Source organism: Corylus avellana, chromosome ca4 (genome assembly GCF_901000735.1).
Source record: "Corylus avellana chromosome ca4, CavTom2PMs-1.0".
NCBI lineage: Eukaryota > Viridiplantae > Streptophyta > Magnoliopsida > Fagales > Betulaceae > Corylus > Corylus avellana.
The window spans coordinates 27,961,313-28,014,490 of record NC_081544.1 but is presented as its reverse complement, the minus strand read 5'-3'; the positions used below and the strand labels follow the sequence as shown (position 1 = coordinate 28,014,490).

General features: G+C 35.5%; 4 protein-coding genes and 1 long non-coding RNA gene across 9 annotated transcripts; 2 read left to right on the top strand and 3 right to left on the bottom strand.

Annotated features, from left to right (window-relative positions):
- Positions 1-1,195: 1,195 nt before the first annotated feature.
- LOC132177377 (uncharacterized) lies at positions 1,196-13,352 on the top strand. Of its 2 annotated transcripts, XM_059589661.1 has the most exons (13): positions 1,203-1,525; positions 1,860-2,009; positions 2,869-3,039; positions 4,595-4,738; positions 5,572-5,677; positions 5,796-5,944; positions 6,137-6,262; positions 7,171-7,314; positions 7,930-8,017; positions 10,191-10,564; positions 11,281-11,604; positions 12,331-12,561; positions 13,017-13,352. In XM_059589661.1, exons 1-13 carry the CDS (start codon positions 1,253-1,255, stop codon positions 13,149-13,151), a joined length of 2,415 nt encoding a protein of 804 aa, XP_059445644.1. In that variant the 5' UTR covers positions 1,203-1,252; the 3' UTR covers positions 13,152-13,352. The 2 variants fall into 2 exon arrangements, with proteins under 2 accessions (XP_059445646.1, XP_059445644.1); XM_059589663.1 differs by lacking the exon at positions 11,281-11,604 and having other exon boundaries at positions 1,196-1,525.
- Positions 13,353-14,537: 1,185 nt separating this feature from the next.
- LOC132179199 (uncharacterized) lies at positions 14,538-23,380 on the bottom strand. Of its 2 annotated transcripts, XM_059591865.1 has the most exons (10): positions 23,316-23,380; positions 22,656-22,761; positions 21,599-21,698; positions 21,202-21,345; positions 18,372-18,430; positions 17,099-17,166; positions 16,969-17,020; positions 15,865-16,038; positions 15,102-15,701; positions 14,538-14,934 (listed from the first exon to the last, which is right to left on the bottom strand). In XM_059591865.1, the coding sequence occupies exons 1-10, from the start codon at positions 23,321-23,323 to the stop codon at positions 14,719-14,721; spliced, it is 1,527 nt and encodes a 508-aa protein (XP_059447848.1). In that variant the 5' UTR covers positions 23,324-23,380; the 3' UTR covers positions 14,538-14,718. The 2 variants fall into 2 exon arrangements, with proteins under 2 accessions (XP_059447848.1, XP_059447850.1); XM_059591867.1 differs by lacking the exons at positions 22,656-22,761; positions 23,316-23,380 and having other exon boundaries at positions 21,595-21,681.
- A 1,843-nt stretch (positions 23,381-25,223) lies between these two features.
- Positions 25,224-27,381, top strand: LOC132178901 (uncharacterized). 2 transcript variants are annotated; one of them, XR_009439870.1, is made up of 3 exons: positions 25,224-25,836; positions 26,128-26,204; positions 27,058-27,381. It is a non-coding gene; the product is annotated as an uncharacterized LOC132178901 (long non-coding RNA). The 2 variants fall into 2 exon arrangements; XR_009439871.1 differs by having other exon boundaries at positions 25,230-25,836; positions 27,104-27,381.
- A 2,248-nt stretch (positions 27,382-29,629) lies between these two features.
- On the bottom strand, positions 29,630-35,462 carry LOC132177360 (uncharacterized). Of its 2 annotated transcripts, XM_059589641.1 has the most exons (3): positions 35,359-35,461; positions 32,926-34,571; positions 29,630-30,327 (listed from the first exon to the last, which is right to left on the bottom strand). In XM_059589641.1, exons 2-3 carry the CDS (start codon positions 34,540-34,542, stop codon positions 29,989-29,991), a joined length of 1,956 nt encoding a protein of 651 aa, XP_059445624.1. In that variant the 5' UTR covers positions 34,543-34,571; positions 35,359-35,461; the 3' UTR covers positions 29,630-29,988. The 2 variants fall into 2 exon arrangements, with proteins under 2 accessions (XP_059445624.1, XP_059445623.1); XM_059589640.1 differs by having other exon boundaries at positions 32,926-35,462.
- A 7,203-nt stretch (positions 35,463-42,665) lies between these two features.
- LOC132177445 (chalcone synthase) lies at positions 42,666-44,603 on the bottom strand. The gene is made up of 2 exons (XM_059589773.1): positions 44,345-44,603; positions 42,666-43,840 (listed from the first exon to the last, which is right to left on the bottom strand). The coding sequence occupies exons 1-2, from the start codon at positions 44,520-44,522 to the stop codon at positions 42,849-42,851; spliced, it is 1,170 nt and encodes a 389-aa protein (XP_059445756.1). The 5' UTR covers positions 44,523-44,603; the 3' UTR covers positions 42,666-42,848.
- Positions 44,604-53,178: the final 8,575 nt, after the last annotated feature.

Genomic DNA, 53,178 nt, shown 5'->3' with positions numbered 1-53,178 from the left:
GGGTGGACGCGAGCCACCCCATGGGTGGAAAGGAGTGGCCACGAGCCACTCAAGGGGTGGCTCGAGCCACCCCATGGGTGGTTTGGGGTGGCCTGCGGGTTGGGGGGTGGCTTTTTTTTAAAAAGATTTAATTTTTTAAATTAAATTAATAAAAAAATTAATACTTTAATGAGATAAAACGGGGAGTTTTGAGTAGCACTAATGACTGTTAAAATTTTTTGACGGTAGGAAGTTTATTATAGTTTTAATTGACCCAAAGAGTCAATTTCCCGAAAAAAACATCTAGAGAGTTTTTAATAAAAACGCGTTAACCTAAGGAGTTTGTATATGATTTCCCTATTTATTATTATTTAATTATCAGTTAATTCGGTTACTTATCGATTAACCGATAAAAAAATATTTATACCAATTAACCGAACTGAACTGACGTCGGTATAAAAATTATAAATTGATTACTGATTGACTTCTGGCGGTAGGCGGTTAATGTCAGTTCGGTTGCTATCGGTAGACGGTAAACGATGAATCTGCCCAACCCACAAATGATACATATATATACACCTTATAAACGCAGTTGATCTCTAAATCAAATTGCCTATTTCATATTTAATATCAGGGCAAACCACAAGTACCTAGTGAGATGTGGCTTGCTAATCTAGGATTGGACAAATAGCGTCGATAAAACTATTTTTACATTTATTTTATATTAAAATATATATTTTTTTAAAAAGCAAAAAATATTAACAAACGGAATCTTTGTGTACACTTTCTTTGAATATGTTTTTTTTATTATTAGTAAGCTAGTTATAATAATAAATTACCATTTTTCTTTTAAAACTTTTGCTTAACATAATAAGAAAAATACTTTAAAAATGAGAATGTATGTGGTAAAACTCTAATAATTTTGTCTCCAAAAAGTATATGTAGAAGCTCATCAACTTTTGTTTTGATTACAACTTCTTTATTACACACTGCACATTCTACCCTTTATTTTCGGATCGCGACCATTTAAAAGTATATGCGCTTGAAGACAAAAGATATAAATTATACAATAGTTGACATTGACCGTCTGTCATAATTCATATTAAACTATAAATCGAACGGTCATGGAAAGCCAACAGTGACCTTTGCCCAACCGAAAACGGAGAAGTGAAAGCCAGCCACGTGTTCCTCCCGCGGCCAGCCCTTTTCCCACTCCATTAAAAAACACCTCAAATATGCATTTCCACCGAATTGTGCAGCCCACTATCACACTATGGTAGCTGCACCACAGCTCGGTTTCTGTGGAATCGAGCCTCTCAGGTGCGCCTTCCCGGCCCGTTATGCACTTCCGAACAGAATTCGGGTCCGCAGACGGGCCAGCCGGATTTTCTCGGTCGCCACCGAACCGAAACCAAATCCGACTGGTTCGTCCAAGTCCACCTCACCAAACACCGTCAATGGGTCCTCAAGGTCTCCGCCGTCACCAAAATCCGTCAACGGGTCAGCGAAATCGCCGTCTTTGAACTCCGTCAACGGAGTTTCCACAGTAAATGAACTTGCTGAATTTTTGCTATCTTTTTATTTTTAAATTATTATATGAAGTCCATGCTCTGTTCGATTGCTGAGAAAGAGGAGGAAAATGCGGGATATGTAATTCTTTCTGCTGTCGAAAAATTTGGTAATCTACATGAGTCAAAGAGTTGCTTAGGCTTGTTGACTACATTCTGAATAAATTTTCTGCTTTGTTCCTGAGAAAGTGGAGGATATGGAGATGAAGAAAGGAGGATTGCAATTCAAATCTTAGCAGTGATTTTAAACAAGTGGTCAATCTTTATGTTCGTTTTTCTTATTGACTGTTTGATTTGTTTTGGAAATGGCAGAGAATTGGGGATGTTTCAAAGGAAATTAAAAGAGTGAGGGCACAGATGGAGGAAAATGAAGACCTAGCAATACTGATGAAAGGTCTTCGGGGACAAAATCTAAGGGATTCACAGTTTGCTGAGGATAACGTTCAGCTACGCCTTGTCGAGGTATATATACATTCATTATATCCATTGATTGATGTTCGGATTCCTTTCTGTGATGTCTTGTGTAGTGTATTGCTCGTAAGTGTTCGAGCTCTGATGAAATGTATACTGGCTTCTGTAATAATCATCCAAGTTTCGTATAAAGTATGTGAGAGGGTAAATTTGGTTATTTTTCGTTTATGAAACAGTAGGAAGTGAAAAATAACTTAGGAACTGAAGTTCAGTATCGGTGTGGAATGTTTCCATCTTTGTGTTCGGGTATATGTATTTGATCTGCAAATGTAATTTGTTGAAAATGTTAATTGTAGTTGGGGCCTAGTTAGAGGCAGTGTGAGTTTGTTGACATTGATCAGTTGAGGGGTTGCTTCTTTGAACCTTCAATTTCAATTATGTAAAATATTTATAGAAGGAGTGAGAATAAGAAAAAAAATTGGTTAGTATATTGATGACTTGATATATGCATGGACACTGTAACTACAGGTCTTAGGTTCAAGCTCTAACCAATTTAAAAGAAAAACATAGTCTGGCAGACACGAATATAACATTCTTGTAAGATGGAATGAATTACCGTTTTCAAGCAAGTGCATCAACAATTCAAAGTCCTGCACATGGTTAGTCAGCTCTTAGAGTGGATGATGTTGCTAAAATGACTTGGGAAACATATAACTCAGCGACCTGTTTGAGGCTATATTTGTCCATGAGAAGTTAAGCAAAGATGGTTTGATATGGATCAGTGTAGATCTTCTTGTGATCCTTTATGGTTTCTCTTCATGAGCTTGACACTGAAACTTTCTAGTTGGTGCGACTGTTTCCCTATTATAATGTTGTCTGGTCATGTGATGTGCTTTGTGTGCTTCTGTAGGTAAATGAAAGCAGTGAGTTTTTGCCTTTGGTGTATGATCCCGCTAGCATCTCAGCATATTGGGGAAAACGGCCACGTGCTGTTGCAACACGTATTGCTCAGTTGCTATCTGTTGCCGGGGGTTTTCTTTCACGTCTTGCTTGGGATGTGATTAACAAGAAGGTCAAAGAGGTATCTTTTTTTATGCCTTTTTTGCTTTCTATGCTGATGGTAATTTCACATGATCAGTTGACTTATTTAAACAATTAATAGATCATATATATTCTTGCAACAGAAACAAGATAATTCAGTTTTAAGCAGCATCGGTTGTATGTGAATTACTATTTCTTTTTCCTTGTAAGTTATTTTCCCTACAATTTCTCTCCAGAAATGGAGGATATGAGTTTCCTCCATTAACTGATGTCACCCGATGCAAATTATTTTGAAGAAGGAAACCTAACTGATTCTGATTTGATATTATTCTGCCATTATTTTCTGATCTTATTGTCATTACTATTGTATGGTTTTTCTACATTAATTATAATTCCATAATCACTTGTATGGTTTTTCTATTTAAACACGTAAATGCCATATGGCATATGCATAAGGAATAAGAAAACGTCTTCTTCCTATCTTCTCTTCTTCTCTTTTTTCAACTTGATATAAGAGTAGAGGTCTTGAGTTCGAACTTGACTCTACAGTCTACTCCTAATGTTAGTTAAAAATTCCACGTACTTAGAAAAAAGTTAAATATTTCACGTGTTAGGCCTCACTTGTTGAAGAAGAATTTGAGCTCACACATGAATGAGAGTGTTGGAATATTAATTAAATGATTAAATTTATTATTTTCTATCAGTTTAACCTTTTGAAATAATTGGTGATTTAACTAGACAGACGTGCTTTTAGAAAACTTGTATGCACGTTTCTTTTTAGGGGTGTAATCTGACCCCTTGGGGTCGGAATAGAGGTGTTTTCGACTTTTGATCCCCCCTCCCCCCGGTTGAAAGTCACATGTTGAACTGACCATAGAGCCAGCTCATACCGAACTGCATTGCCATCAATAGGTGGGAGGCGGTGATCGGTTAGGTAGGTTGGTTGGGCCGCAGGGAGGAGTTTTGTGCTTAAATCTATTGATGATCAAGACAGGCTCACTATTGATCTGCCACATATCAAGTGAGACAGGCTCACCGCCTCACTGAAGAGGGCGGCACAGGGGCGGAGAGGCCATGGGAGGGGATTGACAAGCACAGCCTAGGGTTATCAACTCCAAAGACAGAAAGGGAAAACCAAAACAAAAAAAACCTCAATATGAATAGGAGGTTTTCCAAAGAGAGTTGGGGTTCGAAAGAAGAGGAAGACAAATGTTCCAATAAATTGAGAGAAGAAGAAAAAGAATCGAAGAGGAAGAAGGAGAGAGCAAAGAAAAGTGGAGAGAGCTTTTTGAGGGGGTGGCTAGGTTGTAATCTGAAAGAAAAAAAACTATACATATTAAGGGGGTCGGGTCGGGTTTGGTTTGGGTTTCTGACCTTATTTAACTGACTTCTGACCCGACCTTGGCGAAGAACAGCCAAATTTGGTCAGGTTTTGTTGGCTGGTTTGGGTAATCACAGATTTTGAGCACACCTAGTTCTTTTAATTGACCTTAATGGTTATACCGGTTTGAAATGTGCCTTCATTCATATCCATTATTTAAAATTAACTTTACACTTTCAGTCTGATTTACTCATTAGTTGCTTTTCCATATCAGAATGAAGTCTCTAGAGCGATTGAATTAAGGGAAATTGTCACCTCTTTGGGTCCAGCGTATATAAAACTTGGTCAAGCATTGAGCATTCGACCAGATATACTGTCACCTGCTGCAATGTCTGAGCTGCAAAAGCTTTGTGACAAGGTAAGTTATTAAGCTTTTTTTTTTTTTTTTTTATAGCTTTCAGTTTCCTTATTTTCATGATTATACTTAAATCAAAATCACTATCCCTATGCTGAGCTCTTCTAAAGAAAAGAAGGAAAAATGAAAGTTACCTGTATGATATCCATAACATCTAGTATCTCTATAAGAGAGATGGTTATAAAACAAGAAAATAAAGCTACATTGTGTTGCACAAATATGTAATCAACTAGAAGTCACACATGTTTTAAGTTAATTTTCAATTAATACTTTTTATCAGTTAGTGATGGTATTTTAGATGTGCTGTAAATTAGGGTGTAAAAATGACAGAAAAGAAGCTAATCGGGTTTGTGGATCAAGGCAATTGCATACTTTTTTCTTTTTGGATTGTGATGTTAGGAAACTTGTTGGTAGATGTATTAAGGAAAGTGTTCAGGGTGTCTCACAAGCTTTTTTCTTAATAAATCAGCTGAGTTGAGCTTGTGGTAGGCCTTTTAACTTCATGTTTTGCTTAGGCAGACATTGGCATGGCTTGTCCAGTCCCAGTTGTCAATCGTAGTTAATGTAATTCGAGTTGAACTTCAAAATCAAGTGTTTTGAACTTTGAATTCTTCTAATATACTATTACTCCATCCCTGCCCGTGCCCTCCTCCCGACAAATGAAAGAAGAATTCATAAAATCAGAGTTCCAATTCCTGTAACGGGTTGAACCTCAGACCTCCACCTATCAAAAGAGAAGAGATAGAACTTGGCTTGATTTTTGTTTAATGGTGTCTGAATTTGAATATTTTAGGTATCCCTCTTCATGGCTGATCTCTGTTTGATGATATGTGAAGGTTCCTTCATTTCCAGATGATGTTGCTATGGCTCTTATTGAAGAGGAACTTGGTCAGCCATGGCAAAATATCTATTCTGAACTATCATCTTCCCCAATTGCTGCTGGTAGGCTCTCACATTTCCTTTTGTATATAAGACTGTGTTAACAGCAAATTCTTGCTTCCCTTGACTAGCTTTCTAAAATTTGTTAGTTCCAAAGTATTTATTCTTCCTGTGATGGCAGCATCTCTTGGACAGGTGTATAAGGGCCGTTTGAAAGAAAATGGGGACCTGGTGGCTGTTAAAGTGCAAAGGCCTTTTGTTCTTGAGACGGTTACTGTTGATTTGTATGTCATACGGAACTTGGGTTTGGTTCTAAGGAGGTTTCCTCAGGTAATGTTGCACAGATCTGACTTGTAGTGAATTAGTACCTTTCTTTTGAAGAGGTAACTATAGGTAGCGATAATGGTTTTTATTTTATTTATTTTTTATTTTATTTATTTTTTATTAACTTGCAAAGAAGAAGAAGAAGCAATAATGGCTTTTTCACACTCCCTCCCCTGGCTCTTTGCGTATATTTTTCAGATCTCAGTAGATGTAGTTGGACTGGTTGATGAATGGGCTGCTCGTTTTTTTGAGGAGTTAGATTATGTTAATGAAGGGGAAAATGGAATACTCTTTGCTGAAATGATGAGGAAGGACCTTCCTCAGGTGAGTCTTAACATTATACTTTTGTTACGTTTCAAGAAGTTTGTGTTGATTTCAGCTACAAGGTTTGGTGAAACTCATCTTTGTTCAAATATATATCATGAAGCACTGGAATGTTGTAATACAGACTGTGGAAATAAATAAAAACTCCAAGTTCAAATAATGCATGGGTACAATGCTCTAAAACAGTTTAAGCTCTATATAGGACTATTGAGTTGATATTTGTCTGGTGACAATACTTTTTTACATGGAACTGTCATGGTTGCATTGCAATGTTTAACTGTCAATATTGCATATAGAAACACAAGTTCATTTTTTACCATGATATTCCTCTGTAAAGAATAGAAATTGTTCTCTTCTGGATATGTCCCTCAACCGCCATTTTGACATGTTTACATTTAACGATGATAAACTTAATTGAAGAAAACATTCTGTTTCTTCTATGTGCTATTGTGTCTATGCTTGGGTATGAAATGTCTATGATTACTTTGGATTTCAAACCTGTGATAACACGAAGAAAATTCTGTGAATGAGCTGTGATACTACCCGACTGTAGAAACCATGGGAAGCTAAATATCTGTTTAATAATGCCTGGTAATAGGTCTCGTTTTTCTGCTGACATAATTACCAATAGACTGCAAACTAATCAATTAATCTTATAACATCTTGTATATCTTCAAAGCCTGCCTTTTCATAATTGTAATTCATTTACTCTGACAAGTGACAATAGTGAAAGCTCTATTTATCCATTAGTAAAAAAAAAAAAAAAAAAAAATTTACTTTCAATTTTTCTTGTTTGTACAAATTCTTTTAACAGAAACGTCTCTAAACAACTTCTCACTTGGTGTTTTGTTTTCTTAATCTGTGGAAGACTTTGTGTGAATACTGCTTAAAAAGCTTATGAATTCCAGGTTGTGGTACCAAAAACCTATGATAAATATACTTCAAGAAAGGTTCTTACTACTGGATGGGTAGATGGAGAGAAGCTGTCACAAAGTACAGAAAGTGATGTCGGAGAATTGGTTAATGTTGGAGTCATATGCTACCTAAAGCAGGTAAGCGTTTCTATTAAAGCATTTGTTGCAAGGATATTCTTTTTGGAGATACTTTAAGTGCTTTTAAGGTGGGTACTATTTTGCATTTTGTTAAAAGAAAATGTAGTTTATCATTCTGTTCAGGATTCAACGTGGAACACACTTTCATAAGATTTCCGAATATTTGGTTTCTTTTCTGTTTTCTCCTCCCCCTCTGTCTAATCCATTTCCTCCTCTTTATTATGACAGCATTTTGGCATAGACAGAGGGGGAAAACATGTCTTGCATGTCTTGATTCATGTTTTTGTGGAACTAGGGAGTTAAAGATACTGATGAAATACATGTAGTTGTCGTATCATTCACAATTTTCCAATATTGATTTAGTTGGATACATGAGAGAGAGCTGATCATAGAGTCAATTGTGTGTCTCCACTGTATGCTTCTAATATAAAACTGCAGAAATGTTACATTCTCTACCAATGTTTCATGTATGGTAATGAATGTGTTGTGAATGAGGAAAATAATGCTTGTTAACATGGTTTCAGTTGCAACTTATGGTTGGTGAGAATTCGTAGTTCCTAGCCTACTGAGCGTCATTCTGTTTTAAGCTTTGAACTCATTTCATTTTCATGGCAGCTGCTTGATACTGGTTTTTTCCATGCTGATCCTCATCCTGGGAATTTAATCCGCACTCCGGATGGAAAGCTATGCATACTCGACTTTGGTAACTATCTACTTCAATTAGAGCATATGGTGAAACATCATCTTTCCCCATGGTTATCAGCATCATATGCATAGTCTTGTTTGAATTACTCATTTTTAAATTTCTTTCTGCATTTCTAATAAAACATGTTAAATCTTGAGGATTTCTTGTTGAAGGATATGCTTCTCTCTCTCTCTCATATTGTTAATTGTTTTTAGAGTTTGTTCTTCTTTCTGTCCTTTTCTAGACATTGATTCTTCTGTTCTATATCTTTGATTTACTCGCTGCTAACATGTTTGATGGAACTTACTTATCAAAAAAAAAAAAACATGTTTGATGGAACTCACTTTTTTTTTTTTAAATGTAAGTTAGATGATTTTCTTCTTTTATAATTCCACATAGAGATTATGAGAAGCATCAAGCAAGTAGAGTATTGCTGCTGTTGTTGGAATGGACACAATCAGATACTGTTGCTTTCTTTTGGAGCAAATACATGAATCCATTGTTCAAATTAAAAATTGGAATTCTGTTTCCTTGTGTGATGTGGACATTTTGGAGAGAGAGAGAGAGAGAGCAGGACTTTTGATGGCGTTGAACTTCCATGGCTTGTTATAAACTCAGATCCTCAGCATGTTAACTCTTTAGGAGTGGCTTTTATTAACTAGCCTTGTATTGGAGCTTCCTTCTTAATATAATAAAGTTATTTTACTTACAAAAAACTGTCCTTAGTTCAAATTAAAAGGAACATCTAATTGTAAAACCTTTTTGAATTTTATATTCATAAATAAAGATTGTATCAAATTACTACATTCTGTTTTGGTCTGTTTTTGAGTAACTCCCTCAGTTTGCAATTTTAGCAATTAATTTCTTGTATGTTTCCTGATTTCCAAATGGATCCTTTTGCTCCCATTCTGTCAGTTTAACTAATATAATCCTTGTGCAATTTCAATTATTCCCTAAAGAAAAAATGCAAAGAAAAAAAAAAAACAGCAAAAATACCGTATTTTAACCTCAAGGGGTTGGCTCAAGTGGTAAGGGACTTGGTCTTGGTGGAATTCTCATTAGGTCTAAAGGTTTGAATCCCCTTAGATGCAAACAATTCTTTGGGGCCAGCCTGCTGGCGAAACCGGAGTAGTACTTGATCCGTGTGGAGGGGGCACTTTGCACGGGTCCGAGGTTTATTCGACAGGGGTGGGTGTACGAAGTGACCCTATCTTGAAGGGGTTTCTTGTCATTAAAAAAAAAAAGGTACAAACCAATGGGACTGAGAGTGCCCTAGGGCGGTCGTCCCCTTTGCAACCTCCATCTCCTTGACCTTGCGGAGGGGGCGGGTCGTGGAGGGGCCAACCTCATGGAGGGGTGGTCACCCTTTTCTGTGACCTCGCCTCTTCCCGCTTTGTGACGTAGTGAAGGGGCCGAGTCATGGAGGGGTTAGTTCCCCTGGGTTACATTGAGAAAATGGGGTGGCTTAGTTGCAACCTCAACCTTGTTTGCCCCTTATTTCTTCAGCTTTTCTTCTTCTTTGCTTTTGTTTTTTTGGTAATTTGTTTTTCTTCCAAGCATAATTAGAATTGCTCAAGGGTTGTGTTAAATTTTTTTTGACAACATAGAGAGGGACAAATCAAAAATTATTTTTTTTCTTCCGAGCATAACTAGAAATACACATGGGTTCTGTTAAAAAAAAAAAAAATAGAGAGGGACAGATCTAATTGGAAATTTGGGAAAACACGAGGAACTGATTGTTAAAATTAAAAACCAAGGAAGCTACTTGAAAACGGGTCAAAGCTTAGGACAGTAGTTTAATATTTTCCTTCAGAAATACATGGGTATATTGTTATAATGAATATGTTCTATAATTTTGTACCACTCTTCCATGATCATCATTCTCATCAATATGATTAATGTCATTATTGCAAAAAAAAAAAAAAATCCTTGTTGTTTTTCATGATAGATAAGAGAAGTAAAACTATTTATTTTTTGTGAGTTGCTTTCCTGGTTAAAATTCAACTTATGGATGTTTCTTCAACTCCATATCAATAGCTAAGTATCCTCAATTACAGAAATGACGCATTATATTTTGTGTCCTTTTGCCATGATTTAGTAGATCTCTCTCTGACACATTGGACTGTTTAATACTTCATTTAGTTATGGAGACTAATTTTTTAGCATCCTAAAGTATAACTTGCTGCAACAGGTCTAGTTACAAAACTAACTGATGATCAAAAGTATGGAATGGTTGAAGCAATTGCTCATCTCATTCATCGGGATTATGGAGCTATTGTCAAAGACTTTGTTAAACTTGGTTTCATCCCAGATGGGGTTAATTTGGAACCCATCTTACCTGTTTTGGCCAAGGTTTTTGATCAGGCACTCGAAGGTGGAGGTGCCAAAAATATCAACTTCCAAGAGCTGGCATCTGATTTGGCACAAATAACATTTGATTATCCATTTAGAATACCCCCTTATTTTGCTCTTATAATCAGGGCAATTGGGGTACTGGAAGGCATTGCTTTAGTGGGAAACCCTGATTTTGCCATTGTAGATGAGGCATATCCATATATTGCACAGGTATAATACCTTGCGAATTTTTGTTATACTTTTTCAAAATCTATTAACATCTATATCTGAAGAAATATGTTGGTGCTCATAATAGCTCGGTGGTTAACTCTTAATACCCCTTCAGTCTTTAAATGTGGTGTATATGCACTCCTAAATAGATTAGACCACTGGTATTTTAGTTTATGCTATTTAGCTGTGTAGTGTTCAGGTAACAAACAAGGTGACTTAGTCGAGCTAAAAGGTTACAGATCTGAACTTAGCCCCTAAGATTTGTTGAATTGGAGATATCTTAGGTAAATAATTGTAATTGATCTTTGACTGCAAAACAGAAGCCACACCATTGGATGCTCAAGCTTATTTCAGAAGGTCCTTCCAATGGGAATGTTGTAGGTGATATCTATGTCAATAATAAGTTTGAGGTTCATTTAACACAGCCTTTCTTAATACCCAAGTATTTTTGCATTTACTAAAAACAGCTAGTGGAAGTTAGTATGGAAGGATAAAACTTCTGTAAATGATTGAGCTGGATGAATGACTGCATGACCTCAAAAGTACTAGTTATGAACTAGTTTAGTTGAGATTAGGGTGAAATTTTTTGGCAAGAATCCTAGCTGTTAATTCACATTTGGCCACACTGATATGTCTAAGCTACTGCCTTGGGCTTTCTCTTTATGCTCTTAGTCATCTAAATTGGAGTTGATTATGTCTTTATATTTTGTTGTTAGAGGCTCCTGACTGATGAATCCCCACGGTTAAGGAGTGCTTTACGTTACACAATATATGGGAAATCCGGAGTTTTTGATGCTGAAAGATTCATTGATGTCATGCAAGCCTTCGAGAATTTCATAACTGCAGCTAAAAGTGGAGGTGGGGAGGCTCTGAGTGGGGACATGGCTGGACTTGGCATCCTGCAAAGTCAAACTGGGTATATCATTCCTGGATATTCTTCCAGTGGATCTCAACCCAAGCAGCCTCTTCAAACAAGGGCAGCTTTAGCATTTCTGCTGTCTGATAAAGGGAGTTTTTTCCGAGAATTTCTTCTGGACGAGGTACTTCTAGAAGTAACTTTTAAGTTAAAAAGACTAGTGTTGTTAACATTGATGTTCAAGGTTAATATTGATGATGATGATGATGGTGATAATATAGGAATAAAGATAATAATTAGTTATATTTTATAATTACTTGTTTTGGTTCATCAGATTTGACCAGATGAGAAATGACAATGTTGGCCACAGTTTTGTTTCCCATTACCCTTTAATATATGTACTCTTAATCGTTGAGGTTAAGAGTGGACAATCTGCTCTTGTATATCCTCTATTTTTTTATTGGTACCACTTGTTTTGATCCGTAACAATTAGAGTTCTAAGATTAGCAAGAAAAGAATGGAACGTTTTCTTTTTAAGTTAATTTTTTTTCTTTCTTGCTTTCTTTTGTTTGTAATTATATCATTAGTTGATTTTGTTTATCTGCCTCAAATTTATGGAAGTCTAATAGTCATTATACCATGGCATGGGGGCTCAGTATTTGCTTCAGTTTTCTCATTTATTTAAGCTTTCTAGTTTCACATATATTTATAATTTCTATTCCTCCATTGTGGATATGCGGTCTCATTATTCTCTTTCCCCACTAAAAATGCTTTTCTTGACTAGTGCCATGGCCTTGTGATGTTTTCTCACAAGGTACTGTGCTTAGGATAAGAATTATTTTCTCATTGGTATGCACTGAAGTTGGTTGTATGGAGGCCATTTAAATATTGTCATTGGTACGGGAAGCAGATTGTAAAGGGCATTGATGCGGTTACAAGGGATCAGTTGGTACAGCTAATGTCAGTTCTAGGAGTTGGAAATGCTGCCCCAGTTTTTAGTATGGTTCCTGCTTTCGGACCCTTAAAGCCAGCAGGACTTCTACCCACAATAACTGAGGAAGACAAGGTTATATTGAATAATGTTCAGAAAGTGGTTGAGTTCTTGACAGCAGGAAGTTCAATATCAAGAACGTCAAATCAGGTATTAAAGCATTGTGCTTAGACATTAAGGGTACATTTAAATATGCAGAATGATTATTCTATTAGAAAAAATGAATAGCCTTTATTAAGAATGGAAGAATGTGGAATAAAATAGTTTTAGTGTTCAAGTATCATATACTCTAACACTTGGAATGCTATTCGTAAATTTAAAAAATAGTCATTCCCTCATAGGCCATAGGAATAGCTATACCATTTCACCTTCTATTTTCAATAGAAACTATTCTTTTTTTCTAATAGAATAATCATTTTGCATACCAAATTTAATCTAAATATTTGATCATATATGAAAAGTTGTCATGGTGTAGATGTTCCCTTTCTCATATATAAATGCTTCTTAGGCTATATCTTTCCCCCACTCTCTTTTCTCAGCCAACAGGGCGTAGACGTTCATTCATGAGTGTTTTTTGTGACCCTTTTTTTCGTGGGTGTTAACAGGGTGTGGATGTTGCACGAGTCATCCAAGAGCTTCTTCCAGTGTTGCCAGGCATATCTGCTAGAGTGCTCCCAGATGTGCTCAGTCGATTATCTTCCCGGGTATTGGCACGCGTAATCCGAGATACATTTTTGTAAAGAATATGCTATAACTGAGCTGTTTAAGGCCTATATATTGTGCATATTTTGATGAACTTATACAGAAATACACTATGGTTATTCTAATGCACATCTTCTGTGCATTTCTCAGTACCATGCAAACATCAAGACCCAAAATTTTCTCCTTGTATATAATATAATCTTCACTGCATTTCAAATGTACAGTTGCGCTTCCTGTCATAGGCTGATTGCTGTTGTTTCTTTCAATCAGGGGAGTCACTTCATCTCCCAAAACAATTATTTATTTATTTATTTATTTTTATTATTTTTTTATAAATTCAACTTCAACTTCAGAAAAAAGAAAGAAAAACAAACAACACAAAAACAAATTATAAGGGACGGTCTTTCATCTTTGCCACTCCTAGTTCTTAAAGCCGAAAGGAAATGAGAGTTATCGGGAATGCTTTCAAACACTAAGTGGTAAGCGGCCCATTTTGTACTTAGTGTGCTTGAAAGTTGACACATTTAGAGACCTTTGAGGCGTTCTTAAGAACTGAAATGAAAAAGAAGAGCTGCTGGCGCATGGAAGAAACTTGTTATTTCTCTTAAACCGTTACTTTATGATTCGGCCCAAATTGTAAGGCAATTTCTGCCCTTGGTAATTGTTCAGTTCTACCCGGTGAAACTTACACAAGTACCCCACTCCTTCCACAATGTCTTATGCTCAACTGCTCATTTTGTATTGTTCTTGTACTTTCCTCAAATAAATATCAGTTTTTTTTTTTTTTTTTTGACAATTTCCCATTTCCCTGATCCCATATCCATTAAAGTGAGATAGAAGTTCTAGATTTGGGGGCTTTTTACTGGAGAAGATGAAGCGATCATGTGGATGGTTGCACCAATAAAGAGAGGCAGGACTTGTGGAGAGAATGCCACCTAGGCCAATATTTTCATGACTAATGTTATTTTTTACATCTATTTCATATGATGTGATGTATTTAAGTGATTTTTTATATTAATCACTTTATAAAATAAATATATATTTAAAACATGTCATATTGGCTTAGCCGATATGAAATGTGTGATAAAAGGGTTTGAAAGGAGAAAGATCCTCTCCATTTCATTTAGTTACTTTAAGAGGGCATTTTTGTCCAAAAAAAGTAAAATTGCAAATTGCCTTCCTAAAAACAACCGACTGGTTCATGAAATAGAGAGGATCCAAGTCCGGTTTGAAAGAGTAGCATTACTTTTCATAACCTTCACTGCTTCCCCCCTCTTTCCATCCAAGCGCAACGTAACATTGTAGAGATTTGAGGCTAGCTAGCGACCACGTCAACACAATCTCATTCATATAAGGCTCCCCTGCCACCACGTCCATATAATATCATTAACTTTATTTTTTCTAAATGATATAATATCATTAACTTGAACGTGAAAAGAGAAGATTGGTCATTGAAACAGGCTCTTCGATCTCTGCTGATATTCGGAAATTGCTACTATACAAGATTGATGAAAGAAAGAGATTATTCATTGCTACATAATGTGCAAAGTTTAGTCCTTCATTGATATCCTCTGGTCAGGTCCGTCAGGATATTTACAGTGTTTCTCAAGAAAAGAGTGGCAGCCTCTGTTCCCCTGATGCATACGAAATAATACTTCTTTTAAGAGGTGAAATATAGTGCGCCCCATGGAGAGCCGCGGCTCGCAGTATATTCAGGGGTCCAAAATCAACAGAGTATGCCTTCTGAAAACCATCCAGTATTGCCATCATCGTAATATTTGCCAGTTTTCTCTCCGCTTCATATTTCTTTAACAGACTTACCTGCATAAGTTGAATCTTTTAAGAACATAAGCAGATTCAATAAGAAAAATAGGGGGGAAAAAAATCAAAACCTTAAAAAAAAGAAAATGGAACAATCAAGATAAAAGAGGACATACTTTATAGATTTTTTTTTTTTTTTTTTTTTTTTTTTAAAAAAAAACGCGTACCTCTCCAATGTCAGTGCCTACAGCTATACCCTCGGCAATGACTCTTGATAGAGCAAATGCATCTCCAAAACCCAAATTGACTCCTTGACCAGCCAGAGGATGAACTGTGTGTGCAGCATCACCAATTAGAACCACATGCTTCGATGCATAGTCATTGGCATGCATTAAAGACAATGGAAACACCATTCTTTCAGAAGCCAACTTAACTACTTTCGGTGGAACTTCAAAACACTCATTAGCTGATAACGTCACATATCCTCTAAGCCAAGAAAACATATCTTCATTTCCTAATAAGCTTGACTTAGGACGAGGACCATATCCATAATCCAAAGCATTATTTACATCCTTCACAAAATCATCCTCACTCATTGATTTACGGTCCATTGACTCTTTTGGGTTCATAGTCCATACAATATTGCTAAAATTATCACCCATTGGCAAAAGTGCAATTGGACCAGCAGGTAGAAACCGCTGCCATGCACATTGGTTTCCATCAGTATGTTCTACCGTACATATGACTGCATTCTGTGAGTAATTCCATCCAGTTGTCTTGAATCCTGCTAACTCCCTGACACGTGACTTGCCACCATCAGCTCCAACCTGCAATAAGCACATCAAGGAAATTGAATACTAGATGTCTCAGTATGTAATCAGCGACCAAAGTTATTCAATAGATCTTACCCACTGAATAAAATGGACAATTATTCATCCTACTATTCATCAAGTAGCAATACACGATCATTTATATGGAAGTTAAACTTACCACCAACTTTGCATATAGGCTATTGCCATCAGTCAATTCCAGCTTTGCTAAATGCCTCAGAGAAGATGACGGTGTCCTTGATGATGTGCTGTCCATCCCCATGGGTGAAGACCTCGGATGTAAAGTCATTGAAGTTAACCTGGAGGGATAGATGGTCTTCTGGAAATCTTTATTCTGTTAAAAAGTTTCAGATTCCTTAGTTGCAAAAGCCTCATAATTTACAGCAAGTACACCCAATTACGTTGCATGAGGCAAGGCATTTGATAATGAAAGGGAAAAAATTAGCAATCTTATTCTCTGTGTTGGACCACTCTACCAATAAGAGGCAACAGAGATACCAAATGACCTAATACGAAGAGAGGCAAATTCCCAAATCAAAGGCCACTTAAAAAATTAAATAGTAAATTAGAAGAAAATTCTTAGTTATATTGTTACGCCTGTTATAATCGTAAGAACGTTATCCAACAGTGCCCAATGAAAAAACAATATCCAACAGACGAAGGACAATAACAAAACTGCATAAATCAAGTGAAAATACTTAATTGCAAATGATTCTCAGGTGTACATGAAACATTGCAGGGAAACTGACATATATGGTTTGATGATGCCTCAAGGGCTAGCATCCATGCTCATAAGAGCATCAGAAAGGGGTCTCGAACTTTCTAAGAGATACTTAAGCAATGAGGTTATTCAGGGGAGCTTGGCCAATGCAACTATGGTGGTTGGCCCATGGAGAAAGGACCGATCATATTACAGACGATTCATGTTCTCAACCTACACCCTGCCTCACATATTCTTTTTAAGTTGAATCAAAATCCTTTTCAACGGAATTTTGTCAGTCAGTAAATGCGATAGATGATGACAATTCTTCATAAAAGGAAATAAAAACTTTGTACATTCACCAAATTAGTATTTGCACACTGTTTAGACAAGACTATATACTTAGTGATCCAATATTGAACAAGGAAAAAAATTTCATGAGAATAAAAAAGGGATGTACTGAAAGGAAGAACTCCAATATAATATGATGAGTGCGGAAGCAAAGCATTTAACTGAACTCAAAAACAAAAGAGATTATATACCATATTTATGACAAACTAGTACCTCAATACATGACAGCAGAGAACCGTGAAGAACCTTATTCTCCACTACACAACTGTAGCACAAGTCATCTGCCATTAGTAATTGCAAGATACAAGAACAAAATTTGTCTTTTTCCAATGTGTACGCTTACCCTAAAATTTCTTTATTTATGTCTCTTGCATTGTAGCTTGTGTATCCTAAACCAGTATAATCCCAAACCTACAGAAAATCATCAAAACATAGAAGAAAACTTTTATATCTTTTTCCTGGAGGTATGATCAGTCTTATTTCAAAACATAGCAGTTCAATGGAAGAGAGGATTATACAAAAAAATGGAAGAGAGGATTATACAGAAATGTTAGTGTATTCAATTTACACACACACACACACACACTTTATTTGTGTATCTTGTGTATCCTAAGCCAGTACAATCCCATACCTAAGAAAATAATCAAAACATACAAGAAAACTTTAATATATTTTTCCTGGAGACATGAGTAGTCTTATCTCAAAATGTAGATGGGAGAGAGGATTATACATTTCCACACACACACAGAGATATATGATTCTCCTTTAAGCAGAAAAAATAACATGGCTAAACTTTCATATACAATGACTAAACGCAATTGCAGGGTAGAGACAGTAAAACACCAGCTGCATATCGTGTCAAGTGGACATAAACAACGTCTAAATTATAATAAGGATTCAAATGTGAAACTTCCCACTTCAGCTCCTTGGCAAGTAGGCGGTTCTTTGTCCTTTTTCTAATGCCTGTAAAACCACACTTCTTCCTACTAACACAAATTACATTACCGATATCCCACCTTCACTAGGCATTGATTCACAAGTGTCCAGAGATTGTTCAATCCTTCTTCTCCTCAACACAACCAAATTGATAATTCCTTACCCTATCAGTTAGAGAACTTATGCCTCATATTAGTCCATAACTAGCAAGAGTACAGTTACATTTTTGGCCCCAACCCCTAAACCTTTAAGAATGATTGATCAAACTAAGCTAACTCTAGCTTCACAGAATGCATGATTCCTAATTCTATCTTAAACTTCCTGCTCACTAATCTGTCTTAAGATTTTCATTTTAGCGATGTAATACAGGTTCTTAATTATCTCGGTAAATGAATTAATAATCCATCTTTTCTAATATCCACAATTTAAAATAAATCTAAAATGCATGATAATGGGAAACATCAATGGGTCAATATCTAGGAATTAAGTGACACAGATACAACTGAATGGCTCAATACATTGGAACTGGAACTTCCCAAGTATTTTAGAACTTCATATCACATTTAAGCAATTAAAAGAAAATTATAATCAAAACAACCAACAGGAAAAAAATAAAAAATAAAAAAAAATTGAAGAGATTGAAATATTTCCACAAAAAAGGAGAAAGTAAAAATCATTACCTGCATTTTATCAAAATATGCATGTCGATGGCGTTCTATGTATTGCCAAGCACCAACATCTGCAAAGTACAATTGTTGTTAGTCTCACTTAGGAAGGGCTTTGACAGAGGTTTGATCTTCCTTTCGAGACAAAACTCAAAAGTATTTCGAGGCTAGGTCTAAGGTTTCATCAGCAAAAATAACAGTAGTGGAATGTGTCTGTGTGTGTGCAGCTATAAGTGTACATCCGCTTATCCAACCACCTCGCTTCCTACTTATAATAAGGATGAGTGGGTAGTTATTTTTGGAGGTGTCATCAAGTGAAATGTCCTAATTTACCCTCACTAATGAGGGCATTCGGAATAAAATTTATTTAAATGGATATATGGGCTTGTAGAACGGCCCACTCAAATTTAACTTAATGGAGCATGACTAGGACCTTTTGGCATCTTGGCTTCAACCCAATTTAAACTTGGCTTAAACAAATTAGGGCTTTGATTATTGGTTTAAGCCATTTGGGCCTTACTTTGACTTAATGAAATTGGGGCCCCAAGTTTTACAATTCCGTTGTACAACTTCTACGTAATGTCATTAAATAAAAAAAACCTTACATCAACTGAATTGGTTTAAAAAAGCAACTCCAATTGTTTTCACAAACAAGTATCCATCGATGGTATTAAAAAGTGACATATAATAAGCAATGATTCTTAATAAAATTAAATCATAGATTATTTATCTTGCATGGCACGCTTGACAAACTGTCATTATAGAATAAAACTTTCTAACATCAACTGATAACAACATGAAAATGACAAATGTCAAGCTTGCCATACTTCACCAGCTCTAACCAACACCTAAATTACATAGAAATTGCACAACAGGACATTATGAATTTTCATAGCTTAATTTATTGGGAAAAATATTGAAGAGGTTCATGTAGTTAGCTTTTATCAAATCATTCCCTAGGGTTTAAAATGCATGAAATCACTCCCTAGGATTTAAAATGCATCAAATCACTCATTAAGGTATGCACCATTATCAAATCATTCCCTTCATTATATATTTTAACGGTAAGCAATGACACGTAGGCTGACAATCACATCATATCCAATTAAATTACACCAGACAAAATAAAAAAGAAAACCAAGAAAAAAATGGAAAATAAAAAATAAATAAAAGCAAGAGAGGTGGTTAGGAGTACCCCAACCACCCGTTTTGGCCACTAGGGTTAGTTTGGTCACTCCCAAAGACCATTAGACGTGGTTCAGCTAAGTTAGGTGTGACTAAATCACCCCCAATAGCCTTTCGGGTGGTTCGGCCACTCCCTTTGGTCAATAGAGGTGGTTTGGCCACCCCCAACCACCTCTCTCTATGTTTTTTTTTTTTTCTTTTTTTTCTTTTTCTTTTTCTAATGTGGCATGTTTAAAATGATGTGGTGAAGTTAATTGGTGCTGAGTCAACAACATGTACATGTGTCAAAATTTTATTGCATATGACGCGACCATTGGCTTATGTATCATTGCTTACTATTAAAAAAATCTAACTGACTGAGTGATTTGATAACGGTGCATACCTTAAGAAGTGTTTGATGTGTTTTAAACCCTAGAGAAGGATTTGATAAAAGGTGAAACCACAAGGACATCTACAGTAATTTTCCATAATTTATTTTGATAAATTCTCCAAAAACACTAGCATAGATGAATTGAGCTTTATTTATTTTTTAAATAATTTCATTATCATTAAAAAGCGCAAAGGGGTGTTACCCTAGTTCACATAGAGTATGCAAGAGAACCTCTAATATGAAGAATAAGAAGAACAAAAGTTCAAAAAATTTGTAAAACTAGAAACAAACCAACTATGATGGGCATATATCCAAATATACAAAGTGTTGATCACAATCTTTTGCAACTCTATCACCGAAGTCTCAACATCCTCAAAGCTCCGAGCATTCCTCTCTCGCCAAAGACACTACATTAAGCACAATGGAGCCAACCTCCATAATCCCATAACTATACCACACCCAAAATTAGGGATGTAAACATACCTCCTTAGGTCAGAAGAGGGGTTCTTTAGACTTCTAACCTCACTAAGGTCCAGAAGTTAAAATGCTCAACCAAACTAATCTTAGAGTCACTTCATACCAAACCGCACCAACACCAACAAGTGTCAATCGGTGATCAGTCAGGTAGGTCAGTTGAATGGTGAGCTTTTTTTATCAGAACTAAATGAAGCTCGTGATCATGAGTTCGACCAGGAAAGGCTCACTAATACCAAGTCTGACATATTGAAATTTTTTTTATTTTTTTATTTTTTATTGTTTCAAATTGCAATGGCACCATGGCAGAGAATTGGTGACAGTGGGAACTGAGTCTAAGAGACTGAATTTTTTTTCCTTATTTTAATGTCTTACATAACGAGCTCACCTCACCTTGCCATAGACGATGGACTGTGGTGCAGGACTAAAGGTGGTGGATTGAGAGCTGAGGGGCGGCTGAGGTTTGTGAGGCTGAGGCACAAGATAAGTATATATATATATATAGGATCTGGCTTACATGCTGTTATTTTAATAACAGCATGAAAGCCAGATCCATATATATATATATATCAAGAGGGTCGAGTTGGATAGGCAAAAAACCCAACGATATAAACCCAACTTCTGACCTAACCCCTCATTCAAACCTAGAATTCCTTTTGCTGAACTGACCTGACCCCAACCAATTTTGGTCGTGTCCGATTAGGTGGTTCGAGTTTTCAGGTATTTTGAACAAGCCTATATATCATAATTAAAATTAATAGAATTTGGAGTTGGCACAGAGCATGATTGAAAATGGCAAAATATCAAAGTTAATACCTTTGAAAAGAGAGATAGTTGCAGGTGTGACTGTACTGACCCTTGGATCCGGGGGGTCCTCTTTTTTGAAGCAGACTTTACTTCCCAATGCAGGATTGCTATCAATGATGGCAACCTTTAAGTGCTTTGTCAATGGCATGCTTGCTGCAAAGACATATTGAAGATGATAGTTGTGAAATTTCAAAGCAACTGATCGGAATGTCAATCTCTTCGAATATTTTTTTTTTGGATGAATCAATCTCTTCGAATATTATCTCCCAAACCAATTCCATTGATATAATTACTATCATAAATGAAGTCATCATGTGCTATTAAACAGGAAATTAATTGACTTGGTGGCAATCCGGTTATGATGTCACTCTTAATCCCTACTAGGAAAACACAAAACATTACCTACCCAAGGAACAAGCTAGAGCCATGCCAACCATGCCTCCTCCAACAATAGCAATGTCATACTGCTGAATGTTATTACTGAAATCATGTTTCTCTTCATGCTCCTGATTTTCAAGCAAATCAGTTAATTTCAGTCTTACAATTAATTTACAGAAGTAGAGCTCATTAAGAATTGATGAGTATATTCAAGAAGAGAACTGAAAATGAAAACAGGTAAAAGCATTCTAAAACAAACAGTTATGTACACAGACACACTCGTAGATATGTACTGAAGTATGCTGATTTGTTTTATTATCATAACTAGGAACAATGGGTTCCAGAAACCACTAAGCAGAGGGAGGATGTGACTGAAAGCTATAAGGTGCTACAGTATATAGTAAATTTAGTCAAAAACAAATATCAAGAAATCGATTTACCATCAACTATCTTTAACTCCTTTATGAGCATATGTTTCTCCACTTTATCATCCCCTTCATAAGTTTAATAAAATATACCAATAAGAACTTATTATCTACCACTAAAAATCAGTTGGAAATCTTGAACAGGAGACATGCTCATATTCTTATTTCTAAAAAGCAAAGAGAAGTCCCGTGTAGTACAAAAACAAGTAGCATAAGATGCTAGAGAAGATTAGGAAAGGCTCCATTATTTCTCTTTCTTAATTAATGGGTTAGTAACTGGTGCAAGAATATCCAAGTTGCATGCCAAGGCCAAGCAGACACCCAATACAGGAAAAAGAGATATTGTTTTCTTTATTGTTGGTACTAACATGTAAGTGCACAGTGATCTGTATGGTTTGAGTCAAACATTTCAGACTCCTTTTTATTCACCTAATTTCTTAGTATGATGAGATAAATCTTTATTCCCTTATGAAGATTGCCAATTTGGAACAAGGAATGACTCTACTGCCTGACCCTCAAATCCATTGACAGCCACGTTGAAATCGTTGACATGGCCCCCCAAAAAAAAAAAAAGAAAAAAAAAAAAAGAAAAAGAAGATTTCAATTGAGATGAGATAGAACATGAATAAATCCGTGATTCGTCTATGGTGAGTTCATTACATGGCTACGATTAGAACCAGACACTCTTGCAGCTGCATCAGTGCAGAAAAACTCGTGCTGAACTCTTAACCTGGCGACATTAGCAGCAAGTTTTCTCACGATCACCCTGCTTGAGCAGATAATACATTAGACCATAACCAACGGTGTATCAGCAATCTAAGCAATCATGAAAGAAATGCAAACAATATATTATCGAAAATGAAAATCATTGACAATATCCATCACGCCGGCATATGAATGCCATGAAACAAACTCTCCTAAAGATTTCAATCATGCATTGAAAGAATTCTAAAGGAATTTGAGCAGAGAAAACTTGTCAAATTAAAATTTCAATAAAAATAAAAAGTAAAAACTCGGAAGCTTCAGGTACTCATAACCTCAGAAACCAAGTCTGATGAAGAAACACCAAAAATTATAAAAAAAGAGGTTTGAAATACAGCGAGTGGCATCACAACAATAGAGGAACTAGGGTTTTCAAATCAATGCGAGCACAAAAAACACACACGTAGAAATTCTGAATACACAAAAAAGCAGAAAACAAAAATAATAAACCAATCAGGAAAGGAATCAGGATAAGCCAAAGCAATTCAATTTTCGCTTAGAACAGAATTATTCTGTGAAAATCAGAGTTTGATTAGTGGGAAATGCGGAAATGCGTACCTGTTCATTCTTCGACTGCACGAGCTGACTGATTGTTGTGAGAGAGAGAGAGAGAGAGAGAAACAGAGAAGGATTTGCCAAAGTCTTGGACCGAGTTGGAGGCCGATCTTGGGCCACGCTACAGAGTTGAATATACTACGAGACTGGCCCAATTAAGCCTATATTGGGTTTCTCTGTGGCCCAATGAATCTTCCATACTATTTGTTCACTTCATTGACATGGTTATTGGTTGTGGTTTTTAAACAAATGATTGATTTATTCTCAAGCGCACATTCATTAACGTGATAGTGGCAATAAAAATTATTATTGAATTTTAGATAAATCATTATTAAATAATAGTAATTTTTATTATCACATTAAGGAGTATGCAATTAAAGTGCATGTGTTAGGACATTTTTTGGTCTAATAGTCTCCAATTAGTGCAATCGGTGGGATCTACACATTCTTCACGTTCTTCGAAGCATCCTTAATCTTCAATTTTCGCGCTCCTGCAAGATAATAACCAATTAAGATAACGAGAACTTGCCGGGTCTCACTCCAATGCCTAAGTCAGTCTTTGAGAGAAGAGTGTCTCTAATGTCAATAATTGAGTCTCTGGTTTATACTTGGTATAAAGACCTATTTATAGACTATGATTTGGTCTTATACTTTAACTTGCGCTAGAAGTGTTAAGAGTTGTGGCCCATTATTTTTTTGGTGAACTAATATTGGTCTTAAGGCCCATGATGTATCAGATGGTTCAATAAAGCAATCAAAATATTTGTAAAATATATATATATATATATATAGAAACTAACATAAACGAATAAAATTATTAGGCTATGAGCCTATGAGAGTGACATTTCTTCAAAATGCATTTTTAAAGGAAGATCATTTTAATAAAATGGATTAAAGAAATTGGCAGAAAACTTTGTCCAATGAAAAATAAGACTTATGGATTTACATCAAAAGGGTTGTATTTGTACAAGAGAGTTAGCAATATCAAGAAAAGGAAAAGAGTAAGCCACCTCAAATGAATCAAATGATGCCTTTGTCCTTTAAGTGATCCAAATGAATTATTAAACCCTCTTTACACTTTATTTATCCCAAAACACAGACACTGAACAAAAATAACATCACATCAGTATTTCCTTTTTATCCCCCACATCCATGATTGTGCTCACTCAACAGTCAACCCACTTGTTACAAACTCATAGAGTGAAAGCAGAACAGTGAAAAAAAACAAAGAAACCAATAATGAGAGGTGGCCATCCCTTGCTGGCTGCTGCAACAATCAATGAATAGAATCCTGAAACAATGAAAAAGTTGGGACAGAGATTTCTGTAATTCTACTGATTATATTGTTAGAAATTAAATGTGCAGAACTCACATGTCTAAACATATTTTAAATCGCTCACCTGTATGGATCGAGAGGGATTCTCTCCAGTTCAAAACTTCAAATGCAGTTCCAGTAAAAAAGAGGATATTTTTGTTCTAAATATGTGAAAGGACAAATCTACCGTCTCATTAACAAGAATCGGCTCATTTCCGGTACATTTGAACTCGAGAGGATTCAGCTCTTGTTTGAACAGATGAACCTCGTAGAAGCTAACAATCCTCTTAATAGCAAATATTTAGAAATTGGAATCCGAAAAAGTTGAGCATTATCTTTCTCTCCTTTTTGCTTCACCAATTTCACCTCACTAATGAGTGGCGCGGCAAAAGCAAAAGGAAACAAGCATTAGTGGGGAGGCACGAGACATGATTGTACCTCCCCTGCTATACCCAACCGTCTTTTCCCAACCTAAACAAATCCACCACAGCCCCACATCCCAAAGAGGCCATCCCTCCCCCACTCTCTTATATGCAAAGGCAAAGCAAGCAATAATCTTTTTTTTTTTTGAGCAATACAGGGAAGGTTACAAGAAAGCAAAAGGAAAAGAAAACAAAGGAGAATTACATGGGTAATAACCAAGCTGTAATGATTAGGAGATAGATAAGTCTCACATTTGATACTATACAAAGTCTATCCCTCATGAGTCTCATGCTTCACCATTTCATTTGTTTGATCTGATGCCAATCCAAAACCCACATAGCTCCAAGGCTGGACATGGTATCAATAAGTAGAAACGGTTGGGAGAGGTACAAGTACAACCCTGTTTTCTGTACTCCTGGCGGCGTCGGCGCAGAACAGGTGCACTGCTTTAGTGTGCTCTTGCTACGTACCATCAAGGAGTTTGGACAACAAAGGTGAAGAAAGCAACAGCAACAATACAAAGAAGCAGTTCCCTGCAGAAAAGAAAGATGGGGTCATGGAAGAGCTCCATAATCATGAATTTCATCTTCAAAATAGGAGCAATGGGGGCAGCTACAGGAGCAGAAGTGGGTCTAATGGGCCTCACATTGAACCACCTGCTCTCAAGAGTAATCTCAAGAAAACAACAATAGTTGATGGTAATCAACTACCGGTAGAAAAGAGGAAAGTTAGTTGGCCTGATGCTCATGGCAAAGATATTGCTCATGTCCATGAATTTGAACCGAGGTAATTCAAATCATCCCCCCACCAACTTTACTCTCATGATGGGCTTCTCTGTGTTGGATTATTAGTTTGAAAAATGTTTGTACAAGCATAACATATACAACTGTTCCAACGATGTTTACTCATAGAAAGGAAATATGGGACAAGAAGAAAAATTATGTCTTTTACATTTACAAGTTAATTGGTGGCTGCTCTGATGAAAGATGTGTATTATTAGAAGCTTATGTTAACTACAATATACGTCTGTCTGCAGAAACTCTGCTATATTTTTCTCACCCTTGCATTTGTTTATAGTGTGTCAGAAGATGGGGAACTTGAGGGAGTAAGGAACTCTTGCGTTTGTGCTATTCAATAAAACAACATGTCTAAAGGTATGATACCCCGCTTCTCAATGACTGCAAGTTTTTAAGAAATTCTGTAGACATTTAAGTGTCTATGTATATATATATGTATGCCTCTGGATGCAAACATGTTGCATGATTTTCATACAAGTGTAAAAAATGATTCTTATGGCTCTTTCTGAACCATTTAAATGAATCCTCAAAAGCTATCCATGGAGAAAGTCATGTAATTCTTAATTGTTAAAACACCATATGCAGAAAGAGAAAAACCGGCATGGCTACAGCAGGGGCAGCCAATCTTTTTGTTGTCATCATATCTCGGAATCATGATATGAAATATATATATATATATAATGTGAAGTTGTGAACAGCTTTGAAGCAAGGTCACCTTGGTGCTCAAATCACTATGAGAAAAAAGAGCACACTGAAAATCATTCACTAAAACATGTGCTGATATGAAATGTTCTCTGTGATCCAAGCCAGAGGAATCAAATGAGCAAATATACATATCAAAATCGTTTTCTACTTTATAATGCTGAATATTAGTATGCTTCTTATAATAGAGATTGATGAATTACCACCACATATGACACCATGACAAGGTGCTTTGCTTGGTTTTTAAAGGTTGGAGATGTATAATGTTACACTTACTACCAGTTTTTCAAAATCCCATGGGCAGAACCAAATCATTGTAGACATCTTACATGAAAAATTTCTCCTGTGTCTAAAACTGTATCATCGTAATATGCATGTCAAACAAATGGTAACTCAGGACTTGGGATAGGAGACCACATACCCTTGTCCTTGCTGATTGTCTGATTGCAACCTCAGCTTAAGCCACCATATACCTTTAAAACACTAACTCAGATGTCCTTCCCTGCAGATGTTTCGTATGATATTCATCACCGTACTGATTTGAAAATGTGTAGGTTGGCTCCTTTGTGTTTAATGTGGGGTATTTGGAGAGAGCGGAACTCAAGGAGCTTTAAAGATTATGAGATTGTAATGAGAGAGAGGAAGAAGATGATGTTCCAATCCCTTTATACTTGGAGAGTAGCATGGAATAGTTTGCTTGTTTCTAAATTCTCTTAGCTTTCTGAGTTTTGTTTTTCTTTTTCTACTTTAAGGGTTATCTTTGTATACTTCTTGTGTACTATGGTTATGCTTCTATGCGCTTTGAATGAATTTGCATTACATTTAAAAAGTAGACTCTGAAGACGTGAAAATTCTAGGAACCCTACTTCACCAAAGAAACAGATGCGATAAGTTGATAGTCAACTAAGCACTTTTTTTTTTTTTTTTTTTTTAAAAATCTAATCGAACGAGGAAAGATTACAAAGGAAGATCTTTCCTATTATTAATCCGAATGGAAGAGAGAATGGGAGATCTTATATGAATGATTTCAAACACATGATCGAAAGCGACCCATTTAGTTAAAGCATGTGCTCTAAAGTTGGCACATCTAAATACTTTCAAAGCATTCCATCTTTGAAATGAGGATAATTCTAAACTAATATCAGAAACAAAACTAGCAAAATTCCAAGAAGAAAAAAGTGCAGGATTGTTGATAGCCAGCAATACCAAATTAAAAGAACAACTCCTTCAAGAGAGAAGGAAGGTGAGAATGTTTTCTCAAATAAAACGCGTTGGAAGAAGTCAAAATACTTGTGAGACCACATTGTGAAAGGCAATAACTTACCAATTATTAATATTGACTTGTAAAAAAAGGATACATATTTTACACCAATAAATAAAGATATTCAAATTTCTAATATGAAATTGTTTGGTGAACTGTTCTATCAGGTCCTCTTCTTGGCATTCCTAATAAATACAAATTATTCATGAATTCAGATTCCACTTTACCTGGGAACAAGATAAGCATTGCATGTAGTATCCAGGTGCCCATCCCCAACACATTCTGATCAAGTCACTGTAAATTTTGCAATCATCAGAAAACACTTGTGTCATTTTCTTGCATTTCATTTTTCCTAGAGATGTGCTCTCCAAGCAATCTCATCACTGTTTTCTTCACTCCAGGAAACAAATATTCCAATCACCAAACTGGCAATGATCATGTCACTTTTATAGAGAAAGATAAATCCTCTAAACTCAAAAGAAAAAAAATAAATCAGCCAACATCCATGAGCACACGCACACATACAAGAGAAAGTAACAATTATTCATGAGAATTGTTATTTTCCCTTCTTCTTTTTTTTGGATAAGTGCTATTTTCTCTCTAATATACTTTGAAAGTCGCATTTCTCTTTCGCATTTTTTGTTTGCCGGATGAATCGTACTACAATTAAACTCACATGATCCTTTCTCATTTTCTGCAGGCAGTGGCTGAGCAGGCATTTTCTTTTGTGTTGCCAATTGTGATACCTGCTAGAATAATGTTTTTTATAAATTTGTGTAATGTATATGCTAATTCTATGAAACATTTGATAAATTCAAACGTTTAGTCTTTTGCTTAGTCAAAGTACAGCCCATTAATCTATTAAGTTCTCTACTGTGCTAAAATTGGAAAATCATATGGATTGCAAGAAATGAAATGCATAGATACGTTTGTGCATGAAGATGCCCCCTGGCTTATGAAAGCCCTTGCTTTTTTATTTGTACTTTTTCTCTGAACCAAAAAAACATCATTCAACATTGAGCTTTCGAATTAAAGAGCACATTTGATGCAAATATAGTTTAGAACGACTTATCTTATCTTATCCTATTTTACATTTCAGTCTTTTGTTTAAACTAGGTTTCTTTGTTAGTTTGTTATTCTATCTTATCTTTCAGTCTTTCATTTTGAATTAGGTTCTTTGTTAGTCTTTTATTTGGTTTAGTCTTCTTTCATAGACTTCTAAACCAACTTTATTTCATTGTTATTTTAGGACTAGGAGTCTTGGGCTATAAATATATGCTTATAGCCTTTAACAATGAAGTTTATGATTATTATTGAGTTTGTTTAATAAGAATTACTCAGAGTTGAGTTTCTTTGTGTTTTTCCTTAAACCGTAGATAGAATCTATAATTTTTAAGAAGATTTCTTAGATTCTTGTGATAGTCTCACAATCTTAGGAATATTTATCCTTTCTACTTGCTATTTTTCTTGTTCACTACAATCCTACACTGCATCAACATTGGTAGCAGATGGTGATGCATTCAGTATTAGGGCCGATAATGCATTGAGAATCTGAGATGTGCACTTTCAGCACGGAAAAACTTGGCCTTGCCAATGAAAGATTTACTTTTGAGGTTCAAGAAGCCTTCACAAACCTGATAAAGTTGTAGCAGTCGTTTCAAAAACTGTTGAATTGATCACAAGAACGTACAAGCAGCAATGCTTTCTTAGAAGAATAATGCATCCAAAATCCCCACTAATCCAAATTGTTCAATTACAAATTATGGATATCGACAAGAAAAATGAAAAAGAACGAAAGTTTTTTTAAAAAATGTACAGCTGTAAATGAAACCCCATATTACTGATAATCATTAACCATTAATCATTATGAGACCAAAAAAGTCAGTATGAAATGAAAGTGAATCAAGTAATCTAAATGGAGAAAACATCCACCAAAGACAAGCAATGGTTGCAAGAATCACAATATCGTTTCTTGTTTCCACCCCCCACAATGATTTACTAAATTTTCCCTTGACAAAGGATCATCACTCCCATATAGAAGCATGGTCCTACTTTTTTTTTCCCTTACAGTATCATGAATTTATGGATTAATGAAACACTATTCCTATTTGTATCTGCGGAGTTCCTTTAGTGAGCTAAAGTATCTTTTACATCAGGATCTTACTCTCAACGCTGACTTCATTGGTTATGACTTTTCCCTTTCTTTGATTTGTTCTTCTCCTGCATCTTCTTTTTCTTAGCTTCAGCAGTAATCCAACTGTAATCTGGGGGAATAGCAAATGGGTCTTGAATAGTTTCTATCCTACTGCTAGAACCGGCGGTGGATGAGCTGGGGCGATAAGGGGCTTTAATCCACTGAAACCAGGATGAACTCGAGGAATGTGTCACTGCCGGGCTCTCTCGCCCTGCAGCAGAAGGGCTTGAAGGGGGCGTTGTGAACTCATCCAACGGCTGTAGTTCTTCAAACTTTGTAAAAGTAACCAGAACTCTGATAGTAGGAACCACCGGGATAGCAACCTGAATGTTAAGCAAAGATAATTGTTTCAACAGAGAGATCTAAACGAACAAAAAGACCAATATCAACACTAAAAAGTAAGGACTACAAAACAATTGATAGTCCTAAAAGCGCTGCTTAGCCTCAACAGCTGCTACCATAATATCTTCACTGGATAAAGATCTTTCTTGTAGCATTAAGCCTGATGAGAACAAGAAAACATGCCAGAAAACAACAGAATATACTTTCCAAAAAAATCGACAAAAAACCCAAACAAACATGTATAAGTATAACTCATCTAGTGCAGAAAAATTGTTTGAACTTCAAATAATTCAATACAATAAACATTCACAAAGTCTCAAGTGATGATCATTATGGATATATAGAAAGACCAGAAAAGCCTTTAATTTCAGTAGTTTCAAATCACCTGCATAAACTCGAGAAAGTTTAGAAGATAAAGCTTTTTGTTGGTTTCTATGTTTCTCCAATAGCACCTAGGCCTTGGCTGAGGTTGTACATGGGCTGGATTAGTGTAAGACTTAGGTTCAAATCTCAGCTAAACCTGAAAGCCAAGGTGTTGCACATAAAAGAACTTCCTCTGTTACCACTGGAAAAAAAAAATCCTTTCACCAATTTCATAGCCAAGACCGCAAAAGTCTCTAGTTACCAGATTCTCAAGTTTGGCACCTTACAATAGTCTTTGAACTAGTAATCCCCACTTCATGAGACGTGGTCTCTAGTCAATTGAGCTAGCCATATATTTACCATTTGAACATAGAGTAGTCAACCATCCATTACTTAATCAAGTTTCTAAACATGCTGAAGTTTAAGTACATTTCTTTCTATCCATTAATGTACTTCAACACATATCTAGAGTTTCTTTTATGGTATTTCTTCATATGAATGATTGTAGTACAAGACCCTGCATGTTTCCCAGAAATTGCTTTCCTCGTACTCAGTAACATATGAATGTCAACAAGGTTATCTATGAGACAACAGGCTACAAGGTGTAGCACAAGAAATTTTTTTTTCTAGTAGATATGTCATACAATTGAAGATTCCTTCAGTTGATAAGGGACGGAATACTACATTTGACACTGACCATAAAGAAACATTTCATAAGGAATGAGGTTAAGATTGCCATAAGATCAGCTATAATGGATGATACCAGATTATTGGGCCACTAAGAAACATTATGTTCATAAAATGAGCATAGACAAAATGAAAATATTAAAATGGATGAGTATGAATACCAGAAAGGATTAAATAAGAATTGACGTTAATCCATCTAAATGTGGGGGTGGCCAGTGGGACCTATTGATGAAAAGACCAGGGTGAGTTGCCTAACATGGCATCACCATATGCAAGGAAGGCTAATGAATGTACTAGTAAGAAAAAGCAACTTAGTTCAAGTTGGAGTATAAGGGGTAGAAGTAGGCCAAAATAATATGGGCAGAAATAATGAAATAGGTTATAACAAGAAGTAGTTGAAAGAGTATATAGCCTTAGGATAAAATGGCAGAAATAGACACATTTAGACCTTCCATACCATAGGATACCAAATCTGGTTAGCTAGGCACCTCTCATTAAGGAGATGGCAGCCTGAGAGTTGAGAAAAACTTTTCCCTTCCCTGTCAACTGGATTGGGTTCAAGTGGATAGAAGGAATTTTTCCTTCCCTGACCTGTTTATTTTAGGGTGGGTTCAAGCAGGTAGACAGTTTTCTATGCACTATGACTGGTTTGCTTGGGTTCAGCTAGAAAAACTCAACTGATACCTAACCCGTCTCATATCCTAACTGGGTTCAGGTCAATCAGGTTTTAATTGATAAAAGAATAACTACGATAGTCATTTCATTTCGTGTGGGTTTGGATGGGTGGTGGGATCAGGTTGCATTTCTCCAGGTCTACCTATCAGGTAATGACATAATACATACATCAAAAAAATGAAATAAACATATATTGTGCCAATGGCCAAAAGAATTAGAAGAAAATCGAGGTCCTACAAGAGATAGCAGATAAAGGTACAGAAATTGCATGCATCAAGGACAATAAATAAAAACAACTGAAATCAAAGCTCCTCGACACAATTCAAGTGAACCAAGAACCTAAAGTTTAAAAAATAAATAAATGCCAACAAAACCCTGGAATCAAAGGGATAAATGCAGCATGCGAGAAGCAGTGCATAAAGGTCCATGCCCATTTATTCCAACTTTTAATGAATTTTTTTTTGATAAGTATTCCAACTTTTAATGATGTGAAGCCAAAGCAGTCTAGTTTAAGCTTGGCTCATTAGCTAACATATGAAAGTGCTTGTAAGAGGGGAACTGATCACAAGCTCAATACTCCTCTAAGCATACTTGTCCAATCAGCATATCCTTCAAATTCTATAAGTCCTACCACGTCCAAAACTATGCTTTTAAAAAACCTATAACCATCCCGTTGCAACCCATCTCCTCCAAAGAGATAATTTCTTACCTCAGTGAAAAATCTTAACACAATAATTAAAGTGTGGATACAAACACTAACGCTATTCGAGAAAAGCAGAAAAACAATTTTTAGGTAGGAAGTGGTGCATCTCTGGAAAGGCATGGCCCCAAGGGCTACAGAAGATGAAACGTACCTTGACAGGAAAGGTTCCCATTGGAAGTTTTGTAGTAAGCAGTTCCCTCAATCGACGAATTGCCTTAACCTTGTTAGCAAGAATGTCAAGCAATGGCAGCAATTCTTCAGTCTGTAGAGGAAAGCTTGGCGAAAGCCAAAGAATAGGCCTCAATCCTTTCTTATACTCATTCTCCCGGCCTCCTTCCTTGTGACGAATTCTGCTCTCAGAACTAATAGAAGAAGATGTTTTGGTATCCCTTCCTCTCCGGTGCTCATCCCCCCTCATGACAATCTCCACAGAGTGTCTTCCCGGTTTGGTCTGATTTCTGGTTGGAGAATCTCCTAGTAGATCACTCACCTTGTCATCAACACAGAGGGAACTTCTTGGTGGGGCAATCTTCTTCGGTGCTTCATTTTTTGAATCCCGTTTCCTCCATCCAGCAAACCATCCTTTCTTTTCCTGCTTAGCCTCTCCATTTCTGCAACCATTCACGTCTTCAATAGGAATCTCCCTGTGCTCATAACAACTATGGCGATGCCCAATAACCCCATCAATGTTCTCATTGGTTGATTCTGATGTATCCAACTTAAGAGCAGCCTCAAGTTGCCTCCTTTCATCCTCAGTCAAAATGTCACCGAACTCTTCACTATCTGTTTCATTTTCATTGCAAGATGAGAAGAACTCCTCATCTGTCATAGCCCCTGGGACTCTCCTAGATTTGATGCTCACAACCACATTGTGCATATCATATACCTTAGCCTTCCACAGGCCCACCATTTCCGTTTTCTCCTGTCGCCTCCATGTCAACTGTGGCAAAAGAACTGCTTGAGTCACATCAATCCCAGGCCTGAATATATTAGTCTGAGACATTGCAGTCACTTCTTGCCGAATCTCTTCTTCAGTTGCTGGAGAACCAGCACCATCCAAAGCATTCATCACCTCCTTATCCTTGTGTGAAATCATGCAAAGCGACCCCGGAGAGACCTTCCCATCCTCAGACCCATCGCCAAGGAAAAGAATACTCTGATCGGACCGCTGAATCCTAAAACCATCGAATCCAGCCAAAGTCATGTCTGCCCTCAAATTCGCACCCCTCTTCCAAATTTTGTATGTATCAGAAGGGGCAATTCTTGAAATGAATGGAATCACAGAACTCTCAAAGTGGAATGTAATTTCCATATAGAAGTCCCTCATCCTTCGCATAGACCCTATCAAGCGAGGCAACCTTCTACACCATTTTGCCCAGGCCAATGGCTGGTAATGCCTAACTATAATCATAGCAATCCCTTCTTCTCTATGGCATATCGCTTCCTGAAGCGCACTCCACCCTTGCTCATTCTGCAAGCTCCAATCGGACCCAGCAACCATAAGCATTTCGGTCGCTGTCTCATCACCAAGTTTTACAGCCAAGTGAAGAGGGGTGTCACGGTTTGGAACATCCCTCCGATCAATCACAGCAGCAATGGCATCAGCTTTCTCTTCCTCAGCCAACGAAGCCCCCTCAGTGCGAATTTCAGCTGGGTTACAAAGCCGCGGGAGACCAGCGAGTATCCTCCTGAGACTGGCATAATCCTTCATGGCAATGGCCTTGTGCACAGGGCTATGAGCATACTTCGAAACGTCAATACCCGCCATGCCTCAGGAGTATAGACCACCAACCCAGACTAATATACAAAATCAAATTTTCAATTCAATCATCCACCACTAGAATCAATTGGATGCAATGAATGATCACTGTCCCAAATGAAGTACTATAACCAAACTCAAGCAACAATTTGTGAATTCAAACAAATGAAACAGACCCAGTTCACAATTAGTCACCAAAATGAGAAATTCCTTGCAGTCTTTCCCAGAAATGAATTAGACCAAATTCAAAATTATACCCAAATGGCACAAGAGAACAGCATCTAAGACACAGTTTCGACACCAATCAGAGACAGAAGAAAAGGATCCGGGGTGGGCCCAAAGCAAGGATCCAAGAGGCCAAGAAATCTCACCTTCTCCTTCTCCTTCTCCTTCTTTTGCTTCTTCTGTAACCCTCCAAAAGACCAAGGGTCCAAGACCAAGATTGCACACCAAAAGAGCCTCAGGCACTCAACCCCACCACCTGTCCCCTCTCTCTCTCTCTCTCTCTCTCTCTGTACAAGTTGATAAAGAACAAAAGATCCTTGTGATCCAATCCAGATCAGACAAACCCAAGAACATGCATGTGGGTGTTTGAAACAAAATTCTAAAATTTCCAAAAATAAAAATTAAGGGAAAAAGGATAACAAGAGTGGAGGAATCTGATAAAGAAATGGAAAAGAACCCAGAATCACGAAAGGAATACAAGAAAGGAACAAAACCCCACCATCCAAGCAAAGCTTGCACAAACAGTTTATATTGAAAAAGGATCAAACACAAAAAGGGAATCAAGTGCGCAACTCATACATTAACATTTCTTTTTTTTACCTGCAGAGTTTACAGCACATAAGAGGATGGGGAGTGTGTAATTCGAAGATTATGAGTGCAGGAGAAATAGCAAGAAAGGTCTCATTTTTCACTTTTTTCTTTTCTTTTTTTTTTTTAACCTTTTTGAACAACAAAGATAAGACACAGATGAAAGAGAAAGAGAGGCAGAAGGTCCAAAATAGGAATGCATCATGTGACCCAGAAAAGAGGGAACCTGCTTTCCAATTTCCTTTTCTTTTCTTTTTTTAATATAATATAATTAATTCTAATTTGATCAGTCAAATAACCAAAGACAAGTATGGTTACTCAGATAACGCTGTTAAAGTCTTCAATTTTTTAAACTGGAATATATATTAATTAATTTTAAGTAGGTCCAAGATTAGGAGTTTTTTTTTCTTATTAATTGAGAAGCTGCTGGAGTCTTAAGGACCGTTATTGAACAGTAGGATTCCTAGGCCAGTGAGTATATACCATCAAACAGTCTGTCATGGTAAGATCCGACCCGAATCTGAACCCACCAGGATTAAGACCAGGAGCAAGCATAGCATTTTCCTTATTTCTCTCACTTGAATTTTAGAAAATAATATCTATATAAGATCAGGAGGACACCAAAATAGCACATAATATTTCCCTTTCTTTATATCTTGAATGTGCTTATTTTTGGAATAGGTTGAAAACAAGAGAGGGCTTTATTGTTATGATGAAATAAAGATTGATATGGTAACTGAGGTAACAATTTCTCTAGAGAAAGAAGCATATGGTAACTAAGAATTCCCTTTTTAATGAATCTCATCTGCTTTTCTTCTTTTTAAATGAGAAACCCTAAATAGCACATTCCCAACCATCCCATTTTAATTTTCCCCATTCTGGGTTTTCATGAGTTTTTATTGTCATTCCACATTTTAATGTGCATGACTACATGGAATCTATTGACATTGATGACGTTGTCGGTTACTTCCATCCCATATTTAGAGCCAAAATCCCTAATTCAATTATGGTAACAAATAAAAGTTGTATTTTTCCCTATAAATTAAAAATAACATTAAATAAATGCTATACATACTCTCAATCGGATATGGATCTCCTCAAATTGGGAAGAAATTAGAGATTTTCTAATTATTAATCACGGCCCTTCATTTTAAATCCAATGGTCTATAAAATCATTTAAACTTTGGTAAAATAAAAGCCAGCATTTAATGCATCGATTATAGAAAAACCACTCGCATTTTATAGACCATTGAATTTAAAATGAAGTGTCACGATTAACAATTAGAGAATCTTCAATTTCTCCTCAATTGAAGGGGATCTCAATTTCTTCTCAATCACCATTAGATTTGAAATGAATCACTATTAAATTTTAAATCTAACAGTAATTTTCATTAGAAGTTATTGTAACATTTCTCTTAACATTATCTAATATTGCCTCAATTGGGTACTTGTATGTGTCAAAAAATTTTTAGCAATTTTGTTATTCGAATTACTTGTAATTCGGACAACAAATATGAAAAAGTGGTCCACTTATCCAAACAAGTTATGGATTGCTTGCTTAATTGTTCGACTCAATGAACTCTATATAGTAACTCTAATCTTATTTACTCTTCAAATTACTAATAATTCAAACAACAAGTTATTAAAAAACGGGATTTGAAGGGTTTCCTCATTACTTTCTATCAAATTCTTTTTCTTTTGTTTCTGGTTACAAATTCTATTCGTTTCTCTAAATAATTGTAAAAGTTTCCATTTAAGCTTAGTTGAGATTGTAGAGGAGGGGGATTGGATTTTAAAATGGACAGAAAATTTTTTTAAAATCAATCTAGAATATTATAAGGATACTTAACATTTTCTCTATTTTAAATAGATTAGAAGATATTTTCTTTATAATGGTTTGGAGAAAATTTCTTACCTTCTAAAATATCTTGTATATATTTGGATATTGCTTTGTTAAAAGGAAAACAAAATCAAGCTCATGGAAGTGAATGTGATTAGACATTTTTGGCAACCGTTGCAGAAAAGGTGTGGATCTCATTAAGGCCAACCAAAATTTAGATACCAGTGTGAGAGAATTTAATGTCGCCGCTAATGGAATATAAAACCAGTACAACCATTTAAAATTGCAAATTAATTATTATTATTATTATATAATTTTTTTTTTTTAAAAAAAAAAAGATAAAAAACATAACATTTTCAATATCATATAATATAACTAAAAGTTATGAAATCACAAAGTCATAATACAATCAGAAATAAAAGTTTCAAAAATACAATCAGAAATTTTTAAAGACAAATACTATTTATGTCTATGACATCAACTTCTGATAACTTCATATATAATTTCAGTTATGAAATAAATTTGTTTCGAGTAGATTAGATCTAAGATATAAGTAGCTTATTTTACCAAATCTTATTTTTTGACCGTTAGAGATAATCCACCATACTGATCTATTCTTCATCGACTCAAAAGTCATGATAAAACACATGTTATCAACCCAAAGGTTAGGACAAAAAGATCAAAAATAAAAATCAAAGCAAAAAAAAACTAAAAACAGTAAAAGTACCACCATAAGAGCAGCAAGAGAACACAGCATCGTAGACGTTCCTGAAAAGACACGCCTTGGAGCGTGAGAACCACTCTCTGCCACATCAGACTCCGTTGGTTGATCGGCACAACTTGGTGAAAACCGGGGAAGCCGGCTAGGATGAGTAGATTTGAGTATAAAAAACTAAATATAGATCTAAATCTAAAATAAAACCACCAAAAATGAAAACCGGAAGAGAATACATAAAAGACATTGAGCATTGCTACCATGGGAAGGAAAAGAGAGAGACTGAGAGTCCCTCCTCTGTGTTTTTTCTTCTTTTGGGTTCTCTTGGATAAGAAAATTAATTTATTTTATCGTTTATATATTTTGTTTAATAGTAAAATCAATATGGGACAAAGTCTAAATATATAATTTTTAAATTAATAATTGAATTTGTAAGTCTCGCACATTTAAATCATTTCTTTCAAGTTTCACCAGTGTAAATCCTACCGATCTTATTATTAATTTTTTAAAATATTAAAAAAAAAAAAAAAAGACAACGACAAATAACAGTTTTTCCGAAACCAATAGCAGTTGCAGTGTGACCCGTCCATGTTTCTCGTCACTCTATGATTGTAATCCAGCAGGAGCTTAGCTTTGAGAGACAGCTGAGCGAGGTTTGTCCTCAATCACTCAACATGATTATGCTAATGCCCTTTACCATAATGAGTCCAAGCTAGCATATCACTAACACAGCGCGATACTTGCTACTTAATTTGACCATATATTATTTCTCGATTTATTATTTTTATATTTCTTCACTCTTAATTATTATGTTATTTACAATCTCCACCTTAACCTATACACTTTTAAAATTGGTATCTTAATTAAATATTAATTTTAGAGTTGTATAAGGTTAAATTGAATTCAAAATTGAAAATTAATAGTACATAATGAATGGGTCGACACCACTCACCGTCCAATCTGTTAAACTGATATGTATTTCTAGAACATGTAATTCTAACATACATTTTTAAGGGCATCCATATTTATTTGGGTAAAGTTTATTTAACCCCCTCAAACTACAACATCAATGATAATTTACCCCCAAAACTATCAATTGCGACAATTTACTTCCCAAACTACCAAAACGATGATAATGTACTCCGAATTTTAACAAAATGATGAAATTGTCCTTACTAAAATAAAAATAAAAATATTAAAATTTATTTATTTTTCAAAAATTTAAGGGTATTTCTGTCTTATTAAAAATTTTATAGGGGTAATTTCATCATTTTGTTAGCATTGAGGGGTATATTGTCACTGTTTTGATAGTTTGGGGGGTAAATTGTCGTAATTGATAGTTTGAGATGGTAGATTGTCAATAAAGCAGTAGTTTGAGGGGTTAAGTGGACTTTACCCCATTTATTTCTATAAACATCCAATTTTTTTTTTTTTCAAATTTTCAATAATTAAGCCTTAAAATCAATCACCTTCCATTTGATTCTTTCCCATCCATCATTTTAAAGAAGAAGATACTATACTCATCCTTTATATCATCATTTATATCTTATTGAATTTGATATATAGTAATTAGAAAAAAAAAAATTGATATATAGTATTTTATAAAAGTGATTATTCAAAATTAAAAAAATAAAAATGGTATTGTTCTATAAATTTAAGGATCTAATATGGAATATGGATGTTATAATAAAGCATACAATTCCCATATTCATTTTTTAAAACGTATGTGAAAATCGTTAATAATACATGTCAATTTAATATATTGTGTTAAAATAATTTTTTTCAACCTAATTTAAAGAAAAATTTATCCATCCATATATTAATTTTTAATTTAAAAAATGAAATTAGACAATGACAATTACTCTATGAGATAAATAGATATTATAAAATTAATCTCAAATCTGGGTGTTCATGGTAAAAATTGATTAGCTTATGGTGAAAATACAACCAATGCTATAATCTAGGATGAATAGTTACAATTATTTTTCTTGTTTTTTCATTGACTTGAACTTTTGCTGTCAGCATAAAAATATATCATCAGTCCAAATGATTATTTTTACCTTTGAACAAATTTCTTTATTCCTTTCAGATTTAACTTTTTTTTTTCGAGCCTCCAAATAAAATCATTATCCCATATATAACTGTCTCATTGACTTCCACAGCTAGGTAATCTCTGAAAAATATGCCTTTAAAACTGTTTTTAACTAAACCTTCATTACTGTTAGAATAATTGTACCAAAAGTTACTTTAACCTTTGCCATGAGGAAAAGAGTGCAGAGAGAAAAGTAGTCTACAGAATAATGGGACATGCCCACCTCCACAACTACACAAATTATGAAGAATTTAGAGCGTAAACAAGTCAAGCTTAGCGAGCTTTTTTTTTGTTTGGGCTCGGCTCGTTTAAGTTTGTGTCGAGTTCGAGCTTGACACAAGCTTAAAATTAGTGTTCGAGTTTGGCTCATTTAAGTTTGTGTCGAGCCGAGTTCGAGCTCGAGCTCGAGCACGAGTACTTTGGCCTATCAAACCACTCAATAACAAAACTCCTTGATACCCATTAAACTCCAACAAAGGGACATCCAAACCAAAAATAAGCCTTAAACAAAATCCTACAAATTGATATGATTTTTACGATTAAACCTTAATGGGTAAGACTAAATTGTAAAGAGAAGCTTATATTGTTAGCTCTTTTGCTCCCAATGGCCGAAACTTTTCCATCCTCCAAATCATGCGTCACTCAATGGGTTTGCATCTCTCTCGATAGTTCTCTCTCCTTTGCATCTTGATCTCTTCCTCCGTCATGATCTCTCTCTGCTCCATGTGTGTGTCAACGAGCATGAATGGGAGGAGGGTTCCACCGTTCCGGGTTGAAGAGAAAAGGCCAAAAGGGAGGAGGCGTAATGGATGAGAAATAGAGAATGTAAATTTGAGATTTTAGAACAAAGTTGACCCAACGTGATCCACATTCACACACGTGGCTCCGGATAAGATTTTAATTTTTTTTTTTTAAACCCTCTAACTTTGTAAATCGCAATATTACCCTAACTTACCTTATTTCTGTCTTTCTCAATTGTTATTTAAGTCATTCTATTTATTTTAACTACAACTTATACTTATGATTAATTATTTGTTACTTAATTTATACTTAATATATATATATATACACGAGCGTGCTCACAAACATAACCGAGTCGAGCCGAACTTGTATCGTTTAATATTCGAGCAAAGATTTGTGTTTACGAATAACTCATTTAATAATTGAGTCGAGCACGAGTCGAGCTTATACGAGCCGATCTCGAGTTCAATTGCGAGCAGTTTCGCTCACTTACACCCCTAATGAAGATCACAGTGAAATTGAAAGCTTTGCGCATCTACATATTGGGCAAACGCTAATAATTGCAATTTTTTTTTTTTTTATGGCTTATTTGGAATTGCGTTTGAAAAATAGAGCTTTTAAGTCAAAAAAAAATTTTTTTGCCAAAATCTTAATTTTTAAGTTTTTAAGTTTTAATTTTTAAGTTTAGCTATTTTTAAACTTTTTAAACCCTTAAATCTATAGCATATCAAAATGTAACCAACAGTTCTATATATGAAATAGCTTTACCATATTGAGGCAATGCACTCAAGTGGTATCGTGATTTTAGTAAATCTAAAAGGAATTATTTACTAAAAGGAATTATCATATATATATATATATATATATATATATATATATATATATATATATATAAAAGATACAAATTAATCTTTGAGTAACATCTTCCAATACAATTGTTCCATAGAGAGGTTTAGACAGGAATTTTTTAAACAAATATTCTGTTCACATTTATTTTATTTAATTGTTTTCATTTGATTCATGATAAGTGGAGTCCCAATTACACAAGAGAAACACCAAAAGAAGTGAATATGTATTTATAATAGGTCCATGGCCTAATTTCAAATGAATAGCGAAGCCTTCAAGGGATTAAATAGCAAGGTAAGTTACAAGCGACTACATTTGTCTAGTAATGAAAAGATGGTCGCACTCAACCATCATTTCTTTCAGATTTAATTGTAAGTTCTCGGGGAAAGAGAAAGAAAAATCAAATACGAACTCTTGAAAAATCTTCCATCCCCTTGTCTTTTGTAGTGATGCATAAGATCAAAGCTATTGCTTATTCAAACTACGTACTTCTATCAACGTCACGGAAAAATGAGAAGTTTAATTACTTGCAATCAATTTTTTTCGTCGTACATTTCCCACATCACATGCAATCTCAATAAACCTTAAGAAAGTCAAATTAGAATATCAATTATGACGTTGTATAAACAAAGAAGACCATTTAGATTTTAGCATTGGTATCAATTTTTGCTTTCGTGCGGATGATTGAGTAAGTTTGTCCACTACTATAAAATATATGTAAATAAACGTACCCTCTACTCAAATGTCATCAACACCTTCTCAATTGTAAGTGAATTACACATATGATTTAGATTTTATGCTATAAAACAAATAGTAATGATATTTTGAATGATTGACATTAGGGACAGAGCTGGGGTGGTCGATGTCGGCCATGGCCCCCCAACACAAGGGGAAAAAAAAATTAAGGAAAAAAAATTTTGGACATGTTTTTTTACCAATTGGCCTCTACTCACTAAATTTTTTTGGCCCTTGGCCTCTACCCATACTAAAGTCTGGCTTCATTTTTGATTGACATAAAAAATCACTTAAAATACTATCCCTCCATCGATATAAAGTGAATTTAATAAATAAGTATAAATAAAATCTGAAAATGGAACATGAATTATTTCATTATAACGTAAGATTGGAACATGGTTCCTCTCTTCGTTTGGTGATATAATAACGCGTTCTACAGCATGAAAATGAAAGACACCCACCAATGTCGGCACACGCATCAGAGTGGAAAATACAGTAAATCAATGAAAGACGAGAAGTGAAAAGATGGTTCTCTAAGTAGACACACTGTGGAGCACAACAGTCTCGACGGTAAGCCCAGGCCCGAACCCAAAAAGCACTCCCCACTCGAGCCCCTCGCCGGTGGTCTTTAGCCCATTCTCGGCGGACTTCCTCCTCATGTCATCCAAAATAAACAACACGCAAGCACTTGACATGTTGCCAAACTCGCTAAGCACGTGACGCGTGGCACGCAACTTTTCGGATTTGAGGCCCAATTTGGACTCTACTTGGTCCAGGATTGCAGGGCCGCCGGGGTGCGCAATCCAGAAAAGAGAGTTCCAGTCCGAGATGCCCAATGGCTGGAAGGCCTCAGCCAGGCTCTTCTCAATGTTCTTTGAGATGAGCCCAGGAACATCCTTTAGGAGATGGAATGTAAGCCCAACCTCACGGAGATGGCCGTCGATGGCCCCGTCGCTGTCGGGGAGAATTGTTTGGGCCGCAGATACTAGTTCAAATAAGGGCTTCTCGACATCGGGCACGGGATCAGCCCCAACTATGATTGCAGCAGCACCATCACCGAACAAGGCCTGGCCCACAAGACTGTCAAGGTGGGCATCACTAGGCCCACGAAACGTGACCGCGGTGATCTCCGAGCACACGACGAGCACACGTGCGCCCTTGTTGTTCTCGGCGAGGTCTTTGGCTAGGCGGAGCACCGTGCCACCAGCGAAACAGCCCTGTTGGTACATCATGAGCCGCTTCACGGATGGGCGAAGGCCCAAGAGCTTAGTGAGCTGGAAGTCGGCCCCGGGCATGTCCACGCCACTAGTGGTGCAAAAGACTAGGTGGGTGATCTTGGACTTGGGCTGGCCCCATTCCTTGATGGCCTTCACGGCTGCTTCCTTGCCTAGCTTTGGTATTTCAACCACCACCATGTCTTGCCTAGCATCCAGTGAGGGTGCCATGTAGGCGCATATGTTTGGGTGCTCCTTTAGGATCTCCTCTGTCAAGTACATGTACCGCTTCTTGATCATGGATTTGTCACCTGAAATATTGCATGCCACAACACAAATTACTTTACCGTTTCTGTTCCAAATATCATAATTTGTTAATTACTAGATCACAATTGAGGTTTATATCATATGATAAATGATTTATTTCTTCTTCAGGCTCTTCTTTCATTCTCTCAACTTTCAAAATTATCATTGAATTTGTAGGCTGTTGTATGAGACTCACATGAGTCCCACACATCTAATGGTGATTTTAAAAATTAAGAGGATAAGAAAAGAACAAGAGAAAAATGTATAACATGTCTCATATCTAATTGAGGAGAGAGCCACAAAATCCTTAATTACAATTCATTTGTTTGCAACCGTAATTAATATTCTAATTAACAATAACTATGCTGTGATAATATGCCGTGATATGAACAAAAATTCAAACACCAATTATTCCCTTGTTGATGAAAAACACGTGCATATCTAACCACAAATATATAGAAGTCGAATAATAAGAAAAAGAAAGAGATGGATCGAGCGGGAGCCCTTACACATGCGCTGGAACTTCTCTTTGAGCTCTGTCTTGTGCTCGCTGTTTGTGATACGGAAGTAGTAGTCCGGATATGTGCTCTGCTCGACGCAGTTGGGAGGAGTGGCGGTTCCAATGGCCATGACCGTGGCCGGGCCCTCAGCCCTTTGAGCCTTGCGGACTTCCTCGACGGTCACCATTTTCTCTATCTTAACCCTGCGGGTATGGTATGGCGGTGGGCTAGCTAGCTGCAGTGTTTTACTACTGGTTGCCTTTGCCCTTAGTTGGGAGAGAGAGTGGTTTTATATGGAAAAAGAAGGGGAGGTGGTAGCTGGGGATCACGTGCTTGACCCAAGCATTTCGAGAACCCCCAACAACTCTAAATACTCTAGCACGTGACATGTGAGTTTGGTATGTTTGCCGCTCAAACCCCCCCGCATGATCAGCTATGCTTCTACCTAGGATTATGGTGGTCCCTGGTGAAGCTATAGAAGGTGGTGCGTGCATCTACGTGGCTTAGGGTTTGGTGATAATTAAAATGTGTGGCCCGTAATTTCGGTGTTAGCTAGGAGGATTTATAACACGGGACTTGTATTGCAGATAAACAGCCATTCTTTGTGGACTAGCGTAAAGGTTCTGCGAGTGCATGCTACTTACTTACAAGCTAGAGACTTAATATTATATACTTCGAATTCTCACCTACCAGAATAGTACAATTGTGGTAGTTCCAAAATAAAATAATTAAACTGGTCATTTAAAGCTTCGAAAATGAGAAAATGATAGTATTAATGCTACGTACGTACAAAAACCTTAGGCGTTGAGAGAATTAAATAAATTGGTGGAAGAACAAGGTTAAAGTTAAAGAAGGTGTTATTCATATATATCAAAATAGAGAAGGGCACTCCATAAAATAATAATAAGATGGTATAAATTACTGGATTTGTTCGAAAATGGCTACCTGCACCAGTAGTTAATTGTCCGTAAGATAACAATTTGATTATGCTTGTTATGTTCAGTTATTGTTGTTCTTTCGCAATTTCGACATGACAAGAGATAACAGTTAGTCCAACCAGCAATCCCTTTTTTTTTCTTTTTTTTTGTTAAAGAAATATTTTTGGTATGTCTTGTATCGATGGGTGCATAAAGGCTCCTTAATATTCTGTTTCTTATCAGCAGTAAAATCAAACAGCCCAACATCCTATATATATAAGCTTTTTTATGTGACTTGTGGATATATAGGTCATAGGTGACTAGCAATGGAGGAGACAGTTGCGAGCGACAATGGAGGGCTGTTGAAGTCATAGTTACGAATAAGAGTAACATTACTTGTGGGAACATCAAACACAATGTCTTCTTTGTAACCATTCTTCCTTATCAATTATTGTCAGTTTTCAAAGGATTCAAATATCGGATTGCTTCCTAACATATCCAACAACTTTTTCTGACACCAAATTCACTTACCCAAATGGGCTCATGTATATATCCTGATCAGTGATCATTGAGAATTAATCCAGATGAGGCCTGAGGGCAAACTCCCAGAGTCCCACTATCAATTTTCAAGTGGATATCCAAATTTGCCATCTGGATTAACATCCAAATATCATCCCGGATCTAGTAGCACAATTGTCGCTACAACTCTTAACTCTTAAGCTCTATTTGGTTTGCAGAATGAGTATTTCATTAAGAAAATGAATAGGTATTATTAGGAATAGAAGATGTTGGAATAGAATAATTATTCTAATTCTTTAGCTTGATAGCAACCCATATTTTATAATTAGAATTTAACTAAAATTATTAAAAAGCCAATTTAATTTCTAATTTTTCCAAAACACAAATTTTATTTTATTTTTAAAAAAAATTGTTAGAAGTTAGAATGTGTGGTGGCCGACCACCCACAGCATGCACTGGGGGTGGTCGCGGCCACCCCAAGGGCCATTAGGGGTGGTCACAGGCACCCCCGATGTGAATCGAGGTTGTAATCTATGGCCCTAGGGGTAGCCGCACCACCCCCATAGGGTCTTGCCGGTCCACCACGACGCCCTCGTGGGTGGCTGGCCACCCATTGGAGGTGGCCAATGGGTGGTCGGCCACCCTCATGATATATATATATAAGTTGAGAAGAAAAAAAAAAAGGTTTTTTTGGAAAACCTTGTCATTTCCCTCAAGAATAGCTATTCTTCTTAGTTTTTAAATGAATAACTATTTTTGTGTGTAAGAGATTAGTGATTCTCACGCGAATAATTATTCTTAGGAGTAAACCCTTACCAAACAAAAGAATGACTATTCTATAGGAATAACCATTCTATTTCAAGAGTCTATTCCACAAACCAAACGGGTCCTTAAGCTACTTTTAATAAAATTCAAACAAAAACAGGCGATAGAAAATGTAAAATTTTGATGTGGCCTTTAATTAAGTCGTGGAATTGGAGTTTATGATTGTGGAACATAAAGACAATTGTAGGTTGTTTGAGAGTCGTAACACTTACGGCCGTGGTTTAGAGCATCTTCAGCAGTTGATTTAGAAGGTGCTACAATAAACTTTCATATTTGAAAGTTCACTATAGCAAATTTTAAGAAAATTGTTATTTTAGAAGGTCTGCTTGAGCGCCAAAATTGTTAAATTTAACTTAAAAGTTAGTTTAAAAGTCTTGTTGGAGATGCTCTTAGGCATAAGAGGGCAGTGTGGGGTTTAAAGTACGTACAGTTAGATTTAAATTCCACATTGAAAAGATTAAAGAAAGAAAGAGATTGAACCTAACAAGTTGGCTTAAGTGGTAAGTGAATTAGTCTTGGTGGCATTCTCATTGTACGTGTAAGGTTTGAATCCTCTTAGGTAATGCTTGCCGCTAAAGCCAAAATCTTACCTAATCCGTATGGAGCAAGCACGCTTTACACGGATTTAGGGTTTACCTGATAAAGGTGGGAACACGAGATGACCCTGCCTTTAAGGAGTTCCTGTCATTAAAAGAAGAAAAAAAATACTTAATTTACTATAAGATAAATGATTTACACACTCTCACTTCCACACACACTTGTGTAGTATTAAAAATTATAATTCCAAAATACAATAATAATCCATCTAAAATCTAATAATAATTTTTAGTAAGTACTACATTAAAGCGTGCAGATTTGAAAGTGTGAGAGCAAGAATTATGCATTATGGACGGGTGGTTGGATACAACAATAGTCAAGAGGCTACATAAGGGCAATTCACCTGACAATCTGACATATGAGTGCTCAACGTCATAATGCCTAGGAGGCTAGGTTAGGGCGTACAACAGCTATATGTGTGCCACATAAGTAGGGCATAATTAAAAGTTTAGGGTTAAGGGACAAAACAAAATTAATTAATTAATTAATTAAAAAAAAACAATAATAATAATAATGCTAAAATTTTAAAAGATGTATCTCATGTGAGAATAAATAAATTAGAGAGAATTTCAGGTAGCAATGATAACAAGCCAATTTTTAGTAATAATAGAACCGTGCAAAACAGAGATGATAATGCAACTCTATATATATTTGAACAGACTCGTTGATCGTAATCCTAAAGGGTGTACTGGACATGTCTTTGTGGTTATCATTTGACCAGCAATCGCGACGGGTAGTCCACATTAAATAACCAGGTGAGCAGCAATAAAGCTAACGTTAAAAAAAAAAAAACAAAAAAAACAAAAGAAACAGCAATGAAGCAGGTGATCATGGCCACAACACGTGGTCCTCCAATGGGCCAGAGGTTTAACATGCAGCATCTCCCATAATATTAGTTAATTTAGTTATTTAAAACACAATTTTTTTTAGCTATTACCCTTCTAATACAAACTTCAAAAAGCATCTGCTAGAAGCGAAAAAGAGTTGTTTCTATTTTGTTGAAGTTGCTCTAATACAATGAGGTATTGGTTCTTGTTAGAAAAGTTGACAAAATTTATGCATTAGTGTGTTACATTAGTACTGATTACAGTGTAATACGTGTTACTTATAATAAAAAATTTTAAAAATTAACTACAAAATATATATAAAAGAAAGAAAAAAAAAAAAAACACCCAGATAAAAGACCAAAAAAAACAAATTTGTTAGATCTAATTTAAAGTGATTCAATATCATCAAATTCCCAAAATTAGGTTAATATAATATCCATCAAAAATAATGCAAACCTCATCAAATCCATAACTTTAAGATTATTCAAAATATTCAAATGTATTTTAACATAAAGGGCTATATTAATGTGCTACTGGTTTGATGATTATATTATTCAAAATAACTTTAGGGTTATTCAAAGATAATAGGGTGAGGTACTGATATCCTTTTTTTTTTTTTTTTTTTTTTTTTTTGAATCGGGAAATCTCTTCTCACTACATAAAAAATTCAAAACATAAAGCTCTTACATCACAGAGTATAAAACTCTTAAAAACATAGGCAAAAGTTATATGGATACAAAGTCGTAGATACATCAAAAAATTTAACAATCAAATCGTATCTATGACCTTCGATCTCACTCATATGCAAACTTCATTTTTGACATAGATTTGTTCCTAGTAGACTAGATCTAAGACATTAATAGATCATATCCCTACAACAAAAGTTTTTATTTAACCGATCGTGAGAGATAAGCCCTCACACTGAAAATTATCCGTTCTCAACTCGAAAGCCAGAACAACATAAACATATAAAAACTAAAAAGCCACAAACAACAGCAGTAGACTCACACAAAAGCGAGTGAGATTCACGCAATCCATGCTCTGGCGTGTTTGAACCACAACCGTTGCGTGTCGACCGGAATGAAAATGTTTGTTGTCTACAGGACTCGTTGGCGCCGGAGAAGAAGGTGTAATGACACGTATAGGACTTTAATCGACGGCGAAAAACGTAGATCTGCTACGAAAAAAGCCAATTTAAGAACCCTTATAGAAACTAACAAAGCCAAAAGATCAGGGAGGACTATGAATGACAAGGTGGAGTAGACGGCTAAAGCGGTGGAGGAGGTTGGGCGCTACTGCTGGAGTCTAAACAAAATCTAAAACAAAAACAACCAAAAAGGGGAAGGGAGGAAGGATGGAAGAAACTATCTCTCCTCTCTCTTGGATCGCACTGGAAAGGGGCTAGGGTTTCCTTGTTAAAATTCATTAATGTGCGACATTAGTATTAATTATAGTGTAAGATGTATCGCTTATAATAAAAAAATTTAAAATTTAGATATTAAATATTAAAAAAAAAATTATCGCGTTATGGTGGTGATTAGACTTATTATTATTATTATTATTATTATTATTTTGAAACTAAATCTAAGGATTTCATTGATTAAAGATCACAAGCATAAAACTCTTACAGCACAAAGTATAAAGTTATGCAAAAATCATAGCCACATGCTATGAGGTTATAAAGTCATATCTACAAATAAAAATTCTTACAATCAGTTGTTATCTATGACTTCAATTTTCCGTTAACTCTTGTACAAATACAGTTAAAGAGCATATCTGCTCTGAGCATACTAGATCTAAGACATGGATAATCAAATTTTATAACAAAATTTATTTAAACTGGCCGTGAGAGATAACCCATCACACCTAATTATCAAAGCCGTATAAATAACCTCTACGCCTAATTATTCCTTCTCACTCACGAGGGTAGATCAAGAGAGAAGAAACCTATTATTCAAAACAAAAAACACAAACAAACAGTAAGTAGCAACAGCAGTCAGGGAGGAGATGAATGGCATAACACGGCGAAAGGTGGATGGACGTATAGTGGAGGGGCCGAAGTTGCTGATCTAGTTGAAAAACACCTACAAACATAAAGATAAAAAAATAATAATAATAATAAATAAATAAAAAGGGAAGGAGTGGGAAGTAGAAAGAGAAGGAGAGATGAGAAGGGCCGAGAGATGGCGTGTTTAGACTTCTTAGATGACTTTTCATGAGCAATATCCCGACGAATAGTTCAAAATTTAAGTTTTTCCCCCCTAACATTCTAGTAGATCACGACGATCTTCACCAGTCTAAGTTGGAAACTCTCAAATTTAGTGGGACCCATAAATTTTGTCCTTCAAATTTTGATTGTCAGAGTCGTGTATTCTTTGTATCTTTTTAAAATTGATGTGATTTTTAAAATTATCATTAATTCTTTTATAAGTAAATTACTATTAAATTTGTGAGAAATAGTTATTAAATTTTGATCCAATACTAATTTTAAAAGCCATATCTATTATAAAAAAGGCATAAAAAAGACACGACTCTTCCTTATAGGCTTCTAGCATTATTCTAACCCTAAACACTTCAGGTTGCTCGAATTTCTTTTTTCATGTGAGTCCGAATATTTTGAAACCTTTTCCTTATATTTTTAGTTCCCGGTGCACTTCTCTCCTTCTTTCTTTTTCCTTTTTTATTTATATAAATATTTTGTATTTAATTTTTCGATTTTTTTTTTTTTAATTTTAAGTTCAAGTGACACATGGCATACTGTGATTGATATTGATGTAACTCCCTTAATTATTAATGTCTCCTTAAAAATTTACAATATATCCCAAATGACAAAAATCACCTGAGATTGGTTTGATTCTACTACTTCGGTAGTATTATTGGACATGCTTTGGTAATTTCCCAAACCGGTGAGAATGGTTGGTGAAAAATATTCCAAAACCGACATAGCTGGACCCAAGCAAATTCCTACCGATGAATCCGTCAAGCAAGATGCAATTATAGATATTAATAATACGATCAAACTAAGATATATTAACAAAACCAAAAAATGTAAAGTTGTGGCAAATTAGAGAATGCCAATAATAATAAATAAAAATCTTAAATTGAGAGAGAGAAGCCAATTGCCATATTTTAAATGATATATATATATATATGGGATGGAAAAGTGATATCCTAGATTAATTTTCTTAATTTAAGAACATCGAGAGAGTCTATTACAAATAATTTTTTTTATAAATATTTTCTATATTTATTAAAAAAATAAAATTTAAAGAAATTATTATTATTATTATTTGTTTTCTATTCAAAAATGGTTGGAGGGGCGACTACCTGTAGTTACTTTACATGGACGTTACTATGGTAGCACCTACTCGTAATCTGCTGAAAATTGCTCAGGAGTGAGTTAATTAGGAGGGGCCTAAATGGCAATAACTGCATGTACTCCTTCAAAATCAATTAAGTCATATCCTGACACGTTCTCACTAGGACTTTAATAAATTTCAACTAATACTAATCAACTGGGTTGCCTAGCACCGGCAGCAGCTGAAGCGAAAGCAGCTCTCCTTGCTATCTAGCTCTGCCGAGAGTTGGGTTTTATAAGAGTGCATCTAGAAGGTGATGCCAAGGGAGTGGTTGATGCTGTCAATTCTGGGAACGTGGACACGAGCTGGCTGGGACACGTAATTGAGGACATTAAGTTGGGGTTGAATTCTTTGGCACACTGGAAGTTTACTTTTGTTAGGAGAAAAGGGAACCAAGTGGCCCATTGCCTTGCTAAATTTGCTGTGCTGAACTGTATTACTGATAGTTGGAGTGCTACACCTCCTACATGTATTAGTGATTAGTTGGTGCTAGAGCAAACAGCTCTAGCACCTCGAAGTTTCTAATGAAAAGTCGCTTATTTCTTCAAAAAAAAAAAAAAAACTAATACTAATCAACTTGTATGACTAATTCTTTATTGCGAAAATTTGAATTGATGTATATATTTGAACCTCATGAGAATTTTCTTATGATGGTGATTAAAGAATTGTTCTTCTAGATGTGAAAGATAGGAAGAATTTTCTTATGTAAATGGATGCATGTACTCCTTCAAAATCAATTAAGTCATATCTTGAGACGTTCTCACTAAGACATTAATAAATTTCAACTAATACTAATCAAATTTATATGATTAATTCTTTATTGCGAAAATTTGAATTGATTTATATGTTTGAACCTCATGAGAATTTTCTTATGATGGTGATTAAAGAATTGTTCTTCTAGAATGTGGACTGATAGGAGGATGTAGTCATTTAGATGGATCGCACATCAACTTGTTTGTAGGGAACTTACCAACGACAAGTCACGAGACGGCTATGCTTATTATTCCCTGCACGCCAGGGGCCCAGGACGCTGCCAAACCCGTACGATAAAAAGTAGGGAAATTTGCGATTAAATCCACGCATTTTCGACATTATGGTTTCATTCCCCTCTTCTTTTGATAATAGAAGAAAGTTTCAAATGTCGATGGGCGTGAATGCCAAAAATATATAAGCAACTAAATAAATGAACATTATTTAATTATCGTTTAAAAAATATAAATATAGTTAGTAAATTAATTTTTAAATATTGATATACTTAATTATTTTCTACAATTTTTCATATTTTGAACTGTTTATATATTCATCAACATATTAACTACAAGAATATATCATATAAAGTTAAAAAATATTAAAAAAAGTCGATATATTCATCAACACGAATGACTTATGAATTGAAATGACGAGTAGTACACATTTTGAAAAATATGACCATTAGAAAAGATAAATTTTAAAAATATGACCGTTAGGAAAAAAAAAAGAAAAAAAAAAAAAAAGAAAAAAGGAGGTAGGGTGGGGGGGAATTTTAAAAAATATACAGTTAGAAAATGCAAATTTTCAAATATATGAATATTGGAGAAAGAATAAAGACAAAATAAATAAATCATTAAAAATAATATTTAAATTAAATAATGAAAGCAAATATAGACACTTTGAAAAAGTTAGTAGCTAAGAGCATTTCCAACTGAGAAGTCATATTTTTATCTAAAATAACTTCTCAAAAATCATTTTTATCTAGTTTAGTTAAGCTATTTTTAAATGTCTCTACATCCGATTAGTTATATTTCTATCTATTCTATTAA

Excerpts from the sequence above, each read along its gene's own strand:
- LOC132177445 (XM_059589773.1), bottom strand. The coding sequence starts at position 44,522 with ATGGTGACCGTCGAGGAAGTCCGCAAGGCTCAAAGGGCTGAGGGCCCG. Across the intron at positions 43,841-44,344 it reads AGAGAAGTTCCAGCGCATGT|GTGACAAATCCATGATCAAG; the intron begins GTAAGGGCTCCC and ends GCAATATTTCAG.
- LOC132177377 (XM_059589661.1), top strand. The coding sequence starts at position 1,253 with ATGGTAGCTGCACCACAGCTCGGTTTCTGTGGAATCGAGCCTCTCAGG. Across the intron at positions 6,263-7,170 it reads TGAGGAAGGACCTTCCTCAG|GTTGTGGTACCAAAAACCTA; the intron begins GTGAGTCTTAAC and ends TATGAATTCCAG. Across the intron at positions 10,565-11,280 it reads CATATCCATATATTGCACAG|AGGCTCCTGACTGATGAATC; the intron begins GTATAATACCTT and ends TTTTGTTGTTAG.
- LOC132179199 (XM_059591865.1), bottom strand. Across the intron at positions 15,702-15,864 it reads GCCTATATGCAAAGTTGGTG|GTTGGAGCTGATGGTGGCAA; the intron begins GTAAGTTTAACT and ends TGCTTATTGCAG. Across the intron at positions 14,935-15,101 it reads TAGGCACTGACATTGGAGAG|GTAAGTCTGTTAAAGAAATA; the intron begins GTACGCGTTTTT and ends CAACTTATGCAG.
- LOC132177360 (XM_059589640.1), bottom strand. The coding sequence starts at position 34,542 with ATGGCGGGTATTGACGTTTCGAAGTATGCTCATAGCCCTGTGCACAAG. Across the intron at positions 30,328-32,925 it reads TGGGAACCTTTCCTGTCAAG|GTTGCTATCCCGGTGGTTCC; the intron begins GTACGTTTCATC and ends CTTAACATTCAG.